We start from the raw sequence: 71882 nt of genomic DNA on the forward strand, positions 1-71882 counted from the left end.
GAGGGTGGGGAGGAAACTCCACAGAGGCCTTATGGATATGGCCTCGGCTTGCTCGCTTGTCCAGAGGGAGCTGGTGACGCCTCACTCGATGATTCCAGAAGCAACGATGGCCTTACGATGTGTCCCTGGGGATAAGAGGCATTCCCCCAAAGCCCAGGTGCCCGAGAAGGTCCGGGAAAGGTTTCGGTGGGGCAAATTGGGGTAATTGAGGGGATGCTTTATCCAATTGTCTTCGTCACGGACTGGAGTCGCTTCCCCATTGGGAAGTGAGGCGGTGGGAGGAATCCCCTGTTTAGTAAAGGAAAACCAGGGGAAAAGAGAGGAGGAACTCCAAAAAAGAAGCAGGAGAGACCTCTGGACGACAAAGCCTGAGTCAGGAGGACAAGAGCTGTCCCCAGGGAAGGAAAGAAGGAAGGAAGGAGGCGCAGGGGAGACAGGCAGCCCAAACTCCTTTGCAGAGGTCAGGGGGCCAAGGGAGCTCCCTGCAACACAACCCCCAGGAGAAGAAACCCAGGCACAGTTTGGCAACTTGAGGGGCCCTGGGTGATCCAGGGAATGAAGGGAGTAACCCTCAAATACCCTGCCAGATGCAATGAGAGAGAAGGAGAGGAGTAACTCCCCGGGATGGGCTTCTACAGAGCTATGGGGATGCCTGCCCCCCACACTGTATGAGTTCGGGGGGGGGGGGGGATGAGCAAACCCCACAAGGGAAACCCAGGTGACGGCCCTGGAGATTGAGAGAGGTTCCCACAGGCTGGCCCCTCCGGTAAGGGTGGGAAAGCCCAGGGCAAGAAGAACCTTGCAGTTAAATAGGGGTGGAGGTGTGTGACAGAGTGCTAGGTAGGAAACCCTGGGTCAACACTCTATTCACAGGTTTCAGAGTAACAGCCGTGTTAGTCTGTATTCGCAAAAAGAAAAGGAGTACTTGTGGCACCTTAGAGACTAACCAGTTTATCTGAGCATGAGCTTTCGTGAGCTACAGCTCACTTCATCGGATGCATGAATTCTCTATTCACATGAGCATGAATGCTCTATTCACAGCAGCTGTAAGCGGGTATAGCAGATTGGAGCTGACGAGGCAGACCAGTGCCTAATTTGTGAGTGGGGGCAGTGCAGAAAGGCCAATTAAGCCATTAGCCTGAGCCCACAAATAGGCACCGGCGGGAAGTAAAAAAGGGGGAAGCAGGCAGTGAGAGAACGAGATCTCCCCCTCTCCTAGGTATGCTGTGAAGGTGGTGGGACTCTGTTATAAATAAACTGCACAGGCTGTTGAACCAGCACACGGGTCTCTGCGTGGTTTTGTAGACTGAGACAGAAGTAGGGCTGAGGAAGCCTGTTACACTCAGCAATAAAACTTTCATATATTTACATCACTTCTGTTTAAAGGGTTTAATGCAATGGAAATGCCGCAAACATAATACAAAAGAAAAGTTGATACCATCCCTGAGTACGAACACAGTTTTCAAATGATTTAGACTCCTAAGTGCTTAAATCCCTTTTGAAAATGAATGTTAGGCTCTTAAATGGGTTTAGGCACTGCAATTCTAAGCACAGCAATACCTCAATACCTCTGAAAGTCTGGTCCTTAGTAATTTTAGAAAATGAGATTTAGCAACCTCAGAAAATGGTTGGGAGGGAGGCAAGGGCGGGATATAATGGCAGTTCCCCCACTCCAGCACTTGGAAGTTGAATCCCCTTCTGAGTAGTCAGGGGAAAGGCTGGTATGTTTGTGTACTTAGTTGTAGTTAAAATCTGAAACTGAAATAGCTACAAAAAAGGGAAGGTGGCTTAAAGCAGAAATTAGAGAGCAAATAGAACAGGGTTGTTTCAATCATCATCCTGAAGCCAGTCTCCTAACTTTTTGGTTACCCAAACTGGCAATATTGCTAATACCCACTTTGGGTACTCCGGCATTATGGCTGAAAAGGGTGGCAAAGTAAATTTGTAGTTGCAATTATAGTTTAAAGGCACAGGTGGTGCATGAACTCTTGTACATAGAAATCCAACAGATGCGTGTTTGCAGCAACACCGTAGGTTGTAAGAGCAACGGCTGCTTACAAGCGACATTTCCCCTGGGAACACTTTCCCTACCATGAATTGTCCACTCGGTAACAGCAACAGAGCTGCCACATAAGAGCAACATTTGCGATGTCACAGCCAGGGCTAGAGATTTGGGAGACGTGGGGGTGTTGCTTCCCCCCTCCTCACTCCCCAAACGGCATCTTTTCACTCCCCTCCTGACCCTGGCCCTTCAGCGCAGTTCCAGGGCCCTGCCTGACAGAGCCTGCATGGAGAGCATGTTTGGAGGGAGGGTCTGGAAGACAGGGGCAAGTTGGGGTCCCGGGAACAGCAGAGGCACAGTTGGAGGTTTCCTCCTCCCTTCCTCAGCATCGGGCTGGCGGGCAATGGGGAGGGAAGGGTTGCTATTTTGCAGTGAGGGATCAGGGATCCCCCTCCCTAGGGCACTGATCTACCCCCTTTTCCCCCTCCCATCTCTGCTGTCTGTGCTAGGAGCCACTCGGCCCTCCATTGCAGGGTGCATATGGTACCCTCCCCAGCCATCAATTCCTCCTCATGGTGGAGCATAAAGCTACCAGTGGGAGCACCCTCAGCCTGCCCTGGCAGCCAGGCTCTCTCAGATGCTTTGCTGACTGGGGGTTCCCCTGCCAAACCCAGGGTTCCCTGACCCATTTCCCCCAAACTTGGGGTTCCCTGCACTCACCCCAACGCCCCATCCACAACCTGGCTGTCCCACCCCTTCCGAAACACCCTTAACTCTTCATACGCCTTTGGTCAGACACTCCCCATAACAACAACAGCTGCTTAGGACATAGCAAAAGGCCACTGATTTGTTGCTAGGAAGGAGCATCTACTCTACTGTAACCGGTTTTGTGTAAAGGACATTTTTTCAGTAAGATTTTGGCAGCTGCCACCTAGTGGACATTTATGTATTTTTCACTTGAACTCCCTCAAACACAATTTTGCCTATCAGACACTAAACCATATTCAAAACTCCTGTAGAATGCAGTGTCAACACTTGTTTGTGTCCTCTTTTTGATTTTTTTCAGTAAAATGTGGGTTTTTTTGGCTGGTTTTTCATATGTTTGGTAGGAACAACAGATTCTCATGCCTTGTTCCCATTCCCCACTCATCCCACAAGCACCACACCAGTGTTTGATTATATAATATTTTGCCACTAATCTGTGTTCATTAAAACTTGAAATTGTGTCTCCCATCATTTTATTCTTCCCCAGAAAACTTTTTTCACTCATTTTTCCCTTTCTTATCTGTCTGTCCCTTTTCCTCTGTCTGTGTTTCTTGCAGATCACTTTCATTCACATTGCCCCTCCAAATCGCTTCTCTTCCATCTCACTCACTCTTGATTGACCTCACTTTTCTCTGAGCCCTCATCTCATTTTATATTTGTTCCTTTGCTTACTTTCTCTTGTTCAATCTAATCCCTGATCCTGATCCTCCATTGGCTTGACTCTTGAGTTGGCTTTTACACCTGTGCTAAGTGGGTGTGAAATGTTACCAGATCAGAATTCTTCACTCACTCATAGTGACTGGCTGACTACACAATGTGCAAAGTAGTGGAAAATAGGAAACACCCCCCAACCCTTTCTATCCTTTTAAGTTTCTTCCTGCTTGCACCCAGTCCCATGTTCTTTTATTTTTCCCCTAACTTCCCTACCCTTTGTCTTGTTCTTTGCCCTAGGGCCTCCCATGTGCTCCCAAGAAACCCATCCTCACAGCCATTCCCATCCCATTAATTTTTTGTCTCCCAAGACCCCACCAATCAGTTGATCATTTGACATCGCCCCCTCCTCATTCCTTTATTCAATTGATCCTCTAAACCAGACCTTCTACCAGCCAGTGTATCCCCTGCCTCCTCCAGCATACTGATTCTGTGCCTCCTTCCTGTAGGGAGTATCTGCCATTGTTGTGTGAGGGTGTGGCTCCAGAGACCAAGGCCATCCTCCAATTTGGAAGGAGGGCTGTGGGCTGCAGAGGGCCGAGCAAACTGCCATCAGCTCACATCAGGATCTTGCTGCTGTGGCATGTGAATTAACTTCACTGGTAAGTACAAGCTCCCCGGGGCCTTTAAGAACAGACCTCACCCTCAATACTGCTCCTCTGCAACTGCAGCAAATTGATACAGCATGTGGTAGAGAATGTGGAAGCCTAAGGGATGGATCTGTTAGAAGGGGAGTTTTAAAATAACAGTATGTTGAGTACATTGGCTCAATGAAGGGCTTTAATGTGTAAAACCTAGGGGGAAGATAACGAGGGAGACCTTGACGGCAGGGTTAGGTGCATGCTGCAGCATGACTTCTTCCTTCCACTGTCCCGTCAGCTTCATAAGCAGAGACTGGGTAGTTCTTATCCTTGGAAAATGTTTTTAGAACCAGGAGCAAACACAGCTGTTGTTGGATTTCACGTTAGATCATGGGAGAGAAATAGCGGGTAAGCCTTGTAAGTCATATGTATAAGGTTCTGTAGCACCCTCTTGTGTTCGCAATGCAGTATTGCAAGGAAAGTTCTATTGCAGCTTCCCATGGAAAAGTGAGGAATGGTGAGATGTTTGGTTTGCCTTACTCTGGCTTGTAATTTTTGGTTTGTTTACTGATGATGGCTCCTTGCTTGCTCTGGACCTGAGGAAGCAAGATGGAGAAATACTTTAATAGAGGAAAAAAATAAGCACATGAAAATAAGTGTGAGAAGGGACACACCTTGGAGGAAGTTTAATGGCTAAAATCTACAAGGGGTGGAGCCCAGGAACAATTAAGCAGCTCTCTAGTATTACAGTGAGAAAGTAAAGCCACTGCAGGAAAGACTGAGGTAGGGCCTTAGACCTGGTTAGAACATAGTACTTGTTAGATTTCAGTGTGACAATATCAGCTAGATGCTTTCTTGTCGTTGAAGGTAGGAAGAGATGACTACTTCATATCATTGTTAATATGAGAACTTTATAAGTTAAACTGATATTGTTATGGGATCTTAAATAAAAGTCCTTTATTTTTTATATCTAAAGTAGCCTCCAGATTCTTGCTGCCCATTCCTCTTTACTGTTTTCTTAAGCATAGAACTCATTTTCTGTGCTACAACTGCAGTGTGATAGTGTTCCCTGACGCATATAGTCTTCCTCCCTGGAAACAGATATTGTGCCGCTTCCTCACAATCAGAGAGTGTCTTTCTCCTTGTTGTTATCAGCTGACTTGATTTTACTGGGGGATTTCAATTTGAGTGACGTATGCTGGAGGTCTCATGCTGCCAGTACTAAAACATCCTTGGAATTTCTAAACGTCATAGATGACGATTTCCTAACTCAGAAAGCATTGCAGCCAACATGAGGAAATTGTGTATTAGACCTTGTCCTAACAGATAAGGAGGAACTGATCACATAACTAAAAGTTAATGGTAGTTTATCTATAAGTAATCAGGACTTGATCACATTTATAATGTTCAAGCAGAATAAAGTGTCGTCCTATAATATATATATATATTTGATGCTTTAATAGGGCTAATTTCAGAAAACTGAACATAATTATGAGCCAAATCATCTGGGAGGAAAAATTTTATCAAAAAATATGAATGATCATTGGGAGTAATTTAAGGACACCTTATTAGATGACCAAGAAGCCACAATTGAGGAAGAAGGCTCTGATGAGTTTTGTTTTGTTTTTTTAATCTCATTTAGAGAGGAAGTGAAGGCAGCTATAAAAAAATAAAAAGTAATATACAACAAATGGAAGAAAGAGGAAGTTGATGGGGATTGTAGAAAATTCATAAGCGAAGCTTAGGGACCCAAGGATAAATCTATGGCCAGTAGAATTAAAGACAATAAGAAGGAGTTGTTAAAATATACAAGGAACAAAAAGAATCCTGGCAGTGGTATTGATTCATATCTAGATGGAAACAATAGAATTATCCATAATAATGCAGAAAAGGCAGAAGTGTTAAATAAATATTTCTATTCCATATTTGAGGAAAAACAGATGATATAGTCTCATCATATAGTGATAACACACACTCTCTTCCACTAGTATTTCTGGTGGATGTTGAACAGAAGGTAGACATTTTAAAATCAGTAGGTCCAGATAACTTGCATCCAAGAGTTTTAAAAGAAAGAGCTTGCTGGACCATTAATGTTGATTTTCAGTAAGTTTTGGAGCACTTCGGAAGTTCCAGAAGACTAGAAGAAAGCTAATGTTGTGCCAATTCTTAAAAAGGGTAAATGGGATGACCCAGGTAATTATAGGCCTGTCAGCCTGGACATCAGTCTCAGGCAAGATATGGAGTGGCTAATACAGGACTCAATTAATAAAGAACTAAAGGAAGGTAATGTAATTAATGCAAATCAACATGGCTTATGGAAAATACATCTTGTCAAGCTAATTTAATTTTTTTTATGAGATTACAAGTTTTGTTGATAATGGTAATAGCATTGACATTATATATTTAAACTTCTGTAAGGTGCTTAACTTGGGACCACACAACATCTTGATTAAAAAACTAGAACAACATAAAACTCATGGGGCACACATTAAATAGATTAAAAACTGCCTAACTGATAGGTCTCAAAATGTAACTGTAAACAGGGAATTGTCATGGAACAGTTCTGTTTCCAGTGGGGACCCACCAGGGGTAGGTTTTTGTCCCCTTGCTATTTAACATTTTTATCAATGACCTGGAAGAAAACATAAAATCATCATTGATAAAATTTGCAGATGACACAAAAATTGGGGGAGTAGTAAATAACAAAGAGGACAGGTAACCGATTCAGAATGATCTAGATTGCTTGGTAAACTGGGTGCTAGCAAACAAACAATATGTGTTTTAATATGACTACATGTAAATGTATACATCTAGGAACAAAAAATGTAGCCATACTTACAGGATGGTGGACTCTATCCTGGGAAGCAGTGACTCTGAAAAAGTCTTTTTTGAGATGGCGTGACCAGATCTGCACACAGTATCCAAGATGTGGGCATACCATGGATTTATATAGAGGCAATATGATATTTTCTGTTGTATTATCTATCCCTTTCCTAATGATTCCAACATTCTGTTAAGTTTTTTGAATGCCACTGCACATTGAGTGAATGTTTTCAGAGAACTATCCCCAATGACTTCAAGATCTCTTTCTTGAGTGGTAAATGCTAATTTAGACCACATCATTTTATATGTATAGCTGGGATTATGTTTTCCAGTGTGTGTTACTTTGTATTTATCAACACTGAATTTCATCTGCCATTTTGTTGCCCAGTCACCCAGTTTTGTGAGATCCTTTTGTAACTCTTCATAGTCAGTTTTAGACTTAACTATCTCGACTAGTTTTGTATCGTCTGCAAATGTTGCCACCTTACTTTTCACCCCCTTTCCCAGATCATTTATGAATATGAATAGGACTGGGCCCAGTACAGACCCCTGGGGGACACCACTATTTACCTCTCTCCATTCTTAAGTATTACTCCTGTCCCATTTGCACCATCCATTGCAGGACAGACAGTTTTTCTTATAGTTATCCAGAGTCCATAGTTGTAAAAAGAGCAATTTTAAAAAGAGCCATTATAAGACCTAGGGTGATGGTAATGGAGGAACTCAGAGATGCTCTTTGGAGACATCAGATGTGGATTTGTTTCAATAGCTGAAGGCATTCCAGAATTCTCCAAAAGAACTATGAATGATTGTAGAAGTGACTGCCATCCCCTGAGGATGTGGAGGTGAAGGTAAGTTAAGAAGAAAGGTGGTGACTGTTAAATAATCAGGAGACAGAAAACATGTCACCTGTCACCAATCTTGAGTATAGTGTATATCTCCTGTGAGTGCCTTCAATTCTCACTGAAGTCCTTTGATTCATCAAAGCACTTAGGCACATGATTAATTTAAGATATGGGACTTACAAGCAAGCTTAAGTGCTTTTCTGAATATGTGTGGATTTAAGCACATGTTTAAAGTCAAGTACAAATGGCCTTGTTGAATCATGGCTTGGGAGCTGAGGAATGGTTTGGAAATTCAGTCCCAGGCTTTGCCATTTCATGAATTTTTTACTGAGATGAAAATAATGCAGTTTACTCAAAGATTACTAAATATGAAACCGAGTAAGGATTTACAGTGGACCTTGTTTTTGCCAGATCAGTTGTGTGAAATAAGAGTATAAAAGGCAGTGATAACTATTTACATGGCATTTTGATACAATGAATTTAGCTCTTCTTCTTTTGAAGCTAGTTTTAATGTTTGGCTTTGCAAACACTTAACATGTTCTTCTCGCAAGAATGAATAAATAAAGCTTTTTTATATATATTACCATAGTCTAATCCTGCACATTAGGGCTAATTTCTAATACAGTAACTCCTCACTTAATGTGATCCTGGTTAACATTGTTTCGTTGTTATGTTGCTGATCAATTAGGGAACATGCTCGTTAAAAGTTGTGCAGTGCTCCCTTATAACGCTGTTTGGCAGCCGCCTGCTTTGTCCACTGCTTGCAGGAAGAGCAGCCCATTGCAGCTAGCTGGTGGGGGCTTGGAACCAGGGTGGACCAGCAGCCCTCCTCTCAGCTCCATGCTCCCCTAAATTCCCTGTGCAGCAGCCTCTCAGCAGGCTATCAACTGCCAGGCAGCTCAGCTGCTCCTCCCCCCACTGCCATGTGCTGCTCCAGCCCTCTGCCTTAGAGCTGCTCCCAGGAGCCTCCTGCTAACTGTGTGTGTGTGTGTGGTGGGGGGGAAGAGCGAGGTACTAATGTCAGGGTGTCCCCCTCCCCCAGGGTGTCCCCCTCCCCCAGGGTGTCCCTCCTGCCCCCTGTTTCTGTACCTCATCTCCACAGAGCAGGGGGGACATACTACAGGGCTCAGGACTGAGGGAGTTTGCTGGCTGCTGTCTCAACTTGCTGATCTACTTTAAAAGGCAGTGTATTTAGAGTGGGGTCAGCGTACTTAAAGGGGCAATGAGCGACTCTCTCACTCACACTCGCACGCACGCTGGTGTGTCTGTCTCTCAGTCTCTCTCTGCAATGCTGTGTCTCCTCCCTCCATTCATGTTCCTTGTAGAGTGTGAGGCTACATTAACAATAACGTGTTAACCCTTGAAGGCTCAGCCAAGTGCTAGTTCATCATTAGCAGTAAGGCATTCCCTGGGAAATATCCCACCCTCTTCCACCCTCTGACTCCACCACCTCAACCAAGCTTCACAATCATCATTGCTGTGTACAGTATTAAATTGTTTGTTTAAAATTTATACTGTGCATGTGTGTGTGGTGAAAAAAATTTCCCTGGAACCTAACCCCTCCAATTTCCATTAATTCTTATGGGGAAACTGGATTCGTTTAACATCGTTTCACTTAAAATAGCATTTTTCAGGATCATAACTACAATGTTAAGCGAGGAGTTACTGTATATAGAAAAGTGTAAAACCTTATGTCTTCTGATATACAAATAAGATAAATAAGATATTCAGCACGTTCTGCTACTGAAACATACAGCTACTAATGATTAGCTTTAGTGCATTTTGGTTGGTGTAAGCTATCATGAGGTAAAAAAGAATTTTTATAGGCATTTATAGTTATGAGCATTGTTTCAAGTCAGAAGAAATACTAGCCTTCTGCTAATAATCAGCAAAGGGTGGGTACATCACTCTTTCCCAAGGCACTTCTTAATAAAGTGTCCCACTAATTTCAGCGGTCTCTGCTGATACTCCACAAGTACATCATGCGAGCTGCTAATCTGATCCCCTTCAAGTCGATTCAGAAGTGTGACACACACCACAGCAGCTAGAGATAAAAGAAATAGTGTTTGTTAGAAATGACATTTAGGTAACTTTCACCATGAGAAAGCTTGAGAGCATCTTCTATTTGTACACCCTCATTTGAGGTATCAAAACGGATAAGAGGAGATAAAGCCAAGAAAACTAATAGTTTCAGTGATGGGTTTGAGCAGTTGACAATGGAAATCACACTTTATAATAATTAACTGGATTAAGTACCTATCTCACTTTAGATGTTGTTTAAAAATTACTAATAGTTTGAAGCAATCTATCAAGCCATTAGTAAAGTCAATGGAGCTGCTCCAACATATGGTCACATTCAGATAATTCATAATCATTGCATCATTAGAACCTTTTTCTGAATGGGATTTTTTTTTCAAGAAGTGTGTCAAGAAGTCAGATTGGTAAAATTGCATCAGAGAATAAGGGTATGTCTACACAGCAAAAGCTGTGCGTGGACTAACAGACCTGAGCTAGCTTGAATCCAACTACTGTGGGTAACAATAGTGATGAAGAGGGCAGGTGCAGTGTCAGCTTCCCGAGGAGGGAAAAATGGGAGAAAAAGAGGTGGTAAACTCCTCACAACAAGTCATGCTCTAGTATCTCAGACCAGTTAGAAAAGAAAGACTTTGTGCCTTAGAACATGGACACAGCAAATGGGAGAGTAACTTAAAATGACTATTCTAAAGTTGTATGTGATCAGCTTTCGTTAGGTCACCTACCTAAACTTTAACTACCTCATAACTAAAGTTCACAAGAGTGTATACTTTTGTAATTGGGAACCACATTATTCACCAGGCAACTGAAAACCCTTCTTAATTGTTTCAGAATTGCAAATGCAAATCTAGTTATTCTCTCTCTTGATATTTCATTTTGATATGCAAGTAAAGAAAGTGACTATAGTTTCATGTACATAGAGACTACCTGACTGATTAAAGTTACTGCAGTTTCCTATTTGACTTTAAGACAGTTACATTAGTCCCTTCCGCAGGTCAAAGTAAGCTGGTATGGTACGGTATGGCGTACCGGTAAGAGCCGGTACACAGCTGATCGTATCAGTGGCGGCCGGGAGCCCTGGGGCTCTGGCAGCAATTTAAAGGGCCCTTGAAATCACTGCCGGAGCCCTGGGGAAGCGCGAGTGGCGGCGGTGGCCAGGAGCCCTGGGCCCTCTAAATCAGGGGTCTCAAAGTCACGGCCCATGGGCCATCTGCGGCCCGAGAACTGCAGCACACGGAAACTTTTTAAAAGTTCTTTCATTTGGCGCTCATGGCTGCCAGCCGAAGAGCGGGGGTGGGAGGGGAGCGGGCAGAAGAGATTCACATGCCCCTTTCCCCAACATTGCTCCATCCTGCTGCTCCTGGGACCCTCCCAGGGCTTGCACTCAGCAAAGTGTCATTCATCTCCTGTAGCTCGGTTCCCTGCAAGCGGTTTTCTATCCCTGCTGTTGCCGGCGGAGCTGCAGAGAAGAGACCCAGGCAGCCACACTGCTGGCTCTCTCCTGCAGGTGCCAACCCCCCCCACACCCCCGCAGCTCCCATTGGCTGGGGGAGAGGAACAGAGATACCATCACTAGTTGCCAGGCAAAGTCAGCCATGGAGGCAGCATCACTAGTTGCCGGGCAAAGTCAGCCATGGAGGCAGCATGAGACCAAGGGAGTGAGCGAAAAGGGCAGGAAACGGGCTGGGAGGTGGCGTGAACACCATCTTCAGTGACATTATTGGCCCACTGGGAAGATTTAAGGACTGGCACTGGCCCTAAGGTAAATTGAGTTGGAGACCCCTGCTTTAAATCACTGCCGGGCCATTCTGAAGGGCTGGCTGGGGAAGTCTGGCCTCAGCCCCGTCTCTTCTGCCCAAGGCCCCACCCCTTCTGGTTGAGCCTCTCCCCCCCAGGACCCTGGCCGCCCTGCGTACTGGTAAGTCTGTTCAGTTACTTTCACCCCTGGTCCCTTCGGATACCTTGATACTTGAATGGTTACTTCTCAGTGCAAGGCAAGAGCTGGAACAGCAACTAATCAGGACTAAACTGAATCAGAGCTTTGTGTGAGGGGCTTTACATAGACCTGGCGCACACACACACTGCAAAGTTCTAGCAAATCATACTAAAATAAACTTAACAGCATCTATACATATTTATAATCATATATGCAAATAGTGCAGTATCATAACTTTCCACTGCAATGAATTTAATGCTCTGAAACTCTGTACACTGTACGTTTTATGCAACACAGCTGATTCAGTCTAAATAAAATGCTATATATCCAATTACCTCTGACACCACTAAGATTACAAATAGCAGCAAAAACTGAAGATTCCATCTCAATGTTTCGGACTCCAGCATCATAAGCTGCCTTCAAATACTGCAATTTCTCTTCTTCAGTATATAAGCAGATTGCACCATCCAGACGGGCTTGGCCTATAAAGCATATAAATATAGATATTTTTTTTTTGTGTGTGCTGATGAAAGTACAGGGGGAGTTTCAGTCTCTGAGGGCCACAAGATTTTTACAAATTTCTAATATACCCTTCCTAATTTTTATCACTGCACTAAACTCAGTTTTTACTTAAAAGGCACTCTATAAATGTAATTTATTATTTGAATTTAGGATCAAGGTAATTAGATATGAAAAGACCAACTAAATTATCAAATTCATAAACTGGAAAATGTAGGCTATAGTCCCTCAGATGAATTAAGTGTCAAATTTTAATGGTGACATTTCCTCTTGGCTAGTTTGATGTACTGATTATGTTTGAGTTTAACAGTCCCCTAAAAAAGCATCCAGCTCTGCTAATGCCTTTCTGATGCAGTGAGAGAAGGAATAATCTCAGCCCTTTTGATGCTTAGAAGACTTTTTAACATAAGGAGAAATCAAGAGGTTTTTTTTTTAAAAATTGGACATTATTGGTGCCTACTTTTAGGAAAGAGTTAGCTTATTCCAGCTCTTTGGGCTTCAGCCCCAAAGAAATAGATTTTATTTTTATTAAGCAGTGTTAGACTGCATACAGCCAAAATAAACTTTACAGTTCTTTAGTTGTCATATTTTTTGTTTTTGGAACTGAATTCCCAAAGCTGAGGTTCTCTGCCTGTTTGCAAGTTTTGTAGTAGATTTGGTAGCATCTGTAGGAAACCTGTTGGTGTGCTTTTAGGACCCACTGACTGGACCACGGACTCATTATCCTTCCTAACAGTGCCTGAAAAAAGCCACATATTGACATTGTTCTGCTTGAGATCTGCCTTAAGCACTGCTAGAACCATGGATTGTGTGTCCTCCAAGCAATGCTCTTCTTGCAGTATATCCAGCCACAACTAGAGGCAGAAGTGTCAGATATTTGGGGAGAAAGCTTGTTCTCACAAGATTTCCAGCTCGGTTTGTAGACCTGGGAGGTTCAGAGAAACATCTGAAATTGTGGGTGCTTATCTAAATCAATCCCAAATTTAAATCCGTGATGTTTGCCCATCCCAAATCTGGCACGATTGATGTAACATCCAATTATCCAATTAATGGTTAATTAAGGATGAAGCAGCAACTTTTTCCAGGGCTGCTTATAGAGAATTTCTTTTAGACACATGAACAATTAAAAGAAAAAAACAACCAATAACTCTTGTTATCAAATTCCATAGGGCACTAATGGCGATTATAGCAACTCCACTAAATAAATACCCTGATAATTCAGTAATCAAAAGATATACAATTTATGAGCTGTCAGTCACTGTCAACTCTTTTTTAGATCATCACTGGGAGCGGGGGAAACACCACAAAATTACACCCCAGTACAGCAAAGATTAACTGGACTACTTATCTCATTAAAGTTAAGCATATATTTAAGTGCTTTGCTGGATTGGGGCCTAAATCCCCTAACCCAGTTTGATTTGTATATGTTACTGCTTACTAATTTACTTCTATTGTTCTATTGCTAGCCTTACCTTCATAGAAATCCAAAGTGCACATAGTATTTCCAATGACTGTATTGAATTGATTTATCTCCTTACTGCACTGCATCAGTTCCTTGGCTAGTTGGTCATCTAGGTTGGTACTACGAATTATAGTCTTTCCTAGGATAACCTGTTCAAATTGAGGCTTGAAGGTAGCATCTACTGATTGACTGGTTATTACCACTGAGCCTGGCTCCAGACCTGTTGTAAAAAAATATATATAGTGAGTTGTTCAGCCACTCTGCTGGTATGTAAACAAGGCACATTATAGCCCAATCCTGCTCCTACTGAAATCAATGAGAGTTGCCACTAAATTCAATGGGAGAATATTAGGATCTATATGCATGTTTGTAGTTTATTCCAAATGCTTTAAAATAATTCTATAGAGAAGACACAATATACTACCAATTAAAAAGGACAATACAAAGAGCCGTAAAGTAATCTTAATGGTCTGACAAATCCCAACTGTTAAGGGAATGTTTCACATAGGGCATGAATGATCTTTTCTCCAGCTTGCTGCAGATCTCTTCACTCAAGCACATTTTCCTGTCATTTATTATAAAATCATATAAATCAAAGAATCCTTAATCTGATGGGTAATTAGGTCTAAGGAAAAATAAGAGTACTGTGTATGACTGAAAACCTGAACATTCTCTCTCTCTCTCTCTCTTTTTCTCATGATCCAGAATTCTGAACTATGGCATGAAAGATAGAAACTCATGTGTCCTATAGCAGAACTAAGATCCACTCACTGGGACTGTACCAGTATTTTAAAGATGATCTTAAAACTGTAAAAAGGGGTGTGTTTTTTTAAATATTGGACTTGCATTCTTTTTCATTTCTCTATGATGCCTTGAAGAAGCCTTGAAAGGAATTTCTTCTACTTTTCTTAATATTAGAACAAACAGGAATGTCAATTTCGGTGTTCCCTTATTTGGATGGAGGACTTCTCTGGGATGTATAATGTTAGCTTTGACACCTTAATTTAAGAGAGATTATTGCTGAATCTTGAATCTAGTCCCCCTTTATTCAAAATGTTTAATTATTTGAATCAAATAGATATTAACAAAAACAAGCAAAAATTTTACACAGTCTGATTAAAACTCTCTTTCAGTTGTTCAGCTTTCACTGTCTTGACTCTTGTGTCAGCATTTCACTAGTTCTCCAGTTATCAGAGAAACATTCAGGCTAGACAGGAACAGAATTGTTAATGTAAAAACCAAGCAAAGTATTTAAAAAAAATCTTCAGGACTTCTTTGTACATCATAAAGAGGGAACAAATCCAATTTATTTTCCTTTGAAAGTCACCTTTTAACCTCTGCTTTATCTGTAAAGTGTGGGTGTTAATATTCACCTAATAAATATTCACCAAACTGTCATGAGCATTAATTAATTTGTAAAGCCCTCTGAAAATGAAGTGTTAGATATTATCATTATTGTGACTTTGTTTTATAAACCTTTAACTACAGAGATGCTTTAATTTAAAGAAAAGAGAAATATCAAGGGGAAATACCTATTCCACCAGAGGTGCCAATGCGAATAATGGTTATGTTGGAACACTTGGAGTGATACAACAGCTTCATCAACTCATGTAACATGATTGCAATAGAGGGAATGCCCATACCATGCTGAAATGAAATCAGAAAGTTACACTGAACATTCATATAAATTATTAACAGAAGAGTTGGGAACTAGAGCAGATCTCTTTAATGAATTACTATGAAAAATACATGCAAAAGTATTCTTGTACAAACCTAACCTATCGGGCAGGGCAGAAGTTTATTGTGGTCAATGGAAAGACTCCTATTGACTTCAATGGACTTTGGATCAGGTCCATTGTTCCCTAATACCATGGGTTATGTTAATTTTAAAAATGTTATATTCTCTATATTCTAAACGTGAGTCCCATTCTAATCGTTTACAGTTACATGCCCTCATAAAGCTTCTACACGGCCCAAGAGCAATGTTCAGACTAGTTCTTAATGACCTGAAACATTGGTGATTCCAGCTGAGCTAAAATATTACAAATTGCGGAGGCTGTGGTATAGTCACAAAGTTCACAAGGCTGAGTCTGCTCCAGCTTACACCATGATGTGACAATTCACACCTTTGGGGAAAGAAAGCACAATAGGGCTACAGCTGTGGAGTTGATGCTATGGGCTAGGGGTAGGTTTTCAAAAGTGCTTTTGGGTATGTCCACGCTGCAATAAAAAACCCGTGGCACCCAGTCTCAGAACCCGGGTCAACTAATTCGAGCTCACGGGGCTTGGGCTGCAAGGCTAAAAATTGCAGTGTAGACGTTTGGTCTTGTTCTGGAGCCCAGGCTTGCAGTGGTCTCAGAGCCCATGCTCCAGTCTGAGTCCAAACATCTGCACGTCAATTTTTAGCCCGCAGCTCGAGCCCCAAGTCCAAGTCCCCTGACCCAAGCCAGCTGCAACTATGCCATGAGTCTTTTATTGCAGTGGAGACATAATCTATGTGACTTAGCAGCACAAGTCCCATAGACTTTCATTGGTACTTGTACTCCTAAGCTACCTAAGTACCTTTTGAAAATCTAACCCTGGATCCTCAGCCATAGCTAAGAAACAGACACCTTTGTTCCTTCCCCATCTGTACTGAGTGTAAGCAGTCTCTGTGTTGTCCCTAGCATAGGACCAATAGGGTAGAAAACATGCTACTCATGATTACAAAAGGTTGTTGTGGCAGCCAGGAATCACTGGGAATATGCCAGCCATGGCCCCTTTCTCCTTGGAAAGCCTTAATACCCTGGGATCCGGAAGGAGAGATGGCATAAAGCCATTGCATCTATGTGACTCAGTGGTTACTCTTACATGGGGGGAATTATGAAGGAGCTGGCTGAGCCAGCTTTCCAGCTACTTTGTACCACTGAAGTAGACCTGAAAATTTGGATGTATATCCTCTAAAGAAATATTTAAAAGAAATATGCATTCATGTCCCATTTAAACTGTGCTTAAATTGTTGATTCAGTTGCAACTACTGCCTTGTATATTGAAAAAACATTCTGTTCTTCTATTTCAGGAACACTCAAAACAAAAATCCAGGACTAGTCCTTGTCCTTTTCTTTAGAAGCACTGACAAATCTAATTCCTCCCCAGCTTCCCTTAATGCTTAATACTTACACTGACTGATAACACGGGTCCTACTTTGTACATCGCGTAACGGTCAGTTCCTTCACAGATGTTGGGATAGTCAGCACCAACGCTCCCAAGTCCGAGCTCTTCAGCTATGTAGGCGATAAAACCTTTCATCCGTGAAGGGCTTCCTCCAACACATACAAACTAGCATGGACAGAATTCAACAAACCACAACAATTGTGCAGCTGACTACATGATGCAGCATATTCAAGAACAGGGAAAGGTAAATATGATAATGCAAAAGGTTTAATCCGAATTATTCCCAACTACATTATTTTTATTATTACATTCCTTGTAGAGGTCTGTAAAGATAAATGTTTGAAAATAAGGCTTAAATGATCTCACAAGTTCTTTGTCATTGCCTGACAATGACATTTCATTGGTATAGTACAAAATGTAGAACTCGCACTACATACATTTAAAATGGCATTTTGTATTGGGGTGTGTTTTTAATAATAGCTACCAGAGGCAGACTGGATGTGAAGGAGAAATGATCTGAATATGCCGAGGGAGGGAGGGCTCCATAACTGTATTGGCATATAGAGAACTCGCTAGGAATGAACCCTGAGGCTGAGATAGCACTTCCCATTTGGAATATACTGGTATTGCCAAACCCAAGAGTTCAAACAGCAAGCCTAAATAAGACCATGAGATTTATTTCTGATACAGTATCCACATAGAACCCATTTCCAGGGAACACACGTTGTAACACAGTGGTGGGCAACCTGCAGCCCACAGGCCGCACACGGCCCGTCAGGGTAATCCACTGGCAGGCCGCAAGACAGTGTTTACATTGACTGTCCACAGGTATGGCCGCCTGCAGCTCCCAGTGGCCGCAGTTCGCTGTTCTCGGCCAATGGGAGCTGCAAGGAGTGGTGTGGGCTGCAGGGATGTGCTGGCCACCACTTTCCGCAGCTTCCATTGGCCGGGAACAGCAAACCGCGACCACTGGGAGATTCAGGTGGCCGTGCCTGCAGACGCTCAATGTAAATACTGTCTTGCGGCCTGCCAGCGGATTACCCTGATGGGCCGCAGGTTGCCCACCACTGCTGTAATGCTTTGACTAGTAGCATTGTGTCCTAAAAAAGAAAGGCAGTTAATGTATAAAATATACCTTAAAAATGGGGCTTGCAAATGAGGCACTTTCTGTCACCTCAGGAGTGTTATTTCAGGTATGGGGGTTTTGTTTGTAATGGATTGGGCAACTCATCTCACTTCATATAAACCTTGTACAAGAAGCTACCACAGTAGATGCAAAAGCAGGACAAAATGCTGGTGTACTCAGTAAATGCAATATGGGCCAAAGCCTCCGTACCCACTCAGTCCTTACCCATATAAAACGTCAACTAGGCCGCTAAGACCTTGAACCTGCTCCCACTGAAATGAGTGAAAGTTTGGTATTGACTTCAGTGGGAACAGAGTAAGGCCTCACAAGGGAGATTTGCCTGACTGAAGTCTGAGTAGGGACTTCAGCATTTGGCCCAATAACCACAAAAGGAGACTGATAGCTCTGGTAAGTCTACAAGTTGTATGATCATACCAGCATTCCAGCTGAGAAGGTCTTACCTTCTTTCCATGCATTTCTCAAACTGATTCATGCCACTGTCTTTAATGTCATCCTGGACACAATTAAATTTTAGCGGGAGTTGCACAGTCTGCTGACACGTTTAAACTTCCAGAATGAAAGCAAGGTTCTTACCTTTACATCTCCAAATAAGGCAGGAAAATCATGGGTGCTAGTCCCAAGAGCAAAATGGTACAGGATATCATCTTTCATTTTCTCAAGGTGAGGATTGGAGAGATGAATTAAGTTGTTTCTGTCATGGAAATGGAAAATATATATTAAACTAAAAAAACCTATGTTAAAATAACATTATTAAGGTTGTAAAAGTCTAGTGCTCAAAAGTTAGAAAAAGCCAGAATTAAGGTTGCCTGTGCATCTTTAACTCAACCTCTTGTGTGTATGCATTATGAGACAGTTTTTAATGACATGATCACATGCTGTTTTTTTCCAATAGACCCCTGCCTCATTCAGTGTACAGGATGGACTGTGCTCATTAAATGAGCAGCTATTCAATTTTTTGTTTTATCCTCATTGTTCAATGTGTGGCCCCAGGCCTTATTTACTGCACAATATTCAAACCTTGTTTAAAACACAGAATTATTAATTTCCCCATGGGTTTTTCTATGGTCCTCATCACTATAGAAACTGAATGCTTCATAAACATTCATTTATTTTCACAGCCTCTCTGTGAGATGAAAGGGTGGTATTATCCCCCATTTTACAGATGGGAACTGAGACACACTAGTTTTGGGTGCAAACTTTGGGACTCCTAGAATCTGAGGTTTTGTAGCATGTAGCATTATATAGCCCTTTATATGTTCAAAGCGCATCTCTCATTGACTTCAAGGTATCTGTAAGCACTCAGCACTTCTGCAAATCAGACCTCAGCCTCTCAAAATGGGCAGCCAGAAAATGAGGAACACACAGTTAGAGACCATCTGTGAAAAATTTAGTTTAAGTGACTTGCCCGCCATAACACAGGAACTTTGTGGCATAGAAACCTTAACATGAGATCGTCCTGTGTCTTCCTGCAACTCCCTTTTTCATTCAACTTCCAACTTCTTCAGTCAATGAGGCAGGGGTCCTACAGACAACAGCCTCCTTAACTACACAACCCTGATTCATCCCCAGAGCAGGTCCAATCTGTGCACTGAATTAAATGAGGCAGGAGTCCTGTGGAAAAAACACTACATGATTATACAGTTAAAGACTGCATCATCATGCATGGGCTACTCCTGGGGGAATTCTGTGCCACTGTGCATGTGCAGAATTCATGTCTGGCACAGAATTTTTTTCTCTCGCAGAAAATACATTCTGCCCAAGAAGTGCTGCTGTTCCACCTTTCACCCACCAATGGCCGCTGTGGCACCAGAACAGCCAGCATCATGAACACAGCCGGCTGTTCTGGTGACACAGTGGCCTCTGGTGAGCAAAAGGCAGAACTGCAGCACTGGGACAGGATGTATTTTCTGTGGGGAAAAAAAATTCTGTGCATGCTCAGTGGTGTAGAATTCCCCCAGGAGTAGAAGTTCATCACAGCACCCTGCCTGCAGAGCCAGGTGAGGACAGACTGAATAGGGCACATGGGGTTGCTGGAGGGTCAAAGACTGGGGGTTCGGAATGGTTAATGGGGGGAATTGGGATGCAGGCTCAGGAGCTAGTGGGGTGACCATGTTAAGCCAGGGGCTGAATGGGAGTGGGGCTTCAAGGCCACATGGGGATGGGGACTGCAGGGACACATCGGGATGGGGGAGGAGGCTGCAGAAGCCCATAGGGATGGGGGGTGCGGAGACGGGGGCAGATGTGCCTGATTGAATGGAAGACACTTGGGGTAGTCAGGGTCTGCACTGGGGAGGCTTCTCAACTCCCAAACAATCCTGTCCCACAAAAAACCTGTTCCATACTTCTCCCACCAACACCAAACAACTTTCCAGGTTCACTCCAGGCTCTTTCCCTCTCCCTCAGCTCCTCCATTACCCCTGACTCCCCCAAGCTTCTGGTGTATGCAGGAAATGCAGTTCTGTATTGTAATTTAAATGAATTTCTCAACATTCTCTATTAATATGCCTAATAAGAAATTTATTTGTAAAAAAAAGTGTGTGTGTGTGTGTGTGTGTGTGTGTATACACACACACACACACACACACCAGAATCTTTTTTTTTTTGTCTGTATTGTTACAGACATACTTGCTGACAGGTATTTTGAAATAAAATTACCAAAATTATTGAAACTGGAAAGAGTATATTATTTTGAGAAATAAAATATGCAGAATTTTAAAATACTGTGCTCAGAATTTTTAATTTTTAGTGCAGAATTCCCCAGGAGTAATATACACATGGGGGGCCAAATGAAGGGTTGTATAGACAATCTTAATATTGGCATTTTATAAACTTCTGAGTGCTTGACTTTACAACTTTACTAATGTTCTTTTAATGCAGGTTTTGAGTGTGTGTGTGTGTGTGTGTGTGCAATTTTCTGGTTTGTTTTGTTTTGTTTTTTTTTAAAGCAAACTGAAAAAAACAAATTTCATCATGTGGCATCATACTGATATGATATGATATGTGGTTCAGCAGCAGAGTGTAAGTCTTAGATTCCCCATGCAGACCCGAACCTCTTAAGAGTAATGATAGTAGTAGTAGTAGGTTGTCATCTTCTATGTGGACCAGCACGAGAGTGAGATGAGACACACATCTTTCCTGTGGGTTTCATAGATATTTGCTGACAGCAGAAAAATAGTGAGATTATGGAATCCAGAGTTCCATTCTACACTCTGGAGAGGAGTGTTCCCTTTAATGGTTACAAACAGTGATGAGCTGCCAAAATCTTAACAACGGGTTCCCTCCTCACCCCACGAGGGGGTTGTTGTCCACCCCGCCCCCCAGGACTCCTGCCCCATCCAACCAGCCACATTCCTTGACGCCCCCCCCCCCAAAACCCCACCCCATCCACCCCTGTCACCTGACTGCCCCCAGAACTGGGCAGGAGGATCTCATGGGCCACCGTAGTGGGTACCCACCCCACCCCTAAGAGCCAGAGGGACCCGCCGGGGGGTGATGTGGGGAGTCCTGACAGTGCTAATCTGGGGCAGCTCCCAGGAAGCATCCGGCAGGTCCCTCTGGCTCCTAGGGGTGGGGTAGGCTGCTCCCCCAACTGATCACGTCAAAAGTGGCGCTGGGGCTGGGGAGCAGTTCCCCTGCGTGCCCCCCATCCTGGGTTACCTGCTGTGGTGCAGGCGGCCCTTGTTGCGCCCCCCTGCCCTAGCTCACCTCTGCCTCCCTGGGCCTGAGTGTGAAGCCGCCCGCCTGCTTCTCAGCCCGCCCTGGCTTCCTGCGCTAACAGCTGATTTGCGGAAAGCTCGGGGGGGGGGTGGGGGGAGGCGGAGAAGCAGAGCGGGACGGTGCTTTCAGGGGAGGAGGCGGAGCAGAGGTGAGCTGGGGCCAGGGGCGGGGAGCTGCTGGTGAGTGCTTTGCACCCACCAAATTTTCCCCAGGGGTGCTCCAGGGCTGGAACACCCTTGCGGAACAACCGGTTCTAAAAGGGCTTCTAAATTTAACAACCGGTTCTAGCGAACCGGTGCAAACTGGATCCAGCTCACCACTGGTTACAGACACTTCTCTCTGTCCCTCCACCCTAATCCAAGTCTGACCGCTCCAACCTGTTCCTCTCCCAGTCCTCTCCACCCCGGCCCTTTGTCCCAGTACCATTTTTCTTGGCCAGCCAATCCTAGTCTCCCCCTCGCAGCTTCCTGTCCAAATTCCAGTTCCACACCCAATTCCCAGTCCCAAGCTCCTCGTCCAGCCAGTTCCAGTTCCCCCGACCCTAATTTTTTGTCTCTAGTCTTTTTACCCAGCCAGTCCCAGTTCTGCTTTGCACTCCAGCTCCTCATCAGACCTATCTGGCATCTGTCCCCATTCCTCCACCGACTGGTTCCCAGTCCCAGTGTCCTTGTCCAGCCAGTTCCAGTCTCCTCCCTTCCCTTCAGACCTGCTTTATCATAGAATCATAGAATATCAGGGTTGGAAGGGACCCCAGAAGGTCATCTAGTCCAACCCCCTGCTTGAAGCAGGACCAATTCCCAGTTAAATCATCCCAGCCAGGGCTTTGTCAAGCCTGACCTTAAAAACCTCTAAGGAAGGAGATTCTACCACCTCCCTAGGTAACGCATTCCAGTGTTTCACCACCCTCTTAGTGAAAAAGTTTTTCCTAATATCCAATCTAAACCTCCCCCCCTGCAACTTGAGACCATTACTCCTCGTTCTGTCATCTGCTACCATTGAGAACAGTCTAGAGCCATCCTCTTTGGAACCCCCTTTCAGGTAGTTGAAAGCAGCTATCAAATCCCCCCTCATTCTTCTCTTCTGCAGGCTAAACAATCCCAGCTCCCTCAGCCTCTCCTCATAAGTCATGTGTTCTAGACCCCTAATCATTTTTGTTGCCCTTCGCTGGACTCTCTCCAATTTATCCACATCCTTCTTGTAGTGTGGGGCCCAAAACTGGACACAGTACTCCAGATGAGGCCTCACCAATGTCGAATAGAGGGGAACGATCACGTCCCTCGATCTGCTCGCTATGCCCCTACTTATACATCCCAAAATGCCATTGGCCTTCTTGGCAACAAGGGCACACTGCTGACTCATATCCAGCTTCTCGTCCACTGTCACCCCTAGGTCCTTTTCCACAGAACTGCTGCCTAGCCATTCGGTCCCTAGTCTGTAGCTGTGCATTGGGTTCTTCCGTCCTAAGTGCAGGACCCTGCACTTATCCTTATTGAACCTCATCAGATTTCTTTTGGCCCAATCCTCCAATTTGTCTAGGTCCTTCTGTATCCTATCTCTCCCCTCCAGCGTATCTACCACTCCTCCCAGTTTAGTATCATCCGCAAATTTGCTGAGAATGCAATCCACACCATCCTCCAGATCATTTATGAAGATATTGAACAAAACCGGCCCCAGGACCGACCCTTGGGGCACTCCACTTGATACCGGCTGCCAACTAGACATGGAGCCATTGATCACTACCAGTTGAGCCCGACAATCTAGCCAGCTTTCTACCCACCTTATAGTGCATTCATCCAGCCCATACTTCCTTAACTTGCTGACAAGAATACTGTGGGAGACAGTGTCAAAAGCTTTGCTAAAGTCAAGAAACAATACATCACCTGCTTTCCCTTCATCCACAGAACCAGTAATCTCATCATAAAAGGCAATTAGATTAGTCAGGCATGACCTTCCCTTGGTGAATCCATGCTGGCTGTTCCTGATCACTTTCCTCTCATGCAAGTGCTTCAGGATTGATTCTTTGAGGACCTGCTCCATGATTTTTCCAGGGACTGAGGTGAGGCTGACTGGCCTGTAGTTCCCAGGATCCTCCTTCTTCCCTTTTTTAAAGATTGGCACTACATTAGCCTTTTTCCAGTCATCCGGGACTTCCCTGGTTCGCCACGAGTTTTCAAAGATAATGGCCAATGGCTCTGCAATCACAGCCGCCAATTTCTTCAGCACTCTCGGATGCAACTCGTCCAGCCCCATGGACTTGTGCACGTCCAGCTTTTCTAAATAGTCCCTAACCACCTCTATCTCCACAGAGGGCTGGCCATCTCTTCCCCATTGTGTGATGCCCAGCGCAGCAGTCTGGGAGCTGACCTTGTTAGTGAAAACAGAGGCAAAAAAAGCATTGAGTACATTAGCTTTTTCCACATCCTCTGTCACTAGGTTGCCTCCCTCATTCAGTAAGGGGCCCACACTTTCCTTGGCTTTCTTCTTGTTGCCAACATACCTGAAGAAACCCTTCTTGTTACTCTTAACATCTCTTGCTAGCTGCAGCTCCAGGTGCGATTTGGCCCTCCTGATATCATTCCTACATGCCCGAGCAATATTTTTATACTCTTCCCTGGTCATATGTCCAACCTTCCACTTCTTGTAAGCTTCTTTTTTATGTTTAAGATCCGCTAGGATTTCACCATTAAGCCAAGCTGGTCGCCTGCCATATTTACTATTCTTTCCACTCATTGGGATGGCTTCCCCCATCCCGCGCTGTTTCTGTCACTAGTTCCCACTCCAGTCTCTGAGAACAACCAGTCCCCATCTCCCCTCCAAGCTAGCTCCCAGTCACCTTGCCCAATAAATTCAAGCCTCCCCATCACATCCTCTTCCCCAGCTCCCAGTCTCCTGACCCAACCAGTCTCAGTCTTCACTTTCTCTCTCCTTCCCAGTCCTCCTGCACTGAACTCTGTGACAGTTTCTCTCTTTCCTCTAATTTTAGTACCAGTCTCACCAAGCTTCTTGATCCAATCTATTCCTTTCCTTCCCCTCCCAGTCCTCCCTGATTCTGCTCTCCAACCTCTCTGCATTCAAGTTATGTGGCTTCCTCCTTCACACTGCCTGGACACCTGATATGGGGGTTGCGAGTCATTGAAAGCACAAGAGACAGGCTCCCTGCTTTCAATTCAGGTGCCCAGCCATGTGGGGATGGTGCATGCCCAGTCCAGACACGTGTATGAGCTGTGAGGGGATGGAGCATGCTCAGTGAGCACAGAATCTTTGGAGAATTTAGCAGCAAAATTCTATGACATTCTACTGAGCATATGTGAACTATGAAGTTTCAAAGACTTACAACTTTGTCAAATTTGAGCATATTTTTAGGGGACCAAAGGTACATCCCTGACACCCAGACCTCCTCATGCAAAATTTCAAGCCCCTGCTCCAAAGCATGGAGGTGCTAAAGCTTCTCAAAGAAGAAGTTGGAAGAATGTTAACATTGCAAACCAGTGTATTTTCCCTACCAGCCTGCATGGAAAATTTCAGCCCTAATGGCTGAAGTTTGAAAGTTATAAGGAGCTGAAAATGGGATCTTATAATGGCTCGTGTTAGGCAATCTTAGTCCTGGTCTACACTATGAGTTTAGGTTGAATTTAGTAGTGTTAGATAGATTTAACCCTGCACCCGTCAAAGCCATTTTTGTCAACTTAATGGGCTCTTAAAATCGATTTCTGTACTCCTCCCCGATGAGGGGATTAGCGCTGAAATCGACATCGCCGGGTCAAATTTGGGGTAGTGTGCACGCAGTTCGACAGTATTGGCCTCCGGGAGCTATCCCACGGTGCTCCATTGTGACTGCTATGGACAGCACTCTCAACTCGGATGCACTGGCCAGTGCATCCAGGAAAAGCCACGCAAACTTTTGGATTTCATTTCCTGTTTGGCCACCATGGCAAGCTGATCAGCACAGGTGACCGTGCAGATCTCATCAGCAGAGGTGATCATGGAGTCCCAGAATCACAAAAGAGCTCCAGCATGGACTGAATGGGAGGTACTGGATCTGATCGCTGTATGGGGAGATGAATCCGTGCTATCAGAACTCTGTTCCAAAAGACGAAATGCCAAAATATTTGAAAAAATCTCCAAGGGCATGAAGGACAGAGGCTATAACAGGGACCCACAGCAGTGCTGCATGAAACTTAAGGAGCTCAGGCAAGCCTACCAAAAAACCCAAGAGGCAAACGCCTGCTCGGGGTCAGAGCCCCAGACATGCCGCTTCTATGATGAGATGCATGCAATTCTAGGGGGTGCCCCTACAACTACCCCACACCTGTACGTGGACTCCTGCAAGGGAGTCTCACGCAACAGGGATGAGGATTCTGGGGACAAGGACAATGAGGAGAAGGGGGAGGTTAAAGATAGCGCACACCAGGCAAGCAGAGAAATGGTTCTCCCCAACAGCCAGGAACTGTTTATCACCCTGGAGCTAATACCCTCCCAGCCCGGGCTCCCGGACCTTGAAGGTGAAGAAGGCGAGTAAGTGTACCTTTGTAAATATAATACACGGTTTAAAAGCAAGCGTGTTTAAATGATTAATTTGCCCTGAAGACTTGGGATGCATTCGTGCCCAGTACAGCTAGTGGAAAAGTCTGTTAACATGTCTGGGGATGGAGCAGAAATCCTCCAGGGACATCTCAATGAACCTCTCCTGGAGGTACTCCCAAAGACCTTTGTCATAAATATAAAGGGAAGGGTAACCCCTTTGAAATCCCTCCTGGCCAGGGGAAAGCTCCTCTCACCTGTAAAGGGTTAAGAAGCTAAAGGTAACCTCGCTGGCACCTGACCAAAATGACCAATGAGGAGACAAGATACTTTCAAAAGCTGGGAGGAGGGAGAGAAACAAAGGGTCTGTGTCTGTCTGTAGTCGTCTTGGCCAGGGACAGAACAGGAATGGAGTCTTAGAACTTTTAGTAAGTAATCTAGCTAGGTATGTGTTAGATTATGATTCCTTTAATTGGCTGAGAAAAGAATTGTGCTGAATAGAATAACTATTTCTGTCTGTGTATCTTTTTTGTAACTTAAGGTTTTGCCTAGAGGGGTTCTCTATGTTTTTGAATCTAATTACCCTGTAAGATATCTACCATCCTGATTTTACAGGGGGGATTTCTTTATTTCTATTTACTTCTATTTTTTATTAAAAGTCTTCTTGTAAAACACTGAATGCTTTTTCATTGTTCTCAGATCCAAGGGTTTGGGTCTGTGGTCACCTATGCAAATTGGTGAGGCTTTTTATCCAACATTTCCCAGGAAAGGGGGGGTGCAAGTGTTGGGAGGATTGTTCATTGTTCTTAAGATCCAAGGGTCTGGGTCTGTAGTCACCTAGGCAAATTGGTGAGGCTTTTTACCAAACCTTGTCCAGGAAGTGGGGTGCAAGGTTTTGGGAAGTATTTTGGGGGGAAGGACGCGTCCAAACAGCTCTTCCCCAGTAACCAGTATTAGTTTGGTGGTGGTAGCGGCCAGTCCAAGGATAACGGGGGTAATATTTTGTACCTTGGGGAAGTTTTGACCTAAGCTGGTAAAGATAAGCTTAGGAGGTTTTTCATGCAGGTCCCCACATCTGTACCCTAGAGTTCAGAGTGGGGGAGGAACCGTGACAACCTTGCAAAAGGTTTCTGGGGAGGGCAGCCTTATTGCGTCCTCCATGGTAGGACACTTTACCACAGCAGGCCGGTAGCATGTAGTCTGGAATCATTGCATAAGAAAGCATGGTAGCGTGTGGTCCAGGTGTTTGCTGGCATTCAAGCAACACCCGTTCTTTATCTCTCTGTGTTATCCTCAGGAGACTGATATCATTCATGGTCACCTGGTTGAAATAGGGGAATTTTATTAAGGGGACATTCAGAGGTGGCTGTTCCTGCTGAGCTGTTTGCCTGTGGCTCAAAAGAAATCATCCCTGTTGTTAGCCACGTGGTGGCGGGAGGGGTGAAGCACTCATCCCAGAGAATCGGGTGTGTGGAGGCTTTAGCTGGGTTTGTGCTGCACATTAACCCGAAAACATCAGCCCCTCCTTTTAAATGGCCAGTGTGTCTTTTTCAATTTTACTCTCCCTTTTTTGCTCCCGCAGCTGCAAATGTTTCAACGCTGCCACTAGCATCTCCATCCCAGAGGCTAGCGCAGATAAGATGATGAAAAAAACGCACTCACAATCAAATGTTCTCTGAGCTCACGCAGTCCTCCCACACTGAAAGAACCCAGCAGAATGCATGGAGGCAGACAATGTCAGAGTCCAGGAAAGCACAAAATGAACGCGAGGACAGGAGGGGTGCGCGAAGGATAGATGGCTGGAGCAACAGGAGAGGTGTTGGCACCGTGATGAGAGGAGGCAGGATGCAAGGCTGATGCTACTGGAGGATCAAACTGATATGCTCCGGCGTATGGTTGCGGTGCAGGAAAGGCACAGACCGCCACTGCAGCCCCTATGTAATCAACCACCCTCCTCCCTAGATTCCACAGCCTCCTCACCCAGACGCCCAAGAAAGCGAGGGGGGCGCTCCAGGCACCCAACCACTCCACCCCAGAGGACTGCCCAAGCAAAAGAAGATTGGCATTCAAGAAGTTTTGAAGTGCAGTGTGGCTTTGTCCTTCCCTCCTCCCCCACCCCACCCGGTGCTTCCCTCCTCCCCTACCCCTCCCAGGCTACCTTGGCAGTTATTCCCCTAATTGTGTGATGAATTAATAAAGAATGCATGAATTTGAAACAACAATGACTTTATTGCCTCTGCAAGCAATGATCGAAGGGGGGAGGGGATGGCGGTTGGCTTACAGGGAAGTAGAGTGAACCAAGGGGGAGGGTTTTCATCAAGGAGAAACAAACAGAAGTGTCACACAGTAGCCTGGCCAGTCATGAAACTGGTTTTCAAAGCTACTCTGATGCGCACCGCGCCCTGCTGTGCTTTTATAATCGCCCTGGTGTCTGGCTGCGCGTAATCAGCGGCCAGGGGATTTGCCTCAACTTCCCACCCCGCCATAAACGTCTCCCCCTTACTCTCACAGATATTGTGTAGCACACAGCAAGCAGTAATAACAATGGGAATATTGGTTTCTCTGAGGTCTAATCGACTCAGTAAACTTTGCCAGCGAGCTTTTAAACGTCCAAATGCACATTCTACCACCATTCTGCACTTGCTCAGGGTGTAGCTGAACAGTTCCTGACTACTGTCCACGGTGCCTGTATATGGTTTCATGGGCCAGGTCATTAAGGGGTAGGCTGGGTCCCCAAGGATAACTATAGGCATTTCAACATCCCTAACCGTTATTTTCTGGTCTGGAAAGTAAGTCCCTTGCTGCAGCTGTTCAGATAGACCAGAGTTCCTGAAGATGGGAGCTGTCATAAATATAAAGGGAAGGGTAAACCCCTTTGAAATCCCTCCTGGCCAGGGGAAAGCTCCTCTCACCTGTAAAGGGTTAAGAAGCTAAAGGTAACCTCGCTGGCACCTGACCAAAATGACCAATGAGGAGACAAGATACTTTCAAAAGCTGGGAGGAGGGAGAGAAACAAAGGGTTTGTGGTCTGTCTGTAGTCGTCTTGGCCAGGGACAGAACAGGAATGGAGCCTTAGAACTTTTAGTAAGTAATCTAGCTAGGTATGTGTTAGATTATGATTTCTTTAAATGGCTGAGAAAAGAATTGTGCTGAATAGAATAACTATTTCTGTCTGTGTATCTTTTTTGTAACTTAAGGTTTTGCCTAGAGGGGTTCTCTATGTTTTTGAATCTAATTACCCTGTAAGATATCTACCATCCTGATTTTACAGGGGGGATTTCTTTATTTCTATTTACTTCTATTTTTTATTAAAAGTCTTCTTGTAAAACACTGAATGCTTTTTCATTGTTCTCAGATCCAAGGGTTTGGGTCTGTGGTCACCTATGCAAATTGGTGAGGCTTTTTATCCAACATTTCCCAGGAAAGGGGGAGTGCAAGTGTTGGGAGGATTGTTCATTGTTCTTAAGATCCAAGGGTCTGGGTCTGTAGTCACCTAGGCGAATTGGTGAGGCTTTTTACCAAACCTTGTCCAGGAAGTAGGGTGCAAGGTTTTGGGAAGTATTTTGGGGGGAAGGACGCGTCCAAACAGCTCTTCCCCAGTAACCAGTATTAGTTTGGTGGTGGTAGCGGCCATTCCAAGGATAACGGGGGTAATATTTTGTACCTTGGGGAAGTTTTGACCTAAGCTGGTAAAGATAAGCTTAGGAGGTTTTTCATGCAGGTCCCCACATCTGTACCCTAGAGTTCAGAGTGGGGGAGGAACCTTGACATGGTGGCGCAGCGGTGGGATTAACCTGAAATCATTTTGAGATCCAGTTGAGATTTTTTGAACTAGAAATACAGATTTTAAAAAGGAATTTTTAGGAAGTCCAGAAGGCAGCTTTGAAACTGAAAGCAGCTTGGTTTCTCTCTGCTTTGTGGCCAAGCAGAGACAAAAGGGGATTATCTTGTGAATTGCAGGTTTCATTTGCCTGGAGGCAGGGTACTTAACTCCTGCAGGGAAATTCACAGTCTTCCAACCCAGAGGTTTGTTTTTTTTTTCTTTTCTTCCTAAAAGTAAATAGGGGGTGTGTGCTCTACCCATTTGCCTGGAGACAAAAGTGGCAGGGTTTTTTTTTTTAGGATTTTGATTTTTTTTTTTTTGTTTTACAAGGAGCACAGGTTTGAAAAGGAATTTTTTTTCCGTTGGGCTGCTGGTAAGCAGGTTTCCAAGTAGTTGGAGGTTTTTTGCTTTGATTTGGGCCCAGAGCAGAGACAAGGGAATTGTCTTTTTCTGTAGGCTGACAATCACTATCAGCAAATAGGTATTCTATTCCAGCACAGCAAAATTTTACAGCCAAGTTTTGTTTATTTCTAAACCTCGGGTGTAAAGTTAGTTAAAAACAGAGAGGTTAGAATGACAAAATCCACGGCTCGACTAACGCTGGAATTAGCCAGATTTCAGGCTGCGGAAAGATAAAGGGAATATGAAAGACAGATAGAACTCATGCGACTGAAGAAGGAACAAGCAAGAGAGGCAGAACAACACCAAGCGGCTGCTCACAGGAGAGCTATGGAAGCAAGGGACAAAGAACTGGAGGAGAAGGAAAAAAGAGAGGAAATATGTGGAGGAGATGGAGAAGATAAAGGCTCAGCAGAATATCCCAACAAACCCTAGTAATCCTTCTCCAAGTACCACTTCCCATCCCAGAAAGTTCCCCACCTACAAGGCAGGTGATGATACTGAGGCCTTCTTAGAAAACTTCGAAAGGGCCTGCCTTGGGTACAACATCTCTACTGACCAATACATGGTAGAGCTGAGGCCGCAGCTCAGTGGACCCTTAGCTGAGGTGGCAGCTGAAATGCCTAAAGAACACATGAACAAGTATGAACTGTTTAAATCCAAGGCGAGAGTCAGAATGGGGATAACACCCGAGCAGTCTCGTCGGAGGTTCAGAGCCCTAAGGTGGAAACCAGACATGTCATTTACCCGACATGCCTACCACATTGTGAAACATTGGGATGCCTGGATATCAGGAGCAAGTGTTGAATCTCCAGTAAATTTGCCCTTCCTAATGCAAATGGAACAATTCTTAGAGGGTGTTCCTGAGGAAATAGAAAGATACATCCTAGATGGGAAACCCAAAACTGTAATCGAGGCAGGAGAGATTGGAGCCAGATGGGTGGAGGTGGCAGAGAAGAAGAAAACTGGTCGCAGTTGGAGCGGAGACCAGAAGGGACCACCCCAGACCACACCCTATTACCGGGGGCCGCCCAAAGCCCCACCTACCTCCCAAAGAACCCTCCAGACCCCTTATCGTCCCACCACCCCGTTCTCCAGCAACCCTCCTCGTCCCAGTGACCCGTCAGCTGGACGATGTTTTAAGTGTAACGAGCTGGGGCATGTAAAGGCCAACTGCCCCAAGAACCCCAACAGATTACAGTTCATTGCACCGGAATCACACCAGAGGTCCACAGGCCCAGATACCTCCCAGATACCCTTGGAGCGGAGGGAAACTGTGAGTGTGGGCAGGAAGAAGGTCACCGCGTGGAGGGACACCGGAGCACAAGTGTCAGCTATCCATGCTTCCTTAGTGGACCCCAATTTAATCAACCCAGAGATCCAAGTGACGATTCAACCCTTCAAGTCCAACTCTTTCAATTTGCCTACAGCCAAGTTGCCTGTCCAGTACAAGGGCTGGTCAGGAATGTGGACTTTTGCAGTCTATGATGATTATCCCATCCCCATGCTGTTGGGGGAAGACTTGGCCAATCATGTGAAGCAGGCCAAGAGGGTGGGAATGGTCACCCGCAACCAGGCTAAACAAGCCGTGAGGCCTAGCTCTGTTCCGGAAACTTCTATCAGGACCCAGTCAGAGGTGATGGACCTGGACCCCAGGCCAATGTCTGCAACAGCAGTAGTGGATCCAGTCCCAGAGACCCAGACGGAACCAGTCCCAGAACCGGAACCAGCCGAACAACCAACACCAGACCCCGTGTCAGCACTGAATCCAGTACTTGCAACCTCAACACCAGAGGGCCCCACCGAACCTGAACTGGCAGCAGCCGATAACCCTACACAAGAGGCTCAGCCGGAGCCTGAATCCCAACATAGTGCACCAGCGGAGAGCGGTTCACAGTCAACAGAAACAGCTCCATCCCCTATATCGCTTCCAGAGGGACCAAGCCTAGGTCCACAATCCCATGAGGAACTGATGTCTCCAGCATCAAGGGAACAGTTCCAGACCGAACAGGAAGCAGATGAAAGCCTCCAGAGAGCTTGGACGGCGGCACGGAGCAACCCACCGCCTCTCAGCTCTTCTAATCGATCCAGGTTTGTTGTAGAAAGAGGACTTTTATACAAGGAAACTCTTTCTGGGGGACACCAGGAAGACTGGCATCCTCAGAGACAGTTGGTAGTTCCAACTAAATACCGGGCCAAGCTCTTGAGCTTAGCCCATGATCACCCTAGTGGCCATGCTGGGGTGAACAGGACCAAAGACCGTTTGGGGGGGTCATTCCACTGGGAGGGAATGGGCAAGGATGTTTCTACCTATGTCCAGTCTTGTGAGGTGTGCCAAAGAGTGGGAAAACCCCAAGACCAGGTCAAAGCTCCTCTCCAGCCACTCCCCATCATTGAAGTTCCATTTCAGCGAGTAGCTGTGGATATTCTGGGTCCTTTTCCGAAAAAGACACCCAGAGGAAAGCAGTACATACTGACTTTCATGGATTTTGCCACCCGATGGCCGGAAGCAGTAGCTCTAAGCAACACCAGGGCTAAAAGTGTGTGCCAGGCACTAGCAGACATTTTTGCCAGGGTAGGTTGGCCCTCCGACATCCTCACAGATGCAGGGACTAATTTCCTGGCAGGAACTATGAAAAACCTTTGGGAAGCTCATGGGGTAAATCACTTGGTTGCCACTCCTTACCATCATCAAACAAATGGCATGGTGGAGAAGTTTAATGGAACTTTGGGGGCCATGATACGTAAATTCGTAAATGAGCACTCCAATGATTGGGACCTAGTATTGCAGCAGTTGCTCTTTGCCTACAGAGCTGTACCACATCCCAGTTTAGGGTTTTCCCCATTTGAACTTGTATATGGCCGTGAGGTTAAGGGGCCATTGCAGTTGGTGAAGCAGCAATGGGAGGGATTTACACCTTCTCCAGGAACTAACATTCTGGACTTTGTAACCAACCTACAAAACACCCTCCGAACCTCTTTAGCCCTTGCTAGAGAAAACTTACAGGATGCTCAAAAAGAGCAAAAAGCCTGGTATGATAAACATGCCAGAGAGCGTTCCTTCAAAGTAGGAGACCAGGTCATGGTCTTAAAGGCGCTCCAGGCCCATAAAATGGAAGCATCGTGGGAAGGGCCATTCGTGGTCCAGGAGCGCCTGGGAGCTGTTAATTATCTCATAGCATTCCCCACCTCCAACCGAAAGCCTAAGGTGTACCATATTAATTCTCTAAAGCCCTTTTATTCCAGAGAATTAAAGGTTTGTCAGTTTACAGCCCAGGGAGGAGACGACGCTGAGTGGCCTGAAGGTGTTTACTACGAAGGGAAATGTGCTGGTGGTGTGGAAGAGGTGAACCTCTCCATGACCCTTGGGCGTATGCAGCGACAGCAGATCCAGGAGCTGTGCACTAGCTACGCGCCAACGTTCTCAGCCACCCCAGGACTGACTGAACGGGCATACCACTCCATTGACACAGGTAATGCTCACCCAATTAGGGTCCACCCTTACCGGGTGTCTCCTCAAGCTAAAACTGCTATAGAACGGGAGATCCAGGATATGTTACAGATGGGTGTAATCCGCCCCTCTGAAAGTGCATGGGCATCTCCAGTGGTTCTAGTTCCCAAACCAGATGGGGAAATACGTTTTTGCGTGGACTACCGTAAGCTAAATGCTGTAACTCGCCCAGACAACTATCCCATGCCACGCACAGATGAACTATTAGAGAAACTGGGAAGGGCCCAGTTCATCTCTACCTTGGACTTAACCAAGGGGTACTGGCAGGTACCGCTAGATGAATCTGCCAAGGAAAGGTCAGCCTTCATCACACATCTCGGGCTGTATGAATTTAATGTACTCCCTTTCGGGCTGCGAAATGCACCCGCCACTTTCCAAAGACTTGTAGATGGTCTCCTAGCGGGATTAGGAGAATATGCAGTCGCCTACCTTGACGATGTGGCCATATTTTCGGATTCCTGGGCAGACCACCTGGAACATCTACAAAAAGTCCTTGAGCGCATAAGGGAGGCAGGACTAACTGTTAAGGCTAAGAAGTGTCAAATAGGCCTAAACAGAGTGACTTACCTTGGACACCAGGTGGGTCAAGGAACTATCAGCCCCCTACAGGCCAAAGTGGATGCTATCCAAAAGTGGCCTGTCCCAAAGTCAAAGAAACAGGTTCAATCCTTCTTAGGCTTGGCCGGTTATTACAGACGATTTGTACCGCACTACAGCCAAATCGCTGCCCCACTGACAGACCTAACCAAAAAGAAACAGCCAAATGCTGTTCAGTGGACCGGAAGGTGTCAGAAGGCCTTTAACAAGCTTAAAGCGACACTCATGTCTGACCCTGTACTAAGGGCCCCAGACTTTGACAAACCGTTCCTAGTAACCACAGATGCATCCGAGCGTGGTGTGGGAGCAGTTTTAATGCAGAAAGGACCTGATCAAGAATTCCACCCTGTAGTGTTTCTCAGCAAAAAACTGTCTGAGAGGGAAAGCAACTGGTCAGTCACTGAAAAAGAATGTTATGCCATTGTCTACGCTCTGGAAAAGCTACGCCCATATGTTTGGGGACGGCGTTTCCACCTGCAAACCGACCATGCTGCACTAAAGTGGCTTCACACCGTCAAAGAAACTAACAGAAAACTTCTTCGGTGGAGTTTAGCTCTCCAAGATTTTGATTTCGACATCCAACACATCTCAGGAGCTTCTAACAAAGTGGCTGATGCACTCTCCCGTGAAAGTTTCCCAGAATCAACTGGTTAAAATCGTCCTTGAGATGTGAAAAATATTGTTAGTCTTTATGTACTTGGTAGTATATTTAGAGATGCATGTGTCTTATTAACTCTGTTTTCCTAGAGCTCCAGGAAGAAATCCCAGCCAGTGTTTCACCCTAGCTGAGATTTGGGGGGCGTGTCATAAATATAAAGGGAAGGGTAAACCCCTTTGAAATCCCTCCTGGCCAGGGGAAAGCTCCTCTCACCTGTAAAGGGTTAAGAAGCTAAAGGTAACCTCGCTGGCACCTGACCAAAATGACCAATGAGGAGACAAGATACTTTCAAAAGCTGGGAGGAGGGAGAGAAACAAAGGGTTTGTGGTCTGTCTGTAGTCGTCTTGGCCAGGGACAGAACAGGAATGGAGCCTTAGAACTTTTAGTAAGTAATCTAGCTAGGTATGTGTTAGATTATGATTTCTTTAAATGGCTGAGAAAAGAATTGTGCTGAATAGAATAACTATTTCTGTCTGTGTATCTTTTTTGTAACTTAAGGTTTTGCCTAGAGGGGTTCTCTATGTTTTTGAATCTAATTACCCTGTAAGATATCTACCATCCTGATTTTACAGGGGGGATTTCTTTATTTCTATTTACTTCTATTTTTTATTAAAAGTCTTCTTGTAAAACACTGAATGCTTTTTCATTGTTCTCAGATCCAAGGGTTTGGGTCTGTGGTCACCTATGCAAATTGGTGAGGCTTTTTATCCAACATTTCCCAGGAAAGGGGGAGTGCAAGTGTTGGGAGGATTGTTCATTGTTCTTAAGATCCAAGGGTCTGGGTCTGTAGTCACCTAGGCGAATTGGTGAGGCTTTTTACCAAACCTTGTCCAGGAAGTAGGGTGCAAGGTTTTGGGAAGTATTTTGGGGGGAAGGACGCGTCCAAACAGCTCTTCCCCAGTAACCAGTATTAGTTTGGTGGTGGTAGCGGCCATTCCAAGGATAACGGGGGTAATATTTTGTACCTTGGGGAAGTTTTGACCTAAGCTGGTAAAGATAAGCTTAGGAGGTTTTTCATGCAGGTCCCCACATCTGTACCCTAGAGTTCAGAGTGGGGGAGGAACCTTGACAGGAGCGTCATGTACCTTTCCTGGCCATCCCATGTTGATGTTGGTGAAACGTTCCTTGTGATCCACCAGTGCTTGCAGCACCATTGAAAAGTACCCCTTGCGGTTTATGTACTGGCTGCCTTGGTGGTCCGGTCCCAAGAAAGGTATATGCTATATCCCCACCACAGTCAGGGAATCCCATTGCAGCAAAGCCATCCATTATGACCTGCACATTTCCCAGAGTCACTACCCTTGATAGCAGCAGCTCAGTGATTGCGCTGGCTACTTGCATCACAGCAGCCCCCACAGTAGATTTGCCCATTCCAAACTGATTCCCGACTGACTGGTAGCTGTCTGGCATTGCAAGCTTCCAGAGGGCTATCGCCACTTGCTTGTGAACTGTGAGGGCTACTCTCATCTTGGTATTCTTGTGCTTCAGGGCAAGGGAAAGCAAGTCACAAAGTTCCATGAAAGTTTCGTAGCCACTAGGAATCATCCCAGACCCGCAACACTATGCGGTCCCACCAGTCTGTGCTTGTTTCCCAGGCCCAGAATCGGTGTTCCATGGCATGAGCCTGCCCCATTGCCACCAGGATGGCCAAATTGCTGGGGCCCATGCTTTGAGAGAAGTCTATGTCCATGTCCTCATCACTCTCGTCACCGCGCTGCCATCGCCCCCTGCCTGCTTCTGGAGGTTCTGGTTCTGCATATACTGCATGATAATGTGCGAGGTGTTAACAATGCTCATAACTGCTGCTGTGATCTGAGCGGGCTCCATGCTTGCCGTGGTATGGCATCTGCAGGAGAGCAGAGTTGCAGGGGAAGCAGTAGTTGGATGACAAGTTTTGCAGACCTACTGCACCATCTGCTGCCAGGACACAACAGCTGAGCGGGCTGCACGCTTGCCGTGGTAAGGCAAGACAAGAGCAGCCGAGCAGAGTTGCAGCGGAAGCAGCGGATGACGAAGGTCATTTTGAGGACCTGTGAGACCACCAGGAGAGCAGAGTGGCAGTGGAAGCGGTGGATGATGATGGTCATATAGAGGACCTGCGAGGTAGATTCATAGCACCAGGAGAGCAGAGTGGAAGCGGAAGTGGTTGTTCGATGACAATAGTTTGCAGCCCTACTGCACCGTCTGCTGAAAGCAGTATGACGCGCGCACGGAAAAAAGGCACAAAACGATTGTCTGCCATTGCTTTCACGGAGGGAGGGGCGACTGACGACATGTACCCAAAACCACCTGCGACAATGTTTTTGCCCCATCAGGCATTGGGAGCTCAACCTACAATTCCAAGGGGCGGTGGAGACTGCGGGAGCTGTGGGATAGCTACCCACAGTGCAATGCTCTGAAAGTCGACGCTAGCCACGGTACTGTAGACGCACTCCGCCGACTTAATGCACTTAGTGGGTGTCAAGGTTCCTCCCCCACTCTGAACTCTAGGGTACAGATGTGGGGACCTGCATGAAAAACCTCCTAAGCTTATCTTTACCAGCTTAGGTCAAAACTTCCCCAAGGTACAAAATATTACACCCGTTGTCCTTGGACTGGCCGCTACCACCACCAAACTAATACTGGTTACTGGGGAAGAGCTGTTTGGACGCGTCCCTCCCCCCAAAATACTTCCCAAAACCTTGCACCCCACTTCCTGGACAAGGTTTGGTAAAAAGCCTCACCAATTTGCCTAGGTGACTACAGACCCAGACCCTTGGATCTTAAGAACAATGAACAATCCTCCCAACACTTGCACCCCCCTTTTCCTGGGAAATGTTGGATAAAAAGCCTCACCAATTTGCATAGGTGACCACAGACCCAAACCCTTGGATCTGAGAACAATGAAAAAGCATTCAGTGTTTTACAAGAAGACTTTTAATAAAAAATAGAAGTAAATAGAAATAAAGAAATCCCCCTGTAAAATCAGGATGGTAGATATCTTACAGGGTAATTAGATTCAAAAACATAGAGAACCCCTCTAGGCAAAACCTTAAGTTACAAAAAAGATACACAGACAGAAATAGTTATTCTATTCAGCACAATTCTTTTCTCAGCCATTTAAAGAAATCATAATCTAACACATACCTAGCTAGATTACTTACTAAAAGTTCTAAGACTCCATTCCTGTTCTGTCCCTGGCAAGAGCAGCATACAGACAGACACAGACCCTTTGTTTCTCTCCCTCCTCCCAGCTTTTGAAAGTATCTTGTCTCCTCATTGGTCATTTTGGTCAGGTGCCAGCGAGGTTACCTTTAGCTTCTTAACCCTTTACAGGTGAGAGGAGCTTTCCCCTGGCCAGGAGGGATTTCAAAGGGGTTTACCCTTCCCTTTATATTTATGACAGTGGGGACACACACAATTGACTATATAAAATCACTTTCTAAAAAATCCACTTCTATAAATTCAACCTAATTTCGTAGTGTAGACATGTAATAGGGAGTGCTACCAGCCCTGCCTAAAATAATTTCATAATAAGCAGTGAAACTGGTTGTGGAGCCTGCAAGGCTAGGGAGGAGGTGAGGATGGGGGTGTGGTAGGCAGGTACAATGTGCATCACACCCTCCTGCCACATGAAGAAACTGCAGCAAAGTTCATATGGCATGAGGCTGTATTATATTTCAACCAGCCCTCCCACCTTCTTGAGGATTTGAGGGGCAGTCCCTGTGGAAATCCCAGGCAGAGTGGATCCATTGGAGCCATGCACCCAGACCATAGTGGGAGGAAAGCAATGACAGAATTTGAGTAGGGGCTGGCGAGACTGGTGACAACACAAATGGGGATCTGAAAGAGGAGATAAGAGAGACAATGTGGAAGAAATGGAAATCAAAGACAACATAGTAGGGAGAAAAATACTGAAGAGTAAGAGAAAACAGAGAATAGAGTGTAAAAAAGAACAGAAAGGGAAGAAAAGACATAAATAAAGACTGGTTTCAGAGTGGTAGCCATGTTCATCTGTATCAGCAAAAACAACAAGGAGTCCTTGTGGCACCTAGTCTCTAAGGTGCCACAAGGACTCCTTGTTGTTTTTTTAAATAAAGACTGATAAACCATTTGTCTAGAAACAGCTCCTCTGACTAGTTAGTGAAAAGAGGTGGTGCATCCAGAAAAACCTGACTGAGGAACTAGAATATGCCAAGAGCAATGGGAAAATATCAAATCCTTGACACTTTGATACCCTCACATTAAGTTGAATGCAGACCAGATAGAGGAAAATTATATATGCAAATTCTGTATTAGGCCATGGAAACTTTGCAAAAGTCAGCTTACAAAGTGAAGCCATAGCAGGTTGGAAACTCTAACTATTAGCCAGAAACTGGTGTAGACTCTTGGTGTACCCCTCAAAGTACTTTGTGATTATGGATGCCAATTTTGGTTGGACGAATTCCTGGAGATATCATTACATGACATAATCTTTTATTAAAGATTAATCTTTCATTCTTGGAGACTCCAGACCAATCCTGGAGGGTTGGCAATCCTATTTATGATACACGAGGCCAAAGGCCCAGTGCCTTCTGCACCCAGAATCATGAACTAATAGCTTAGGCTTTGTCTACACTTGAAAGTTATATCTACATAGTTACGTCAGTCGGGTATGAAAAAACCACAGCTCTGACCAATGTAGCTATGCCAACATAGCATTGAGTGTAGACGCAGCTATGTGGACAGAAGAATGCTTCTGTTGAGGTAGCTATCATTGTTCAGGGAGCTGGTGTTCCGACAATGACAGAAAAAAAACCCTTCCGTCAGCGTAGGCTGAGTCTACTCTACAGGGGTATGCTGACATAGTCTCTGCAGCGCACACATATCCTCAGTAATGCATACCCTGGAGTGGCTCATTTCTGTTGGGAATATGGCTTAGTAAATTTAGGTTTAATCTTTAAAAAAAACAACAAGTCAGTTTTATGGAGGTTTATGTAACATATCCTTCCAGTAGGGAAATTAGTTCCCAGTGAAAGAATTGGAGAAAATAGGGAAATGTTATAAACATTTTTCCCCTAACAATTTGAATATATGAATAGTTTAATTTTTTCCTAACAATTTCTCTCTAAGATTCCCTGGGCTATGTAGTCCCCTTCTCCCCCTCCCATCCTCTCTGCAGAGAGTCAGATCTGTGAGGTTGTGGAAGGGAGCTGAAGGAGATTTTAACCAGTAGTGTAGTCAAGGGTAAACCGAGTTGCCCACTTCTCATTTGGGGAATATGGAGTTTAGTTTAGGTTAGTTTACCTACTTCTTTTTTTACTCCTACACCACTGTTTTAAACTGACCCATCCCACACAATGTGACAAATCACCCTTTCAAAATCAATTCACTGTCTTTTAGAAAAACTAAATGTTCATTAAGCAACAGTTTTTCATTTGGCTTTAACAAGAGACAATGGCTGAAAAAGCAGATTGGCATTTTGGACAGTTTAGCCATGCGCTCTCCCCACATCTCACTGGTTCTAACTGTCCTCAGAAAGTACTTGGGTTACCTTTGTTCTCCTATTATCCCTCCCCGTATTTAACACACTTGGTGTAGGGATGATGAGGTTGCAGCCATGCCCCAGAGAGTGCTGATGATCAGCTATGACATCATCAGAAAGGCCCAGCTGGCTCTGCAGATTGTGGCTTTGGACAATCAGTGTCCCCAGACCAATACTCCACAGTATTACTCAGAAGTATTTCTGCCAGATTACATGGGACTTAACCTCTTTGTACCAATAATACAGAGCAATTACTTGACTATGGTGATATTTGCTGGAGTCACTGCAAGATTCAAACAGGATGTGTTTTAGAATCATTCAACAGTTTGTTTTAGCACGTGCAGAAAACATTTTCTTTTTATTTGGACACCAGCCCCTTCGTGATAAAAGCGCAACCCAAGACACAATGAAGTAAACTGTAATACACTAATCTCTCTCTCTCTCTCTCTAGATATATGTTAGGGCTTTTGATTAATCACAGTTAACTCACGCGCTTAACTCAAAAATATTAATCACGATTAAAAAAATAATCGCAATTAATTGCAGTTTTAATCGCAGTGTTAATAGAATACCAATTGAAATTTATTAAATATTTTGGATGCTTTTCTAAATTTTTATATATATTGTATTTTGTGTTGTAATTGAAATAAAAATGTGTGTATTATTTTTTATTTTAAATATTTGCACTGTAAAAATGATAAACAAAAGAAATAGTATTTTTCAATTCACCTCATACAAGTACTGTAGTACAACCTGTGTCATGAACGTGCAATTTACAAATGTAGATTTTTGTTTTGTTACATAACTGCACTTAAAAACAAAACAATGTAAAACTTCAGAGCCTACAAGTCCACTCAGTCCTACTTCTTGTTCAGCCAATCGCTAAGACAAACAAGTTTGTTTACATTTACAGGCAATAATGTTGCCCTCTTCTTATTTAGACTGTCACCAGAAAGTGACAACAGGCATTTATATGGCACTTTTGTAGCCGGCATTGCAAGGTATTTACATGCCAGATGTGCTAAACATTCGTATGCCCCTTCATGCTTTGGCATGTGTTGTAATTGAAATCAAGATATCTGATAATGTAGAAAATATCCAAAAATAAATGGCATTCTATTATAATTTAACAGTGCAATTAATCCCGCAATAATCGTGATTAATAAAATTAATTATGAGATTAATCACACGGTTAACAATAATATAATACCATTTATTTAAATAGTTTTGAAAAATACTATTTCTTTCATTTATCATTTTTACAGTGCAAATATTTGTAATAATAATATACACTTTGATTTCAATTACAACACAGTATACAATATATATATGAAAATGTAGAAAGACATCCAAAATATTTAATAAATTTCAATTGGTATTCTATTGTTTAACAGTGGGATTAAAACTGTGATTAATTGCGATTAATTTTTTTAATCACGATTAATTTTTTTGAGTTACTCACATGAGTTAACTGTGATTAATCAACAATCCTAATATATATAAATCCACAAATATTGTCAAATTCACAAGGCATGTTTCAACACCACTGTCTTCATGATTGGCTTTAATACTGTGTCCCTCCCTCCTTCTGTCTGCATTTTGTCCTTATAGGGCCACACCCTTTAATCAGATGCATACAGATGGACCCCTGCACCCACAGACACCTAGGGCCTTGGGCTCCAATCTTGCAAACACTTACGTACGTGATTAACTTTACTTCAGCAAGTAGTGCCATGAGTTTACGATAGTAAAGTTTTTGCAGCACTGAAGCATTACATGGTAAGCTCTTCAGAGCAGAGAACTTTTCCTCTTGCATCTGTGTGAAGTGCCTCCCACATTTTAGGTGCCAGCTAAGTAAATAAAAAATATCTGAGGGCTAACCATTAATCTTTGACACTCAGTTTCTTATACCAACACAAATCTAAAGAAAGAATGAGATAATTGGATTGAAATATTTGTTCAAAATTCCAAAATACATGGGATGAAATTCTGGCACCATTCAAGTCAATGGTAAAGCTCTCATTGACTTCAGTTGAGTCAGGGTTTCATGCACAGTCTACACTCGATTTTCCAGTATAAGTATACTGGTATAAAGAAAAGGAGGACTTGTGGCACCTGAGAGACTAACAAATTTATTTGAGCAACAGCTTTCGTGAGCTACAGCTCACTTCATTGTAGCTCACGAAAGCTTATGCTCAAATAAATTTGTTAGTCTCTCAGGTGCCACAAGTCTTCCTTTTCTTTTTGCGGATACAGACTAACACGGTTGCTACTCTGAAACCTGTCTTTATACTGGTATAGTTATTCTGGCAAACCCTTCTAAATTAGACACAGCTTATACTTCAAGAGTGCTGGTGTCTGAACTAAATAAAACTATACCTGCCAATGCACTTTTTTGCCAGTATAACTGAGTCCACACTAAGGCTTTTCCCAGGACAAAAATGTTGGAAAGAAATCACGTGCCTAACTGATATTACAATAGCAGTGAAAGTTTTGAGCTTAGACCTGGCCGCAGTCCACATATGTGCTGTAGAGTTTTACTATTTAAAACATTAGGTTATGAAATGAAAAACATGCTATTTGGGAGGAGTTAAAAGTGGTACATTTATATACCTTCAAAGTAGATACTGAAATTAGTTTTGGTTCTTACTTTGATGACTGTTCATCCTCAGTCTTCTTCTCAGCTGTTATACCAGGTGCCATTTTATACAGTTAGACCTGAAGGAAGAAAACAGTGTATGGTACTTCAGTGACAAAATAAGGCCCTGATCCTGCAAAGATCTACATGCATGCTTAATTTTACACACTGCTTAGTCCCATTTTAAAATTAGTTTCATTAATTGTAACGCAGATGTTGCATCTAGTCTACATAGTCATTACTCTTAACTATAAAACATTAAATAAATACATTAATAATAAGGTCCACACATAATACAGCTCCTTCAAAAATGGTGAAATTTCAACAATTTTTTAAAATATGCATTTATCCAAAATTAAAATGGACAATTTTACAGCTGATGCCAGCGGGTTAAATATCTCTGCATCAAAACTTGAACTACACAAAGACATTTTTTGTCATTCTTATGCAAAACACATTCTGTATGACTAAGACAAATTATAAAATGTCGTAAAGGAAGTTCTGCATCATTGCTGAGCCCAAATGAGTACACAAATAAATGGGAGGTGAACACTATTGAGTCAAATCTCTTCCTTAAAGAAACACTCAACCTAATGACTGCAATAGAAGGAAAGAGTCAGATTTTGCAACAAAATTACAAAATATTTTTTTTCCGAGAAAGAAACACACAAGATCTGATGAAAAAAGCCCGAATATTTACATGTGGGAAAAGAGAAGTGTGTTGCCCCTTTTTGACCCCAGTGGCTAGTTAAAAGTTTGGGGCCCTGGGGATGTTCCAGTTGGAAGCAGAAATTGATTGTCTAGTATTTTTCTTGATGCAGCCTGTTTACTTACAAGGAATGAGCAAAGTCCCTATGTCTTTGAATGTGGAAGGAACCAAGAACGAAAGGGGCAATTTCTTAGGCTATGTCTACACTATGGACCTTACAATGACACAGATGTACTGCTGCAGCCGTGCCGCTGTAAGGTCTCCTGTGTAACTGCTCTATGCCAGCGGGAGAGAGCTCTCCTGTCGAAATAATTAAACCACCCCCAATGAGTAGTGGTAGCTTTGTCGGCGGGAGAGCATCTCCCACTCACATAGCACTCAGCTTTTGTGAGTGAAACATGTCGGTTGGGATAAAAACTTTGCCAACAGAAGTACTAGTGAAGACAAAGCCCTAGTCTACACCCCCCACGCTATGTGAGCCAACACCAGACCCCAAAGTGCTCTCTCTAACTTTTTTTCCCAGGGTCACACTGTGATTAGTGGCTCGGAGCTCCTACTTGGCTTTCTTGCCTCTCCCTCTGTCTGTCCTCAGTTTGTATGTGATCTCTAGACACACACACACACATACACATCTGTCCTCACTTTGTCTGTGATCTCTTTCTCTACACACACACACACAACCTACCCATAAAAATATTCAGACAAAAGTTCCCGGGCAGGTTCACACAGGGCAGGTTGTTTTAGGCGGGGGCTTATGTTCACAGTTATGTTAACTGGGGTTTTAACTCAACTTATAACAAGTTTTACCCCGCTCATAACAAATTATTGAGTATTGGGAATGTGTTGATGCTTAGAGGAATGGTTTTTCCTTTATTTAGGGTAATCAGCTTTATCAAAAGAAACTATATTAAAATGCATAGAGACATTGCAGTAAACTATAAGAGTACTGGGTCAAATTTCATCACCAGTTACACTGATCCAACCCCATGGACTTGCCTCTGTTATTATAGTCAGGCATCATTACAAGTGCTTAACAGAGGAAGATATCACTGTTAAATGGGTTAATATCTGCATAAAGTCATGCTACACTTTTAGGCAATTTTTGATCCAAGTATGTGAGAGAACTGGAATTGTATTATTTCCAATAATAAGAATGTATAATTGTATAACTAATATATTATACTTATGTATCTAGGCTACATTTGATCCCAGTTGGAGAAGAAGACTTTCACATTCTGTTTAGTGCCTAAACTGATGAATGAATAAATGATTTTTGAAGTAAATTTACAACAATTTAAATTATTTTCAGGACTTTTAATTTTGGATCTTTAATCCTCTTTACTAATGGAATCAATATTCACTTCAATACGCTAGTGTGTTATAGATCGCTAGATGCATAGATTAATACAAGCTACTAAAATAGAAAATATTACTTAAAAGAAAAGGAGTACTTGTGGCACCTTAGAGACGAACCAATTTATTAGAGCATAAGCTGCCACAAGTACTCCTTTTCTTTTTGCGAATACAGACTAACACGGCTGTTACTCTGAAACCTGTCATTACTTAAAAGAAAAATTTTCATTTAAGATAGCCATGGAAACTGTTTTAACAATCTTCCTTTTCTATGATACAATTTACATTAGATAGGTGTTAAGAAATTATTGTTTTCTGAAGAAGGTACACAGTATATAGTACAAAACAGGTGCAAATTTCAAAACTAGAAGTAGATTCCCTATTTTAATCAGTGTTCAGATTTGATGATTAATATTTTACAACTATGCAAAGCCCATAATTTTTACTGTGGCTTTCTTTGATTAATGTCTTATCAGTACTTTTTTAAAAATAGGAGCTAACTCTCAGGTTCTGCTCTATCTCCTGTTAAACTCATTGGAATGACTCCTGCTGACCTTAACAGGAGTTGGTTAAGCCCTCAATTTTCAGTGTGAGCATATTTTTATCTCATCCTTAAGTGATTGCTTCCATTATATAGCACTTCTGCAATAGGCTTTCCGTTCATATTGTATGCCTACTTCTGTATCACTCAGATAATGACAGTTCAGTATGGGTTTCTTCACATGAGGAACCCCTAGCTGATCTGTTAGTCTAATTGTGAAACACGGGTATACTTTGCTCCAAAGAAAAACTACCTCCCCGGCCAAACAGCTGACCCCATAAAGCTCTCTCTACCAGTACCAGCACAAATTCTGGCATTTCATAAAAGAACAGTACAGTGCTGTTGGTTTCAAGATTCATCTCCTCATCAGCAAGGGGAGGGACAAAGAAATGAAATCCCAGTTCCCACAAGGGGCTTCCAGTACCGGATTTTTAACTAGGAATGATGAATATTGGGCACAATAGCAACCGACACACTAGGCATCTCTCCGCCCAGTTAAAGGGGGGCATTGCTTGGCTTCCGTTGCACCAGCTGTAACCTACCTTGCGGGGAAGGAGAAGCCGAACTCCAGCGGCTGCCCAATTCCAGCGGCTCTCAACGGTATCTGAATGGCGCAAGCTAGTGCGCCGGTTTCCAAGCTGGGAAGGAAACAGGGGAGTCAGGTCTCTGGCAGAGGTGGGTGCCGCTGCTGGACCAAGCTCCGGGACGAGGGAGCGGCAGGAGGTGGGCGAGCAGCATATGCCCTTAGCAACGGCACGGCTCCTTTTCACTCCTCCCTGGCTGCGGAAACCGAGTGCCGTGAGTAAGCACCTTGCTCTGTGCCCTCAGTGCCCTTTCCTGGCACCGCCCCGCCGCCGCCGCCGCTCGGGCTCCTCCTGGCCCCCGGGAAGGGCACGTAGCCCCGCCCCAGCGCCGCGGCGGCGGCTCTTGCCCGGCCGCCTCTCGCAGCCCGAGCCGTGCGGAGAAGGGGTTTCCTCCGTGCCCCGCGCTCACCTGCGGCAGGTGAGGGAGCCGGCGGCGGCGGCTGCTGCGGCGCCTCTCGGGTCGCGACCGGCTGGGGGCTCCGGTCTCCCTGCGTCCCCGTCGCCGCTGCCTTCTCCAGCTGCTGCTGCTGTTCCCACGGTCACCGGGCTGCCGCCGCCGCCGCGGGGGACACTGCACGGCGCGGCGGCGGTGTCTGGGGAGAGGCGGGTCGGGCTGAGCTGCCTGTTTCTCCCGCCCAGGCTGAGCAATGCTGGAAAAGCCGGGCCGGAGACGTGAGAGAGTGACAGGGCGTGGAGGGTTTCAGCCGGTGGTTCCCAGGATGTCTCTGTGACGCGTGTGTGGGCGGGCAACAAAGAGTGTGTCGTGTGTGTGTGTGTGTGTAAAGCAGGACAGTTGCGTGTTTCATTCTCTGTGCATGCTGCAACTGTGGGTCACCATGCTTGTGCAAGTAACTGTGGGTCACAGAAAGTGTGCGAGTCTGTGTGGACTTGGGAGTGTTAATTACGTATGTGATACGATGGGTATATATTCAATTTATTGTGTAACAGGAAGCATGTGTGTTTACAAGTGTATATAAGTGTGTGTTTAAAACTGTATATACCCCACTACACATACAATCACCCAGGTGTAACAGATTGTGTGTATTTGGCCTTGTGTATATTAGGACATGTTACCTGTGGGGGGAACTGGATGTATGTGACTGTCTCTGTGCGCGCGCAATGGGATGTGTGTTTACTTTTGTTTCGGACAAGGTGGGGGAGGTAATATCTTTTATTGGACCAACTTCTGTTATTCTGTTATTGATCCAGTAAAAGATATTACAGCCCCCAGCTTGTCTCTCTAGTATGCTGGGGCAGACATGGCTAGAACAGCACTGAATCATTTTATGTTTAACGGGATGTGCAGATGTGTGTGTACTGTGAAAATGTGCACAGTATGTGTATACAATAGTACAAATTCAGGTCCCTTTGAAGTCATTAAGGGATTTGCCATGTAACCAGTATTGTCAATGGGATCAGGCTCTGAGCCAGCATGTATGTGTATGGAATGAGTGTAAGCATATCTGTCAATGTCTTTCTAGAATTTGCATACAGTATATAAACTAGATTTGATGGCATATGTGCCACCATGTGTCTAAACAGTATGACCTTGAGCCACAAAGGGACTTAGTGCAACACTGAACATCACAGCACCTCTTAGGCACCGAGAAAAGTCACAAAAGCACTGCAGTACACAAAACCTGTGTTAGGTGCTCAGGTTCCTTATGCAATGAATGGGGAGAGATAGGAAAACAATCCACAAAAGCCAGCATGCTTGGAGGGAAGCTGCCTAATCTAGCCGATGGGAAATGCTGATCAGAGGGGCCTGCAACCTTGTGCATGGCCTTGTAGCATCATTCAGGCTTGGGCCAGCCAACCTCCACCATAACAGAGAGGTGGCTTGGGCAACTCTGAGTGAGTAGTGCTGTGACTTAGTGCATAGGGTCACAGCACCACTCAGGTTTGGCCTGGCACCTTCATGTTAGAGGGGTGGCTGGTCCAAACCTGAGTGGCACTGTGACCTGCACAAGGTTGCAATTCCTAAAGCAGGGAACCAGGCTCCCTCCCCTGGGGTAAGTGCTGGAACTAACTCACTCTCCAACACCCTGTCCCCCATCTCAAGGTGCCTTCACTTTGCATCAGGCTAAGACAAACGTATGTTTGCCTAGGCCAGGACCCAGTGATGGGTCAGTCCAGCCTGACAACCCATCTAGAACTTCCTTGTGACTCGCTGGTGGGTTGGGACCCACAGTTTGGCAAATACTACTCTAACCACTGGGCTAAAAGTTAAAAAGTGGGCATACTACCATCTCCTCCTCCAGTTAGATTTTGAATGGGATCCAATCTGGTAGGCAGCCTCTGTGTTTGCCCACTGGATAGGGCCCCACATGTGATGTAGGCAGCCAAACACCTGCCTTCTCCCAGTTTGTGAATTGCTCTGGGGCCCATGCAGGAGATAGGCAGCTGATTCCCAAGAGGGAGGCAGAAGTGCATGTGTGCACAGGCAGAACCTTAGGTACTGAGGGAACATCTTGACTGAAGACTTAGGCACCAAGTAAGTTTAGGTGCCTACAGGTTCTCCAGGAGTTTTGTGGACTGCAGTAGAGCATAAGCCTTAGGTGCCTATGGGATTGAGCGTAGGAAACAATGGTGTGCATGGTATGTGTTTCATACGTGCAGGGTGTGTACGGGAAGTTTGTATGCAAACTTTATTGCAAAAGTGCAACCCAGTATGGTAAAGATGTGCAAATATATTTAAAACTAGACTAGACAGAGCATTACAGGATATACTGCCAGGTGGAATCCTGTATTAGCAACAGGATGATAGGTGAAATGACCTTTCTAATTTCTATGATTAAGAGGTTAGCTCACTCAGGGCGAGAATTTTACCAACAATGTATATATGATATCATAATACCAAATAAATGGGAACCAATAGGAATTGAATAAGGAGGAAAGTTCTAGAAAGGTGGTGACCCTTACCTTCTGCATAACTAATGAAAAGTAGCCCTGTGTTCAGGTATCCTCTGAGTTGATTCTTTCTAAAACCTAGCTATTTTTTCCTTATGCCATACCCAAAATTTTCTTAAGCCACATGAGCACAATTATTGTGTCTCTATGAATTCTGAACAAAATATAAATATTACCTAATGGACCTTTCACATTGCGGTTTTGAAAAAGCAAAATAGCTTAGTGAGATAATTTGATACTGTTTAGTTATTCTACAACAAATATTGTGTGATTAATAGATAATAAGACTTAGGCAAATCATTAGTGTTATGTTTTTATACGATTGTTAAGGCTTTATTATTGCAAATTAAGTGATATAGTTATGTAATACCAAGTCTGATCTTGAAGCTTAACTTCCCTCCCTGCTTAGGCAAAAAAGTGGACGTGTTATCAATAGGAAACAAAGGAGGTGAAGCAGGATAATTTAAAACGTTAGCAATCTTAATCCATATTGACCCACGTATGGCAGGAGAATGGGTTGTTTAAAAGACATACATATCAGATTTGGAAATAATTGGAGGATCAGTTTTTCCCCTTTAAAATGGTGAATTGTTTGATTTCCAAGCAATGTTGTGTTGCATGTCACCACAGAACCAGATTTTCAGTTCTCTGGCATATGTTTAGATAAGCATTCAGGCACTCCCCGTGGTGATGAGCACCATAAAAATATCTATAAATAGGTTGCATATGACATGGATGTCAGATTTGATATTTGGGAAAATGGAACAATGAGGAATGCAGTTGAGCCTCTCTACAAATAAGGTTTTTGTAGGATGGATTTTATTTCATTGAATGGTTCTTACTCACTTACCATTGGCACTGCTCCAGAATCATTTCCTTTAATACATGGGTTCTTGCAGACAGGAAGCTCAGGATTTCCCTAAACATATTTCTCTTATTAATTGATTGGCACAGCAGGAAAGTGGGTGAGAAGAAAAAAATTCCGATGGCTCCTGCTGTCTCCACATTTTGTTTCCTTCCTGTCTTATTAAGAACTGAGTTAGTCACAGGCATGCCTAAATCGCTGCAGAGTATGTTTACACTGCACCAGAGAGTGAGCCTCTCCCCCGCCCCCACGTAGACTGACTAGCACTTGTGGGGCTTGGCTTGAGCTAGCCCATTCAAAATAGACCTTGGGGCTTGGGTTCTCAAGCCTACAGGGAACAAGCTGCAGCTGGAGTCACAACATCCACTTGGATATTCAGGGGTGGCACCAGGGGCTGAGATGGGCCAGACAGAAAATCCAGGGGGGGCTGCACTCCCCACGCCATGAGACCTCACCCTGTCCAGGGCCCCTCCCCCTGCCCAGGTTGGAGGCTGGAAGCTGGAGTGAGGCAGCACAGGGCGCTGACTGCTCGCAGCTGATAAGACCTGCCTGGGTAGGGGGACCTGGGTCCAGGGCCAGCAGAGCCCTCGGGGAGCAGCAACCATGGGGGGAGGGCCCAGTAGCCTGGGTCAGAGTGGGTCAGTCCAGGCCACTGTGGGGAGTCCGGGACCCACCACCCACCCTGGGCAATGCACCCTGGCAGGCGGGGACACAGGCTGGGGGCTGCTCTTGCGCACCCCAGCCTCCTGGCCAGGCATACTTCACCGCTGCTACTGGAGGTGGGCACCCGGTCAGCAGCCACAGCTTTCTCTGCTCTACCTTCAGAGTTGGGTAGCTGCAGAACAGCAGCTGCTACAGGGTGGCAATGGAGGGGCTAAGGTAAATTTTGGGGTGACTATAGCTCTCAGTAGCCTCCCTCAGTGCTGCCCCTGCTGATATTTTTAGTGTGCCCACTCGAGCACTGCTAGTATGAGTCTATCTACTTGGGCTGGGGGGCCTGCTCCAAGCTGCGGTATAGACATAGGCTAAAGGAAATTGACCACCACTATTGGGGGCTTCTTTGTAAATATCAAAACTCAGGACTAAGGAATCAGGGGCCCAACAGCCTCCCTCAGGGAAGACATACTGAAGATGTGGGAGCTTCTTAGCTTCCTTACGTTCCCCCTCAGAGTTGTGGATGGGAAGCAAGCTACTGCCAAGCAGTCTCTTACTGAAGTTAATTCCATTTGTAAACCCCATATGACCCACCGTGAACAGAGCATCCAGTGTCCAGAACAAACAGAACTGTATACTGGTGGGCAGTTTCACCAGCCAGGGAAGGGAAGCAAATACCATGCCCAAGTCTTTTTAAAGCCCTTGCCCCAGGGCATGATTTATTGTTTGAAACAAAGGACTTAACCAGCAACATAATAAAACAACACAACTCAGGGATTGTCTTCACTCCAAAGTTAACTTGAGTATTGCCCCAATTTGCACCCCATCCACACACACAGACAAACTCTGAACTGGAGGATGTTTAAACTAAAGCTCAAGTTAGCACAGCTCATCAGCAGCTAACATGACCACTCTGCAATATGGACACAAGCTAACTCCACTCTAGTGCCTCTAGGACTCCAATCCCATCCCACAATTCCTACCATCTGCCCAGAAAGGACAGACACATTCTCCCACAATTCCCTTGGGAAATAATTCATAAAGTTGCTCCACTTACTGCAGTGCGAAGAACCCTGGGACAAGCCCCCAGAAACACTAGCAGCACGCACAAGAGGGTGCAGCACCAGTATGGACACCACAGCTTTCACATTATTTTGCAACGTAGCTATTCTCACTGGAGTTAGGCAACTGGAGCATAGGTATCGCCAGTTAACTGCAACAAAGAGAAACTCTGACAAATGCTGACTATGCTCCCCAGAGGCACAGTGTCCCTCTACCTGTGAAGAAAAAGAGGACACACCCTTCTGCTTAGCTTTCTTTTTCTTATATACCCCACCCAGCTACATGATAGGCTGGGACCTGATAAACCTTTGAAGGCTGCTGCCTCACCTTGTCACAAGAACATTCAGACAGGAATCTCAGGCACATAAAGAGATCAAATAGCTCTCCAGGCTACTTTCTACTGGAAACTAATGAAAGGTTAGAAAAATATGCACTTAGTAGAACCAAATGGAGGAACATATTCAATTTACAGTTCTTCTCTTACAGCTCTCTAAAAATGTGAGCTTAAAAAGTTAATTAGAAAGTATTCTTTAACATTATAATTTGAAAGATCCATCTTAAAAATGTCCTTAAAGCTCATTTATTCTTCAACTACAATACTGCCTGCTATTCTGTTCTGTATTAAGTATTCTATATAATATCAGGTTGTGACCCAATGTAAGCCCTTTGGGGCTGGGAACCAGTTACTTGATTGCACAGATCACCAATTCAGCAAGTCTGTGTACACCAGTAGTGCAATAAGAATATGTATTTTGGTAGAAATTAAACTATTATCTGTAATATGCATATTATACTTACAGTCTAGGTATTAAAAGTGTGCTACATTCTTAAAATAAATATTAATTACACAACCGTATTTTGCAGGAAAAAAATAGCTGATGCATTACCTGGAGAAGGAGCAGGGACTTTGCTTTGAGGTGTTGGGAGAAAATGTAGGGTACTGAAAAGAAATTATATATATATATATATACACATACATACAGTCATCCAGTGTAAAATAATGAGGATGTGGATTCAGGAGATTTCCCTGTGTTGCTACAGACTTCCTATGTGACCTATGTACTTAGACCCATATCTAAGACCCAAATTACAAAGGAGTATACGTTTAAAAAAAAATCAAATGAATAATGTGATTGCTATTGAGAAAATACACAGTATGTTTAAAGTAAAAGGAATGTAAGAATGATTGGGATAGCAAAGACAAAGACACAAAAATAAACAAGAAAAAAATTCCCAAGTATTTAAAGAACAAGAGGTCAGTGAGAGAGACTTCAGGCCCCTTGTGACACAAAGGAGAACATGACACGTTGCTGAGAAGCTAAACATTTTCTTTATCTCAATAAGGAGAATGATAAAAATGTGGTAGGAGTGGAGATATATATATTTCCCAGGGGCAGGAAGTTTAGGGCCCAATCCCTCACTCTTCACTCAGACAAAACTCTCATTGACTGTAAGGAATGCAGGACAGGGACCTAAAAATGACCTGTGAGCTTGACAAAAGGTAAAAAGTAGATTAGAACAAAGGTTTTCCAAACTATGACCTAAGAGACATTGCTTGGAGAAGGTTCTACCATGAGGCACCTCTAGATGGCGGAAAATCTTAAGTGTGAATATGCAGAACCACTTGAAGAACTACAAATACTTTTTTGATGGACAAGCACAATAAATAATGCCTCTCCCAGACTCACCTGCACCTGGACCCCACCCAAATGAACCCCACCTCCCCTGCACCTATACCCCCCCTGCAGAGCCCCAAACACATTCACCTGGAGCCCCTGTAGAGTCCCATTGCCCTGCATCTGAAACCCCGCAATGAGCTTCTGTGCATCCAGATCTCCCACTGAGCCGCCCGCACCCAGATTGCCCCACAGAGAACTCTCTTACCCCCACCTGGATCCCTCTGCACTAAGTCCCTCTGTACTTAGAGGATTTGGCCAAAAGAAATCTGATGAAGTTCAACAAGGACAAGTGCAGAGTCCTGCACTTAGGACGGAAGAATCCCATGCACCGCTACAGACTAGGGACTGAATGGCTCAGCAGCAGTTCTGCAGAAAAGGACCTAGGGGTTACAATGGACAAGAAGCTGGATATGAGTCAACAGTGTGCCCTTGTTGCCAAGAAGGCCAATGGCATTTTGGGATGTATATGTAGGGGCATTGCCAGCAGATCGAGGGACATGACGAGGCCTCATCTGGAGTACTGTGTCCAGTTTTGGGCCCCACACTACAAGAAGGATGTGGAAAAATTGGAAAACGTCCAGCGGAGGGCAACAAAAATGATTAAGGGACTGGAACACAGGACTTATGAGGAGAGGCTGAGGGAACTGGGATTGTTTAGTCTGCAGAAGAGAAGAATGAGGGGGGATTTGATAGCTGCTTTCAACTTTCAACTTCCTGAAGGGGGTTTCCAAAGAGGATGGATCTAGACTGTTCTCAGTGGTAGCAGATGACAGAACGAGGAGTAATGGTCTCAAGTTGCAGTGGGGGAGGTTTAGGTTGGATATTGAGAAAAACTTTTTCACCAGGAGGGTGGTGAAACACTGGAATGCATTATCTAGGGAGGTGGTGGAACCTCCTTCCTTTGAAGTTTTTAAGGTCAGGCTTGATAAAGCCCTGGCTGGGATGATTTAGTTGGGAATTGGTCCTGCTTTGAGCAAGGGGTTGGACTAGTTGACCTCCTGAGGTCCCTTCCAACCCTGATATTCTATGATACTTGGATCCTGCTGCCGGGCTGAGCCTGCTCACCCACACCTGGTATGCCTTGCACAGGGGGACAGGGCCTCAGGGTGTTTCTGGAACAGGCCTGGCCATTACACTGTGTCAGGGTCAGGTGAAGCCTCACTGCCGAGTCCCTGTCCTGGGGTGGGGTGAGGCTGCAGGGTAATCTCCCACCTCCATGCAACCAGTGGCCTGTGCTCCCCACTGCCATGTTGGAGCCTCCACATGTATTTATTGACAAATAAAATTTGCAGAATTTTAGAATATTGTGCACAGAATTTTTAATTTTTTGGTGCAGAATCCCCTCAGGAATATGGGGTGCTTTGCAGCTGTGATGGTGGGACTGTGAGGAAGGTGGTGGGCAATGGGAAGGTCTATGGGCAGGGGGCGCTGGACAAGTGATGTGGTGTGCAGAGTACTGTGCAGTTGTGGTGGGAGGCCAGTGGGGGAGGTCTCTGGGCGGGGCGGGGTTGGGCATAGAGATCTGTGGTGGAGGTCTCTGGGCAAGGGGGTGCTGGATATAAGGGTGGGGCACTGGGCAGGGAGCGGTATGATGTGGGCCTGCCCTCAAGGGGAAGGAGCATGCTGGCAGCACAGGGCTGGGCAGGCCAGTGTGCATCTGGCAGTTGCAGGTTCGTAAACAGTGCCTTCCTGCTGGGCTGCACAGAGTGGGGCTGCTCCTGCCACGCTGTGCCTCATTGCCCCCAGCCTGCCCTTCATGCTGAAGACTGACCATCCCGCTCCCCTGCCCCGTGGGCGCCCACAAATATGTTTGGCTCCGGGCCCACAAAAAGTTAATTCGGACCTGGCTACACGGATGTTAAGCAATTGTTTTATACCCTCCTATTTACATTCTCTCTATTCAAATGTAGTCTACACACTGAAAAAGTTTGAGAGCTCCTGATGTAACTGCTTTTAAGTGAGTTAAATAGGACAGAGTGAGGTCAGAGGGATTCAGTGGCCAAGTCAGGAACAGACTGGTGAAGCCTGACTTCCATTCCCCTGCTACAATCTCTACACAAAATTGTTAGGTATGAATCCTATCAGAGAGGTGAATTTCAAGGAAGCGGATTTATGTACCCAAGCCTGGATTTTTAAATTAATTTGGGAAATTTTGGATAGAACTGTGTGAGGAGGGAGGAGGAAATATTACAGCTGTGAAACAGAAAGAGCAATACAGAAAAGGAAGGCCTAACCAGACTCTTCTGCTCTGCTTATAATTCCCCTGTCCAAGTCAACAGTATTAAATAGATTACCATATTCTCTGTAGCAGTTCCTTTAAACAATAGATTTTTTTTGGCAGTGCATGTACCTTTAAATCTGTATCAGAGGCTACAAACAAATAATTTGATTAATTTCAGAACATTTTTCTAAGAAAAGATTCAAATAAGTTGTTTACCACTCATTATTTACTCAATTCCACTATATATGTTCTTGAAGGGAACTCCTTGAAAAGAAATTAAACAGGCTGTTAGTGCCCTGTCAAACAGACTGAAAGAAGTTCAATATCAATCTTAAGTATTTAGGTCACAAATCACCATAGTACATAGGAGTACAAAACCCCCCACAACATTAATAAGAAACAATATAAAGGATTTAAAAGTGGACTTTGCTCATAGCCATCCTTTAGATGGACTGCTTAAATTTGAAGAATTATTTCCACTTCCTCCCTTTTCTGACTCTCATTCCCTCTTCCTCTAGTTTTCCATCACTAAAGCCCATGACAGTGAGCATTGAAGAACATTCCACTTAACACAGGAGGGGTTTCTTTTACAGTGAAAAAGAGAGATTAAGATGGCAATATTACTTCTTACAATTTAAGTAATATAAGTTGTCATAAATATAAAGGGAAGGGTAAACCCCTTTAAAATCCCTCCTGGCCAGAGGAAAAATCCTCTCACCTGTAAAGGGTTCAGAAGCTAAAGGTAACCTCGCTGGCACCTGACCAAAATGACCAATGAGGAGACAAGATACTTTCAAAAGCTGGGAGGAGGGAGAGAAACAAAGGGTCTGTGTCTGTCTGTATGCTGCTTTTACCAGGGACAGAACAGGAATGGAGTCTTAGAACTTTTAGTAAGTAATCAAGCTAGGTATGTGTTAGATTATGATTTCTTTAAATGGCTGAGAAAAGAACTGTGCTGAATAGAATGACTATTCCTGTCTGTGTGTCTTTTTTGTAACTTAAGGTTTTGCCTAGAGGGATTCTCTATGTTTTGAATCTAATTACCCTGTAAGGTATCTACCATCCTGATTCTACAGAGGCGATTCCTTTACTTCTATTTACTTCGATTTCTATTAAAAGTCTTCTTGTAAGACAACTGAATGCTTTTTTCATTGCCCTAAGATCCAAGGGTTTGGGTCTGTGGTCACCTATGCAAATCGGTGAGGATTTTTACTAAACCTTTCCCAGGAAGTGGGGTGCAAGGGTTGGGAGGATTTGGGGGGGAAAGACGTGTCCAAACTACGTTTCCCAGTAAACCCAGTTAGAGTTTGGTGGTGGCAGTGGATATTCCAAGGACAAAGGATAAAATTAATTTGTACCTTGGGGAAGTTTTAACCTAAGCTGGTAAAAGTAAGCTTAGGAGGTTTTCATGCAGGTCCCCACATCTGTACCCTAGAGTTCAGAGTGGGGAAGGAACCTTGACGTAAGTATTCCCGAGGCTTTTATAAATGACATTGATCTTATGATCATAGGTCATCATTGTTAGAAATGTACAATTAGAACTGTCTATTGTACTGGAAGGTAGTCATTCTTTTCAGACACTAACAATAGATATAATCCTGTCAGCAGGCATACAGTTTACAGTGCTGTTTCAGCTGACAAATGCTGAATTCCCAGGATGTGGCTTGGAGAAATGTATATGAGTGTATGGTTCTACAAGATTTTTATAAAGCTACATAGAGTACTTATTCTCCTGAATGCTTTGTGGAGCTACAGGTAGGTTGTACAAGAAGTATGGCATTTTGTAATTGACCATATCATCTGTCCATTATAAAGCAGGAGCTCTTATACAAAATATATACCTTATTATATTACCTTTTTGAAATCCTGATACAGAACTGTCCACAATCTGCCTGCTAAACATAAACAATTTCCACACACAAATTCCCTTTCTCCCAAAGACTCGAATCATTATGGAGAAGCAGTAGCCTCTGCATGGTTCAGGTTGTAACAAACTTTCATTATAAAGTCTTATTTTAACATCCCTATAATTTTGGGGATGTGTTTGGGCCCAAAGTTTCCACATTTACTCTTAAGGCAAAAGAATTCTGCAAAGCAGGAAGAAAATGTGTCAACTATTTTTGATTTACAGGTCGCAAAGAAATTGCCCTGAATTTGAAATTCTGACATTCTTTGTCTTCCTCTTTCTGAGAAATAGCTTGTTACTACCTTTTCAAATAGTTAAATCTCTTGGGAAAATTCATGCATTTCTTTATGCTTAATAGGAATGTGTTTGCTTATTTGCGAACATTATAAGATTTATTTAAGCACTTGGGTTTTGTAAATAATGTGATAAGTACAATGTTTGCCATTTATTTAGAAACCTGAACCAGTGTTTGAAATGGCAAGTGAAGTCTTGATCCCACTGGCCTGAATGGCAAAACTCCCACTGTCTTCAATAAGGTCAGGATTTCTCCCTAAGTTTTTTGGTTTTGAATTAGTAATAAGCCCACTTTCATAATAGTGTCTAACCAATTTTCATACCAAACTAATTTAAAAGTATTGCTAAATCAATGCAAACTAATTCAGAAAACACTGTATTCAGACAGATGCTTTTTTGGTAATATGACTTAAAACTTTTAATTTTGGATTAACAGATGTACAATGAATGGTGAGTATATTCTGAAAAGGAAATAACCAAATTAACATTTCAATTGTAACAATTTTTGGTTTTTTTTTTTCCCCACAGTATAAAAAGAAATTTCTAATAAACCAAATCTAAAATTATGTCCATTCTCTAGTGGAATCTACTCAAACAGATTCAATGTTTGTATGGTTTATGGGATTCAAGGGACAAACACTAATTCAAACAGACAAAAGTAAATGTGAAAATGCAGTACTGAAGATTGTTAATACGTCCCAGCTTTCAGAGTAACATCTTTACCATTAATATGCATTGCTATTTCAAAAATATAACCTTTTTTTGCTTAATATGAACCAACAACACAGAATTCTAGCATTAAATAGAATTTTCTTGACCCAGTCAAAATTACAAGACGTACAAAATTATTAAGACTTTAAAGGCTTTAAGTGCAGACAGCATGCATTGCTCAGATCAGTCTCATTGTTTGCGCTATTGAACCACTTCCAGTGATGCAAAACATGCAAAACTATGACACATGATGCTACAGGATCTGCTGAGTTGGTCCTGTTCCTGCAGCAATGCCACTGATCAACCAATTCTTATGTAGCAGGTGCAGCGCCGCAGTACTGTAAGAAAGCCGTAAACCTGGTCTAAGAATTTTTGTACCAGTATAACTTTTCAGTTGGGAGTGTGAGATTTTATCTAAGTAGTTATACCAGTACAATCTTTAGTGTAGACATGTTTACATCAGTATACTTTCCCTTCCTTAACGGCATAACTGTGTCCACAGTACAGGGGATTGTACTACTTTAACTATACTGGTACAGTATTTGTGTGTAGACAAAACCTTAGTGAAAGGCAAATTGATGGTAATGGTGTAGTACTAGTCTGGTGGAACCAGTGATAATATAGGCTTCAATTTGTATGCTGACATGACATTAAAACCAGACCTAGAAGTATACTGCAGTAGCTATTGCCTATACTGTAGAACTTGCTGGAGTGAAGCACTGAACCAATTTCATCTCTGGTGTAAAGCTACTGAAGTAAATTCATCCCCGGTGCAACTTCATTTAACTACAATGGTTAGATACATGTAATTAACAAATATCAACCTATAAATATAGGAGCCTGTTTCATAAGCCATATCATGCTTTACTGTTCTTGATGCTCTTTTTGAAATATTAACATATTTATTACATCTCTGAAGCTGCAGCTTTTACTTGTTGTCTGTTGGAGTCAATTCGGGCTGGGATGTCTCTGAACCTGCAATACAAAAAATGAGAGACTAGATGACAACTTCTGACAATAAAACAACTTCTGACAATAAAACAATGTGGCCAAATGCTAACCTTTCACTTGCAAAAAATACCTACAAAGTCTAATACTTCTATATCTGTAAGTGACCGGGAGGAAAGACAATGCTACATGTGACGTTTGCAATGCATTGCTGCTCTCTGACCAAGAATCAATGCCCTGTAATGCTTCCTTATCCATTGCTCACTTGTATGCATCCTGTGTGGTGGAACAGTGGCAAAACAGCATCAGATATAGCAATGCTCTCCACACATGAAGCCAGCTATAGAGAGAAACTAAGACCCTGATTCTGCTAGTTCTGTGTGGACAGACCCTAGTGCATTTGCGGAAGTCAATGGCCAGTGGAGATGCCTAGCTGTAGATCTGCCACTTCAGCTGTACAATGCCCCTAAACTACCTCTGCCCGTGAAAGCACGAAGGGAGCCCAAGCAGAGCTGAACTCCATTTTTTGTGGAAATGTGTACTCCCTGTGAGGGGCCCCCATATTCTGATATTCAACTGTTCAGCAGAATCACAGTAGCTGTGCTCCATTTGTGAAGCTCCATACCCATTAAGGAGGGGGCAAAATTTTATAACTTGATTGTAATGTAAATTTACAGTCCTACTCAGTGAAAGTCACTTTAATTGCAGAAGAGCTCTACATTTGTAACCCTCCAGCCCCACTTCTATATACAAAGCTCACTCATAATACTACTGTTGCTAACTGTAACAAGAGGAGGAAGGGAACAAGATAAAAAATAAGACAGGGGAAAAAATGTTTGAGGTAGGGGAGGTAAGGATAGATAGAAAAAAGTAAGTGCTAAATACAAAAGTAGAAATAATCGTCCAAACATTTGTATCCCATATAATTTTCCAACTGATTATTATGTGGAATACCAAATTGAGAAGTAAAACAGCAATAGATGAACTTTAATAGCTTAATACCATGCAATAAAACAGTTTGTCCTCCCATTCTAACTAATCTTAGATGATATGGAATGGGTTATGTTTCATGTGGCAGATTTACATGATCACAATCTAGGGAAACTTCAATACCTGTGCCCTTTTAGGTATTTCTTTGCATAGTTGTTACTCAATTTAAAGTTGCAAATTAAAAACACTTCATTCTCACTGTCACTGCACATAACTCAAAACAAGACCCTTAACAATTTGACATAATACCAATTGGCTAACTACATCACCGACAACTTGCCATCTCTCTCACACACCATGGAACTCCAAAATCTAGATACTTTCTGGCAATTTACATAACACCAGTCAATGTGGTGGGTGTTTACACGGACCTGTCAGTTTATGTAGTACTTTGGGACTGTTACAATTTAAGGATGGTGCTGTAGCCATTAACCCAACTGGAACCCAGTAAATGTGCACAGCAATTATAATGGTAGTATCCTAAGTTCTAAATTATAACGTTGCCAAGCCTGACCCTTGCTGTGAAGTGGGAAGAGATGTACTGCTTCAGCACCACTGACTGGCAGTACTAAGCCTTTGAAAGAGTGTGGGAGGTGGAGGGGAGTGGAAGAAGGTACCGCAAACAGTCCTCCCAATGCAGTTCTATCAGCATGGTTGATGTTTAAATTCTATTTGAAGTCACACTATATAAATTAATTAAAAAAATAAAAAATAAAATGAAAAGTGAGAGAATCAAACAACAAGCCATTACCCTGAAATTCCTACATCATTGAGACAACATCTAGTCACACATACCTTGAGTCAGAGCTTGGCAGGTTAAGCTACCCTACCTAACCTGCCTCAGTTTCAGATGCACTACAGTAAAACAAACATTAAAAATTAAAACCATGCATGCTCTGAGACTCAATGTATGTGCCTTTCCTTCATTTCCTGAGATGCTCCTTCCTAGGCTCACACACAAACCTGCTTCTACTGAAAAAATTAAGTTGGAAATTTAATAATGCAGTATCTTAAATTTCCACATACAGAGACCCCAATAGTTGAAAAATTCAGGAAGAAGTGTTCTGTGTTAAGTAAAATCCAAAACCAAGAGTAATAAAAATATTAAATGTTTGTGTTAGGGGAAAAGTTTTTAGGTTGTTTCGTTGATTAATGAAGTCTTTAATTCTCTAAAGACAGCAATGGGTTCTGTGCGGATAGGGACTGGGGTGGCATACATGTTGAGTTTGAAGAGTGACTTCTTAGGTGGGGCACCTATTTCAGGTCCAGATTGAGATCTGGTTTCATCCTTTATTTTTGCAACAGTTTTTCTTTTGAATGACAATTTATATCTTTTAGCTTTCTGCTTCTTTTCTATTTTCTTCTGGTACTCACTTGGAGGAAGAGACTCTGCAAGAAATAATGCAGAAAGAACACTTTACTAAAGATGCCATAATAAAAATAAGTGTATAAAAAAACTGATTAAGCAAGTTTTAAAATTCTTAAACCAACCTAAATCAATTACCTGTCTCTAAACCTATTTATAATTACTGGCTCTGTGGATAAGGGGAAAGCAGTGGATGTGTTTGTTCCTTTACTTTAACAAAGCTTTTGACACAGTCTCCCACAGTATTCTTGCCAGCAAGTTAAAGAAGTATGGGCTGGATGAATGGACTATAAGGTGGATAGAAAGCTGGCTAGATTGTCGCGCTCAACGGATAGTGATCAATGGCTCCATGTCTTGTTGGCAGCCGGTATCCAGTAGAGTACCCCAAGGGTTGGTCCTAGAGCAGGTTTTGTTCAATATCTTCATTAATGATCTGGAGGATGGAGTGGATTGCACCCTCAGCAAGTTGGCAGATGACACTAAACTGGGAGGAGAGGTAGATAACGCTGGAGGCTAGGGATAGGCTACAGAGGGCCCTAGACAAATTAGAGGATTGGGCCAAAAGAAATCTGATGAAGTTCAACAAGGACAAGTGCAGAGTCCTGCACTTAGGACGGAAGAATCCCATGCACCGCTACAGACTAGGGACCGAATGGCTAGGCAGCAGTTCTGCAGAAAAGGACCTAGGGGTTACAATGGACAAGAAGCTGGATATGAGTCAACAGTGTGCCCTTGTTGCCAAGAAGGCCAATGGCATTTTGGGATGTATATGTGGGGGCATTGCCAGCAGATCGAGGGACATGATCGTTCCCCTCTATTCGACACTGGTGAGGCCTCATCTGGAGTACTGTGTCCAGTTTTGGGCCCCACACTACAAGAAGGATGTGGAAAAATTGGAAAACGTCCAGCGGAGGGCAACAAAAATGATTAAGGGACTGGAACACAGGACTTAGGAGGAGAGGCTGAGGGAACTGGGATTGTTTAGTCTGCGGAAGAGAAGAATGAGGGGGGATTTGATAGTTGCTTTCAACTACCTGAAAGGGGGTTCCAAAGAGGATCAAACTAGACTGTTCTCAGTGGTAGCAGATGACAGAACGAGGAGTAATGGTCTTACGTTGCAGTGGGGAAGTTTAGGTTGGATATTAGGAAAAACTTTTTCACAAGGAGGGTGGTGAAGCACTGGATGGGTCGGGGATTTTGAAGGGGGCAGGCAGTGGGCGGGAAGTGGGAGGGGGCGGATAGGGGGCAGGGACCAGGCTGTTTAGGGAGGCACAGCCTTCCCTACCCGGCCCTCCATACAGTTTCGCACCCCGATGTGGCCCTCGGGCCAAAAGGTTTGCCCACTCCTGGACGAGAGAAATGTTGTAAACAGCTAGTAGGGTGGCAGGGAGTCTTGCCAACTTGGGGGAAGAGAGGCGGAAAAGCTTACATGAAATGGAAATGAACTGTAAAAGTCTGGTGGTCCAAACTATATTTTTGTATTTAGTATCAATTAATAATGGTTGTGTGTCAGTGAATATGTAGCTTACAGATTACCATATAATTATTAATAGAAGATTTCTTGAAGTCAATCGTTGCTTATGAATGTTGCTCACTTTAAAACACTCAAATACACAAATAATAATGCTATATATTTGTAGTTTTATGGAACAGTGCATGACAAAGTGAGATTCTAAAGCATGAGCACTGCATAGCTGTGTTTTATTTATTGTTGTTGGATTTTTTCACCCTAACAGTGTTTCTTCTAAACCTCCAGACTCAAAAGCAGACAGGAATTAGTTTTTGCATAATGACACTGATTGATCTACCTATCATACCGGTGTTTTTTGCTGTGTTTGGGATGGAGATTTCAGTAAAGAACTAAGAGCCAAGTTCTATGTACCCAAGCCAGGATCCAGAAGAGTATTTAAACATTTGCTTAACTTTAAGCACGTGATTGGACCTGTCTCTTCAATCTCTTAGATAAATAAAGCAAGCAGAATTTAGCCACAAGACAAAGCCAAAGCATACTTTCACAACTTAAAAGATATACAAAGCCACTGACAACTTTGCCCTTACAATTAAAGTCACATGTATTTTTTAAATTGAGCCTGTATTGGATTAATTAGAGCAAAATAATAAAGTCAGTGTAATCATATTCAAAAGTAAGATGTGTGAGCGGATAGAGCTAATATTGGTTACTAACTTTAGATAACTGCTAAATTAAAGAAAAAAATAGTCACAATACACTTCACCTTCAGGCTGCTCATTATTTTTTGAGGTTTGCTGAATCTTTTTCTCCCAGTCATTACGCTGCTGAATCCAATCATCCCTGTAACCATTGCTAATCAGTTTGCTGAAATTTACTGGTTCGTTGTTTTTCTGACCAGGCCTATACAAAAATAAATAAATACAAATATATAATCAGACAAGAGTTCAGAAATAAAACATAAGAAAGAATTGGCAGCAACAGTTTTATTTTACAGAAAAGAGAATGGTATCTTATACCAAGTTCTTTTATATGCAAGTAAATAACAAAAACAGAAATGTCATTTATATTATTTATTTTTCCCAGGGGTTAATTAGCATAATATGAATTTAACATGCTTCTTATAAAATGTCATAAGGTTTGCATAATCAATCATAAATAACCACTGGTTTTTTATCATCATTAAGAGACAAAATTTTGTAGTCCTCATTCAACAAAACTCAATTAATGAGAGATTTGTGTGATCGAGGGCTGCAAGATCTGGCCCTCTAGCAGAATGGTAAAGTGAGATGAAAAGGGTAATTCATGTCAGAAATAGAGAAGTAAAGCAAATAAAGTCATTAAGTTCAAAAACTAGATTCCTAAGCAATGTTAACTCTAAGGGTATATCTACACACATTTTGGTGTGAGCCTCCCAGCCTGGGTGGACAGACTTGGGCTAGTGGGGCTCATACTAGCACTCTAAAAATTGCTGTGCAGACAGCGCTTTTAAATTGCAGTTCAAGCTCTGAAGCCCACGGAGAGGGGTGGGCTTCAGAGCATAGGCTTCAGTCCGAGCGGCAACGTCAAAGCACTGTCTAGAGAACTGTTTTTAGAGGGCTAGCCTGAGTCCCATTACCATGTCTACCAACCCAGACAGGCAACTCACTCTAAAATGCTGTGTAGAAATACCCAAAGTTACATAAATGTGGCATTTTCTATTCCCATTTTTGCTGTTAAACATATACATAACGTTTTTGTTCAAATTATTAAGCATAGATTATAAAACATATTGGGACTACACATTTATTCCTTTATGTTTTATAATAATTAAAGTAAGTATTCTTTTAACAACTTGAAACCATCTAATTATACACATAGCTATTTGATGTAATCGCATGTTCCTATCAGTTACCCTGGTTCTCCCTCCTATAATTTGTTATACCACTTGTTTCTTGTCTTAAATTAGATGGTAAACTCTTCAAGCGAAGATGGTAACTTAATGTGTCTACATAGAACCCAGACCAAACATCAGTCTCCATCTTAACTGGATTCTTTGTGCACTACTTTAATACAAATAGTGATAATGGACATTATGGTCCATTCACTGTATTGCATTGAGAACCAAAAACAAACACTATTTTAAAGTCTTGTGTTTTAAAAACACAACAACAAAAAAGTACTGGATGTACACAATAAACTTCATTGTAGGAACCTAAAAGTTTTGAATGTACTGACTTATATGTGCTTACTTTTTCAACTTTTGTAGTTACATTTAATGGTATATTCTAAAAATTAAACAACATGACTTAAGTTATTTATAAAACCATTTTAATATTTCAGATAGTACATGTGCTAGCCTGAGAGTCAAGGTAGCTCAGGCCCATTACAAATATAAGCCCTGATCCTACAAACATTTATATAGGTGAGTAAAGTTAAAATGTTTTCATAATCAGGGCCTTAGTTAATACAATGTGTGTGCTACTTACATAGGTGGAAAGTAAAGCCTATTTCCCCCGTGGAATTCCTTATTTGCAATAGAGGGTTGTATTCGGTTTGGGTATTTGGGGTTTATAGCAGGAAGCTTTACCTGTGTTAAAGAAAACATTGTTGTTAAATTAGGTTATGATTAAGGAAATATACATGATCAAGGGACATCAGAAAAAGGGATTACTTTGGTAGCTCTAAATATCTTCAGTATCTGCACAATTCAAGGTACAGTATTTCTAGCAGTAAGTTTAGGGAAGTAAATGATAAAACTGAAGAAAATTAGGTAACCTTATTTATTTATCACTAGTTATATTAGTAGGCTTTTAAGTGACACCACTAATAAATCTGAGCCATAAGCATTTCTCTCTGACAAAAAGAGTTGTAGTACATTTCTAACTAAAACTAAGCTGCCAAATTAAAATTTAGCAGTCAAAGGTTCTCATCACGGCTCAGTCCACTGCATGGAAGAAATGAAACAACTCTGAAGTAAAATCCTGGTCCTACTGAAGTCAATAGCAATGCTCCCTTTGATTTCAGTGGGGTCAGGTTTCATCCCTAGTTTAAGAACCACAGTCTATTTGGTTAAGAAACAAGGTCTCCCAGACAGTAATAAATCCATTGTAAAAAGAAAAGGAGGACTTGTGGCACCTTAGAGACTAACCAATTTATTAGAGCATAAGCTTTCGTGAGCTACAGCTCACTTCTTCAGATGCATATCGTGGAAACTGCAGCAGGCTTTATATATACACAGAGAATATGAAACAATACCTATTCCCACCCCACTGTCCTGCTGGTAATAGCTTATCTAAAGTGATTTCCAGCACAAATCCAGGTTTTCTCACCCTCCACCCCCCCACACAAATTCACTCTCCTGCTGGTGATAGCCCATCCAAAGTGATAACTCTTTACACAATGTGCATGACAATTAAGCTGGGCTATTTCCTGCATAAATCCAGGTTCTCACATCCCCCCCACCCCCATACACACACAAACTCACTCTCCTGCTGGTAATAGCTCATCCAAACTGACCACTCTTCAAGTTAAAATCCAAGTTAAACCAGAACATCTGGGGGGGGGGGTAGGAAAAAACAAGAGGAAACAGGCTACCTTGCATAATGACTTAGCCACTCCAAGTCTCTATTTAAGCCTAAATTAATAGTATCCAATTTGCAAATGAATTCCAATTCAGCAGTTTCTCGCTGGAGTCTGGATTTGAAGTTTTTTTGTTTTAAGATAGCGACCTTCATGTCTGTGATCGCGTGACCAGAGAGATTGAAGTTTTCTCCGACTGGTTTATGAATGTTATAATTCTTGACATCTGATTTGTGTCCATTTATTCTTTTACGTAGAGACTGTCCAGTTTGACCAATGTACATGGCAGAGGGGCATTGCTGGCACATGATGGCATATATCACATTGGTGGATGTGCAGGTGAACGAGCCTCTGATAGTGTGGCTGATGTTATTAGGCCCTGTGATGGTGTCCCCTGAATAGATATGTGGGCACAGTTGGCAACGGGCTTTGTTGCAAGGATAAGTTCCTGGGTTAGTGGTTCTGTTGTGTGGTATGTGGTTGTTGGTGAGTATTTGCTTCAGGTTGCGGGGCTGTCTGTAGGCAAGGACTGGCCTGTCTCCCAAGATTTGTGAGAGTGTTGGGTCATCCTTTAGGATAGGTTGTAGATCCTTAATAATGTGTTGGAGGGGTTTTAGTTGGGGGCTGAAGGTGACGGCTAGTGGCGTTCTGTTATTTTCTTTGTTAGGCCTGTCCTGTAGTAGGTAACTTCTGGGAACTCTTCTGGCTCTATCAATCTGTTTCTTTACTTCTGCAGGTGGGTATTGTAGTTGTAAGAAAGCTTGACAGAGATCTTGTAGGTGTTTGTCTCTGTCTGAGGGGTTGGAGCAAATGCGGTTGTATCGCAGAGCTTGGCTGTAGACGATGGATCGTGTGGTGTGGTCAGGGTGAAAGCTGGAGGCATGCAGGTAGGAATAGCGGTCAGTAGGTTTCCGGTATAGGGTGGTGTTTATGTGACCATTGTTTATTAGCACTGTAGTGTCCAGGAAGTGGATCTCTTGTGTGGACTGGACCAGGCTGAGGTTGGTGGTGGGATGGAAATTGTTGAAATCATGGTGGAATTCCTCAAGGGCTTCTTTTCCATGGGTCCAGATGATGAAGATGTCATCAATATAGCGCAAGTAGAGTAGGGGCTTTAGGGGACGAGAGCTGAGGAAGCGTTGTTCTAAATCAGCCATAAAAATGTTGGCATACTGTGGGGCCATGCGGGTACCCATAGCAGTGCCGCTGATCTGAAGGTATACATTGTCCCCAAATGTGAAGTAGTTATCCATTGTACTATATTATTCTGAGGTGAAAAATTCCAAACAACAGATACACTGAAGGTGGCCTCAAAACTGAGCTTTTGCCCTCTTTTCTTAATTATGTACAAGGAAGACCTGAAAGGTGGTGGTTTTTAAATTCTGCTTGTTTATTTACACTGCAAATTCAGGTTCAGTCTATCATAGAATATTCTTTGATACTTGGAGACCTAGTGAAATGGTCATATCAAAAGAGCCAAGAGAGTAAACAATGAGTAACTAAAGAGAGATAGGAATCTTAATCGGACTGTTTAAAACTGTTTGTATGTTTTAACATCTTTATCCAAAATGTTAATTAGCAAGTGAAGTTAAAGGAAGTCTTTGTTAAAGTTTCGATACCCTTGCCCCTTCAGTTAAGGTGTTGAAGTCAAAATAAATATCCCCCAAATGTCTCAGAGGTTCTTCAACAATAATAGAGAAGACCAAACCTGACTTTTCCAATAGTTCTAAGGTTAAAAAACATAGAAATAATGTTTTAAAACATTCTTTTAAGCTTCCTTTATACAGCATAAATAAGCTAAAAATGGCACAAGTCCAGTATTTAAAGGTCACCTCTAAGAATTTTTAAAATCTTTGTGTATTCTTTAGATTATTAGAATAAAAATTATATTTGAACATATTTTTATCTACTAAAATATCTTATGTAGCTAGTTGAAAGTCAGAGTTACCATGACAGTCCAACACACCAGAAGATATAGATCTAATCACTGCTATCATATTATTACAAAAGCTTCAAGACTGGATGATTAGAAGTGAATTTTTTTTGCTATATAAATTAGCTGTATACTACTGGGCATAGAGCCATACTGTATTAAGTTGGATCTGATCATTACAAGAAGACTACATATAAACTGTTAAAGTACAAAATAATAAATAATATTAGTGGTTGCAACCCTTACAATATATTTTATTTTTGTATTGTAACATTCATATGAAAATATAATTGAAACACTTCCAAAACAAATGCAGCTCATTCTTCTAAATACAAGTATATTATGAAGGTTACAGGTAGCCTGTGCAGATGTGATATGAGATGAGTGAAGACGAGTGCAATAAAAATGTGAAATGATTGAGCATGTACTAATTAGGAGGCCAGTGAAAGACAAGGTACAATGAGAGGTGGTGAGGAGAGGAGGAAGAGGAGAGATGAATATTTGTTGAGTCTGAGGAACTGGATCATTTCCCCTGCACCTCTATTTTATGGAGGACACCTAAGTCTAAGATGGAGCTTTTGTACTGATTCTGAACTGGAAAGACCAGGGGTAAAATCCTGGCCCGCAGTAAATGGAAAAACTTTCAATGACTTCAGTGGGGCCAGGATTTCACCTAAGGTGATGGATTGCAGCATCTGGTAACAAGTAAGATGATGGGGTTATTTCATTGTGGACAAAATGACCCTTGAAGAGTTGGGGCTTAAAAAGATGAAGAGATGGGAGACACTGTTGTTAACATGAAAAAAGTTTACATGAATACTAGTTTTATGTTGCGGTGTCTTTTACCCAGACCTGGGAGTTGTAAATTCTAGTGGTTTAGAATCAATCAGTCATTCTCCTACACTATCAAGTACTGAAAAATTGAGGCTCAGTTTTTCTAAGTAATTTGTTTGTGCCTTATATTTCAAAGTAATATGCTTAGGTGCAATGAATCTGTCTTATTGTTGCCTTCCTCTATCTCCATTACCAGCATTGTGAGTGTTTTTTTTTATTTTTATCAATTTAAATGTTCAATTGCACAAAATTATGATTTAAGCATTATTTTAATTTTTATCAATTTAAATTTTGACAGTTGTAGGAAATTATGCACGGTCACATGATGAGGGGGTCAGACAATAATTATTTAATGACAGTAGACATTGAGATTCAAAAAGTTAAAGTTTTATAACAGTTAAAACACAAACTGTCAACATCACTGCTCAAAATATACAAAATAAATAGCCTTAAATCAATCAGTATTTTTCTTACTTTGCCTATCTGTAAATTTTGATTAGTATTGATGGAAATATTTTTTCATTGGTATGTGTGTATATGGTGAAAACAACATATATTGAAATTTGCTGATAAAAATCTAATCCTCCCGACCCTACACAGAGAGTACCACAGAACACAGTTTGATATGGTTATGTATATTATGAACAGCAGATGGAAAAACAATGCATAATAGGAACATCAGATGGAAAAAAGAGAAGCCTAAACAATTACAAATAATAGGACAGGGAAAACAAAGTAAAGAGGTAGGCAAAACCCTACTGCTTTTGATTTTTATTAATCATTTTTTATTTGTCTTGAATTTCAACAAACAGCCACATTGCAGCTGAAGGCCAAAGCATAATTCACTGAAGTGCTTCCTGAAGCTTACTTGATGATGGACATGAGAAAACTAAAAAGCTGTTTTGCCATACTTATTGTGTAGTCTTGTGCTCAGACTGTGATCAAGGCAGATTCTCATATTTTCATAGTTAATTTTGATTCTCATTTTATATGCATTTCATGGGAAAACATGAAACAAATTGTATGTAACCATAGATTTCCTTAAATTACAAATGAAGCGCAGATCTCGGTTTCTCAGCTAGAAAACGGCTCATTCTTCATCTTAGGAAAATCTACATAAATTGGGATAGATGTTGGATTTAAGTTCAAAAATATAATTCTTCTCTTCTCTATGAAAAGTTTTTCCAACTGCCTTTATGCTAAGTATATATGAATAATCTGAAAGCCATTCAGGCAGCTAACCCACTTGGAGAAAACAGCTGTCTCCAGGGCTTCTCAGGCAACAGCCACCACAGCAACAACTCAAAGAAGCCAGACTAGAGAGAATGCTATCGGGGGCAATGAAGCCAAATGTCACTTACTTTTTGCTAAGGAGTACAGTTATTTACATTACTAATAGCGCAAAGTTCAAGCTATCACATGGGTGTAATTTGTAAAGTCATCTTTGTAAAAAAGCCAGAAATGGCTGAGAAATTTAAAAAAATGGAGGTTTACAAACTGAGAAACCCAGTGACAACCAAATGTGGTGATATTCTAAACAAAACAAGCTCTCTGCCATGCTTGCAGCTCTTTCCATTGCTTCACACTGACTGAACGGACATTGTAGGTTTCAGAGTTAAGTTTGGGGGTCATTGTGTGTACTGGTTCTGCTGTTGTATGGGTGGCTGTGTTGATTTCTGTGTGGATTGTGCTGTGCTGGGAAATTTCTTTTGATCTGTGATAGTGGGAAATGTGTGTTTGCAGTTGTGTGTGCTGGTTGTGTTGTTGCGTGCTTGGTTTTGAAGAACTCTGGCATTTAGGCCAAAGTAACTCAACATCTGTTCAGTCTCTCTCACAACCAATGAAGCTGTTGCATGAAAATTAGCTGTATAGTAAGGGTGGTGATTGGTTGAGTTATCTCTGATATCACAGTGATCTAGGACTCTTGGCATGGCATAAATAAATGCCT

The 71882-nt window shown here is 43.1% G+C and overlaps 2 protein-coding genes across 8 annotated transcripts in view; both read right to left on the reverse strand.

Moving 5' to 3' along the window:
* Nucleotides 1-4240: 4240 nt before the first annotated feature.
* Nucleotides 4241-47240, reverse strand: UPP1 (uridine phosphorylase 1). Of its 3 annotated transcripts, XM_073332732.1 has the most exons (10): nucleotides 46942-47240; nucleotides 46491-46586; nucleotides 43358-43425; nucleotides 18552-18669; nucleotides 16838-16996; nucleotides 15211-15325; nucleotides 13689-13898; nucleotides 12033-12179; nucleotides 9600-9771; nucleotides 4241-4655 (listed from the first exon to the last, which is right to left on the reverse strand). In XM_073332732.1, exons 3-9 carry the CDS (start codon nucleotides 43408-43410, stop codon nucleotides 9632-9634), a joined length of 942 nt encoding a protein of 313 aa, XP_073188833.1. In that variant the 5' UTR covers nucleotides 43411-43425; nucleotides 46491-46586; nucleotides 46942-47240; the 3' UTR covers nucleotides 4241-4655; nucleotides 9600-9631. The 3 variants fall into 3 exon arrangements, with proteins under 3 accessions (XP_073188833.1, XP_073188832.1, XP_073188834.1); XM_073332731.1 differs by lacking the exon at nucleotides 46942-47240 and having other exon boundaries at nucleotides 46491-46919; XM_073332733.1 differs by lacking the exons at nucleotides 43358-43425; nucleotides 46491-46586; nucleotides 46942-47240 and having other exon boundaries at nucleotides 16838-16941; nucleotides 18552-18639.
* Nucleotides 47241-58570: 11330 nt separating this feature from the next.
* The window catches only part of C2H7orf57 (chromosome 2 C7orf57 homolog), a 29708-nt gene continuing 16396 nt past the window's right edge, over nucleotides 58571-71882 (reverse strand). For 2 of the 5 annotated variants that reach the window (XM_073332735.1, XM_073332734.1), the window contains exons 7-10: nucleotides 66075-66175; nucleotides 64373-64509; nucleotides 61990-62161; nucleotides 58571-59809 (exon numbers count right to left, since the gene is read on the reverse strand). In XM_073332735.1, coding sequence (XP_073188836.1) covers nucleotides 59740-59809; nucleotides 61990-62161; nucleotides 64373-64509; nucleotides 66075-66175 — 480 coding nt within the window. In that variant the 3' untranslated portion in view covers nucleotides 58571-59739. The remainder of the gene's footprint in view (nucleotides 59810-61989; nucleotides 62162-64372; nucleotides 64510-66074; nucleotides 66176-71882) is intronic. The other 3 variants (XM_073332736.1, XM_073332738.1, XM_073332737.1) reach the window with 2 other exon arrangements.

This window comes from Lepidochelys kempii, chromosome 2 (assembly GCF_965140265.1).
Source record: "Lepidochelys kempii isolate rLepKem1 chromosome 2, rLepKem1.hap2, whole genome shotgun sequence".
In the NCBI taxonomy this organism is placed as follows: Eukaryota; Metazoa; Chordata; order Testudines; family Cheloniidae; genus Lepidochelys; species Lepidochelys kempii.

Coding starts and splice junctions, on each gene's coding strand:
- UPP1 (XM_073332732.1), bottom strand. CDS start 43,410: ATGGCACCTGGTATAACAGCTGAGAAGAAGACTGAGGATGAACAGTCA. Junction 12,180..13,688: donor CACTTTGGATTTCTATGAAG/GTAAGGCTAGCA, acceptor TATGCTTTATAG/GCCAAGCCCGTCTGGATGGT. Junction 9,772..12,032: donor TAATCTTAGTGGTGTCAGAG/GTAATTGGATAT, acceptor TTTTATCTCTAG/CTGCTGTGGTGTGTGTCACA.